The sequence below is a fragment of the Saccopteryx leptura genome, unplaced genomic scaffold (assembly GCF_036850995.1).
Source record: "Saccopteryx leptura isolate mSacLep1 unplaced genomic scaffold, mSacLep1_pri_phased_curated manual_scaffold_72, whole genome shotgun sequence".
Lineage (NCBI taxonomy): Eukaryota > Metazoa > Chordata > Mammalia > Chiroptera > Emballonuridae > Saccopteryx > Saccopteryx leptura.
In genome coordinates, this window is record NW_027095755.1 from 27,046 (window position 1) to 99,134 (window position 72,089).

The window sequence follows — 72,089 nt, forward strand, 5'->3', positions numbered from 1 at the left end:
CCCCAGGGCCTAGTTCTCATTTCCATGAAGAAGTAGGAAATAGACTCCGAGTTTCACGAGACACCTCTTCCAGGTGAGGTGACCCAAGGCACGTCCTTCCCTGTCAGAGCCTCCCCCGTGGGAGGCTCCTCAGCCCGTCCATCACCTCCTCCCTGTGGGGTCCTCACCATGGACGGTGGTCACCAGCCCTGGAGATGCTTCAGAAAGATGTGGGTCCCTGTGACTGTGGAGCTCAGATCAGCAGGGACTGGTCCACCATCTCCCTGTGCAGTTCAGGTCCAGTGTCTCTGACAATGAGCACAAAGGGGAAATACAGGGAAATAGGGAAGGAAACATGTCCCTTCTTCTGGCCTCAGTGTGTGGGTTTCCCTTCTGGGAACAAGCCGGACTCATTCCTGCCCTCAGTGCCCCTTGCTCCTTGGGCAGGGTTCTCTTCCTCATTCTCTGGTCCTGCATGTAAGCTTTAGAAGAATTTTATTTGGGATCAACGTTTAATACAGAAAAAGATAACCATTAGGTAAATATTCATCTGTCATCTACTGCCTGTGTGTCCCGGATAGTAGCATCTTATCTTTTTCTTTGTTTGGATCGTGTTGTCATGAACCTCTCTCTTCATCGTGGTCGCGGTGTCCCCGGTGCCTGGCTCAGGAGAGGGGACCGGTCACAGTTCTGGTTCAGACCATGTGCAGACACAGCAGGATCATGGTGTTGGACTCCACAGTGAAGAGAAACATTTGTTGCATCCACTCTAGAGCCCTTGTCTGCTTCGAATACCCATAAATGCCACTAGACTGTTTCTGAAATATGCAGAAATCACCATTTGAGGGAAAAGAAAAATGAAAGTTCCCCAAAGAGAAAAGAAACCACAATAAAAAAAAAACCCCACAAAAAACAGAGAACAAAGCTGCGTGGCAGCCAGAGCCCGGGTCCATCAAGGGTCCCTATAATATGGGTCCTCAGTTCTTATAAGAAGGGAGGGTCAGGGCTTCAGGCAAAGGCTGGAAGCTGGGGTGCCCCTTACCTTGTGTTTGTGAGTGGGCTGCTCTTGCTCTGCTCACAGACCCATCCCCTTTTTTTTTTTTTTTTAATAATTTTATTTTTTTAATGGGGTGACATCAATAAATCAGGATACATATATTCAAAGATAACAAGTCCAGGTTATCTTGTCGTTCAATTATGTTGCATACCCACCACCCAAAGTCAGATTGTCCTCTGTCACCTTCTATCTTGTTTTCTTTGTGCCCCTCCCCACCCCCTTTCCCTCTCCCATTCCCCCCTCCCCCCCCCCCCCCCCCCGTAACCACCACACTCTTATCAATGTCTCTTAGTTTCACTATTATGTCCCACCTACGTATGGAATAATACAGTTCCTGGGTTTTTCTGATTTACTTATTTCGCTTCGTATCATGTTATCAAGATCCCACCATTTTGCTGTAAATGTTCCGATGTCATCATTTCTTATGGCTGAGTAGTATTCCATAGTGTATATGTGCCACATCTTCTTTATCCAGTCATCTATTGATGGGCTTTTTGGTTGTTTCCATGTCCTGGCCACTGTGAACAATGCTGCAATAAACATGGGGCTGCATGTGTCTTTACGTATCAATGTTTCTGAGTTTTTGGGATATATACCCAGTAGAGGGATTGCTGGGTCATAAGGTAGTTCTATTTGCAGTTTTTTGAGGAACCACCATACTTTCTTCCATAATGGTTGTACTACTTTACATTCCCACCAACAGTGGATGAGGGTTCCTTTTTCTCCACAGCCTCTCCAACATTTGCTATTGCCTGTCTTGCTAATAATAGCTAATCGAACAGGTGTGAGGTGGTATCTCATTGCAGTTTTGATTTGCATTTCTCTAATAGCTAAAGAAGATGAGCATCTTTTCATATATCTGTTGGCCATTTGTATTTCTTCCTGGGAGAAGTGTCTGTTCATAACCTCTTCCCATTTTTTTATTGGATTGTTTGTTTGTTTGTTGTTGAGTTTTATGAGTTCTTTGTATATTTTGGATATTAGGCCCTTATCTGAGCTGTTGTTTGAAAATATCATTTCCCATTTAGTTGGCTTTCTGTTTATTTTGTTATCAGTTTCTCTTGCTGAGCAAAAACTTCTTAGTCTGATGTAGTCCCATTCATTAATTTTTGCCTTCACTTCTCTTGCCTGTGGAGTCAAATTCATAAAATGCTCTTTAAAACCCAGGTCCATGAGTTGAGTACCTATGTCTTCTATGTACTTAATTGTTTCAGGTCTTATGTTTAGATCTTTGATCCATTTTGAGTTAATTTTTGTACAGGGGGAGAGACTGTAGTCCAGTTTCATTCTTTTGCATGTGGCTTTCCAGTTTTCCCAGCACCATTTATTGAAGAGGCTTTCTTTTCTCCATTGTGTGTTGTTGGCCCCTTTATAAAAAATTATTTGACTATATATGTGTGGTTTTATTTCTGGACTTTCTATTCTGTTCCATTGGTCTGAGTGTCTATTTTTCTGCCAATACCATGCTGTTTTGATTGTCGTGGCCCTATAATATAGTTTGAAGTCAGGTATTGTAATGCCCCCAGCTTCATTCTTTTTCTTTAGGAATGCTTTGGCTATTCGGGGTTTTTTATAGTTCCATATAAATCTGATGATTTTTTGCTCTATTTCTTTAAAAAACATCATTGGAAGTTTGATGGGAATTGCATTAAATTTGTATATTGCTTTGGGTAATATAGCCATCTTGATTATATTTATTCTTCCTAGCCAAGAACAAGGTATATTCTTCCATCTCATTATATCTTTTTCGATTTCCCTTAACAATGGTTTATAGTTTTCAATATATAAGTCCTTTACATTCTTTGTTATGTTTATTCCTAAGTATTTTATTTTTTTGTTGCAATCGTGGAGGGGATTATTCTTTTGAGTTCCTTCTCAGTTGTTTCATTGTTGGCATATAGAAAGGCTATTGACTTCTGTATGTTAATTTTGTATCCTGCGACCTTACTGTATTGGCTTATTGTTTCTAATAGTCTTTTTGTGGATTCTTTGGGGTTTTCGATGTATAGGATCATATCATCTGCAAAAAGTGATACCTTTACTTCTTTTTTCCGATATGGATGCCTTTTATTTCTTTGTCTTGTCTGATTGCTCTGGCTAGAACCTCTAGTACCACATTAAATAAGAGTGGAGAGAGTGGACAACCTGTCTTGTTCCTGATTTAAGGGGGAAAGCCTTCAGTTTGGTGCCATTTAATATGATGTTAGCTGATGGTTTATCATATATGGCCTTTATCATTGTGAGATATTTTCCTTCTATACCCATTTTGTTGAGAGTCTTAAACATAAAATTGTGTTGTATTTTATCGAAAGCCTTTTCTGCGTCTATTGATAAGATCATGTGGTTTTTGTTCTTTGTTTTGTTGATATGGTGTATTACGTTAACCGTTTTGCGTATGTTGAACCATCCTTGAGATTCTGGGATGAATCCCACTTGATCATGATGCATTATTTTTTTAATATGTTGTTGTATTCGATTTGCTAGTATTTTGTTTAGTATTTTAGCATCTGTATTCATTAGAGATATTGGTCTGTAGTTTTCTTTTTTTGTGCCATCCTTGCCTGGTTTTGGTATGAGGGTTATGTTGGCCTCATAAAATGTGTTTGGAAGTATTGCTTCTTCTTCAATTTTTTGGAAGACTTTGAGTAGAATAGGAACCAAGTTTTCTTTGAATGTTTGATAAAATTCGCTGGTATAGCCATCAGGGCCTGGACTGTTATTTTTGGGAAGGTTTTTAATGGTTTTTTCTATTTCTTCTCTACTGATAGGTCTGTTTAGGCTTTCTGCTTCTTCTTGACTCAGTCTAGGAAGGTTGTATTGTTCTAGGAATTTATCCATTTCTTCTAGGTTGTTGAATTTAGTGGCATAAAGTTTTTCATAGTATTCTACAATAATTCTTTGTATATCTACGGTGTCCATGGTGATTTCTCCTCTTTCATTTTGGATTTTGTTTATATGAGTTCTTTCTCTTTTTTCCTTGGTAAGTCTTGCCAAGGGTTTGTCAATTTTGTTGATCTTTTCAAAGAACCAGCTCCTTGTTCTATTAATTTTTTTCTATAGTTTTTCTGTTCTCTAATTCATTTATTTCTGCTCTGATTTTTATTATCTCCTTTCTTCGGCTGGTTTTGGGTTGTCTTTGTTCTTCTTTTTCTAGTTCCTTAAGGTGGGAAGTTAACTGGTTCACTTGGGCTCTCTCTTATTTGTTCATATATGCCTGAAGTGATATGAACTTCCCTCTTATCACTGCTTTTGCTGCATTCCATAGATTCTGATATGTCATATTGTCATTTTCATTAGTCTGTATATATCTTTTGATCTCTGCACTTATTTCTTCTTTGACCCATTCATTTTTTAAAAGTATGTTGTTTAGTTTCCACATTTTTGTGGGATTTTTTTCCTCTTTTTTGCAGTTGAATTCTAGTTTCAAGGCTTTATGATCAGAAAATATGCTTGGTACAACTTCGATTTTTTTGAATTTGCTGATGTTGTTTTTGTGGCCCAACATATGGTCAATTCTTGAGAATGATCCATGTACACTGGAGAAAAATGTATACTCAGTCACTTTGGGATGAAATGTCCTGTAGATATCTATCATATCCAGGTGCTCTAGTGTTTTGTTTAAGGCCACTATGTCTTTGTTGATTCTCTGTTTGGATGACCGATCTAGAGCCGTCAGCGGTGTATTGAGGTCTCCAAGTATGATTGTGTTTTTGTCAGTTTTTGTTTTAAGATCAATAAGTAGCTGTCTTATATATTTTGGTGCTCCTTGGTTTGGTGCACATATATTAAGAATTGTTATGTCTTCTTGATTCAGTGTCCCCTTAGCCATTATGAAATGGCCATTTTTGTCTCTGAGTACTTTTCCTGTCTTGTAGTCAGCATTATCCGATATGAGTATTGCTACACCTGCTTTTTTTTGGATGTTATTTGCTTGGAGTATTGTTTTCCAGCCTTTCACTTTGAATTTGTTTTTATCCTTGTTACTTAGATGAGTTTCCTGTAGGCAGCATACAGTTGGATTTTCTTTTTTAATCCATTCTGCTACTCTGTGCCTTTTTATTGGTGAGTTTAATCCGTTTACATTTAGTGTAATTACTGATACTTTTGAGTTCCCTATTGCCATTTTATATCTTGCTTTCTGTTAGTTTTGTGTCTTGTTTGATCCTTCTCTTTCGTTTTCCTATCCTTTGTTTTTATTTGGTTGTATTCCATACATCTTTCCTCTGTTGCTATCTTTTTTATCTCATGTGCTTCTGTGGTGGTTTTTTCAATGATGGTTACCTTTGAGTAATGAAAAGGGTCCCTACCCTGTTCATTGTAGCAAACTATTTTGTGAGTACTTTTGCACTCCATCGTCCTTTGCTACTGTTAATCTCCATCTTCTCCCCCTCTTTCTTTTTGTTGTTGTCACAGTTTAAATTTGGTTTTATTGTGTTCTTCTTGGAGCTTTTACTTGTGGCTCTGTTTTTTTTTGTTCTTTGTATCTGATTGGAGAACCCCCTTTAGTAATTCCTGGAGTGGGGGTTTTCTGATGATAAATTCCCTCATCTTTTCTGTATCTGTGAATGTTTTTATTTCTCCTTCATATTTGAAGGATAGCTTTGATGGGTATAGTATTCGTGGCTGAAAGTTCCTCTCTTTCAGGACTTTAAATATTGGGGTCCACTCTCTTCTAGCTTGTAGAGTTTCTGCTTAGAAATCTGATGATAATCTAATGGGCCTTCCTTTATATGTTGTATTCTTCTTTTCCCTGGCTGCCTTGAGAATTTTTTCTTTGCTGTTGGTTTGTGTCAATTTCATTATGATATGCCTTGGAGTAGGTTTGTTGGGGTTAAGAAAACTCGGAGTTCTGTTTGCTTCTTGAACTTGAGGCTTTAGTTCTTTCCACAGGCTTGGGAAGTTCTCATCTATTATTTGTTTGAGTATGTTCTCCATTCCATTTTCTCTCTCTTCTCCCTCTGATATACCTATTATTCTTATGTTATTCTTTTTGATGGAGTCAGATAATTCTTGTAGGGCTATTTCATTTTTTTTTAATTTTTGAGTCTCTTTCTTCTTCTCTCTGTTGTGCCTCAAGTTGCTTGTCTTCTATTTCACTAATCCTCTCTTCTATCTGACCTGTTCTATTAGCTAAGCTTGTTACTTCGTTTTTCAGCTCATGAATTGAGTTTTTCATCTCTGTTTGATTTGTTTTTATAGTTTCAATTTCCTTGGACATATATTCTTTGTGTTCATTGAGTTGTTTTCTGAGCTCCCTAAATTGACTTTCTGTATTTTCTTGTATATCTCGGAGGATTTTTAGGATTTCTATCTTGAATTCTCTGTCATTTAGCTCCAAGGTTTCCAATATATTAAATTTTTTCTCCATAGATTTTTCCTCATCTAGCTGTGTTACCTCTCTTTCTTTTGTATCCATGATATTCGATTTTCTCTTCCTTAATGGCATCTGAGGGTGGTTATGTTGATAGTATTAATGAGATTTAATAAAGAATAAAAAGTTTAAAAAATAATAAAAAAATAAAACATCGAAAAGAGTTGTTTTTTTAAAAAAAATTAATAATGAAATAAAGAAAAATAAAATAAAATAAAAATTTTTAAAAAAGGAAATTATTCCCCCCCTCCTTTTTTCCTCTCCTCTCCTCTCCCCTCTTTCTTGAGAAAATCTTGTGGTGAACTGTGAATTATAACAAACAATGCCTGTGATGGAGGGCCTGAATTGGGGAAAAGTAATAAAGGGGCAAAAAAAAAAAAAAAAAGAAAAAAGAAAAAAAAAAGAAAAAAAAAGAGCGTATGGACCCACAAAAAGCAAATAAGGAAAAAATTTGGGTCAAGAATAAAATGATGCCTGACCTGTGGTGGCGCAGTGGATAAAAGCGTCGACCTGGAAATGCTGAGGTCGCCGGTTCGAAACCTTGGGCTTGCCTGGTCAAGGCACATATGGGAGTTGATGCTTCCAGCTCCTCCCCCCTTCTCTCTGTCTGTCCTCTCTCTCTCTCTCTCTCTCTCTCTCTCTGTCTTTCCCTCTCCTCTCTAAAATGAATAAATAATAATAATAATAAAAAAAAAAAAAAAGAATAAAATGATTTGCTTTTAGGTGTTGGTTGCAGACCCATCCCCTTTTGTCAGCACTGAGTCACTCCTCCCGTGGGGTGTGGGAAGCAGAGTTATTGCACAAACTCACTGGTTATTTTTAGTGGCATGAGTGCATCCCACATGTGAGCATGAGGCCAGCATTACACGTCCCTGCCTTACACAACCCCAGGCAGACACTAGGTCTGAAAGAGTGGACACCAAGGAGCAGGAGCAACTGCCATCGTTACCTCTCCACCATCAGCCTGACTTCCAGGACAGCGCCAGAAGAAACCTGCAGAAGATCAGGCGTGTGAGGGAAAGAGACTTCCAACAAGAATGTACCGTAGAGTCAACATCATACATGACAAAGTGCTAAGGACAGTTGTCTATGGTAACGGAGACTGTCGAATGCAATGAAATAGAGTCAGTAGGAAAACATAAGAGTGACTTAAGATGAAGCGTGTGTAAATATCTGATAAAAATAAAGGGAATATTGAATTGTTCAGACAAAAGTATGGACTCTATTATAGAAGAGTAGGAAATCTTTGAGATGGTTTGGAAGTTTTAGATATGAACAACACAGTAGGATAAAGATAGTCAAAGAAAGTTTTTCCATCCAGGACAAGACACAGCTGAGGAGACGTTTACGAACTGGAGTACAAAAATGGAGGAAATTTCCAGGTTGTGAGGCTGCGAATTCCAGAAGTGGAAATACAGAATACCTGGGAACTAGAACGAGGAGGACAAATTCATTTCCATCATGAATTAAGAAGTGAGAATGCCATCTAGGATGTTCAAGAGATAAGTTCAAGAGAACGGCTCAAGAGATAAGTAACTGATCACCTAGCAGAGAGAACTGAGTCTTAGAATGTGTGTATTTAAAAAAAGGATTATGCATCTTGATGTTGTAGGTCAAGCAAGAAAATGGGGATGCATTTAAGAATGTGGGAAGAGCTTTTTCAGTGCCATGCTTCTCCCTAGGGGGAGCCAATCGAAAGGGGGAACAGGGGGTGAGTCTCTGGCTTCCCCAGCTGTGTGGGATTTCGCACCACAGGAGAAGCTCTACAGGTGAGGGTCAGAGAAGGGGAGGGAATGATGGAAACGATGTCACTGAGATGCAGCCCAAGGGTGTGACCCACTCATGCAAACTGCCTCCTTTGAAGACAAAGGAGGAGCCCTGAGCTGAGGACTGGGAGTGACCTGTGACTCTGGAAAAGGTGAGGGTATGAATCCACCCCTCGAGCCTCCAGAGAACACAAGCCCTGGAGACACCATCCTGTCAGCCCAGGGGACCCGTGTCAGAAGCCCAGGCTCTAGACCTGTCAGATCGTAAGTGTGGCTCTTGTTGAGCATGACGTTTGTGGGAGTTTCTTACAGGAGCAATGGGAAACGAGAAAAACAGCAAGTTACAAGACAATGTATATACTTTGATGATTTTTTTAAGAAAGGAGATGTTTTTCACATATATTTTTATTGTAAAAACCTGACACTAACGAAACTAGTTACCTCCCATAGGTAGGGGTGTACGGTGAAGGGGACAGAACGAAGTGGTTATCTCTGAACACACCACTCTATGTAATTGTCTCTTCTGAAACCTAAAAGGATTTGACATCTTCAAAACACAATTAAATCATCAAAAATTGGGAAGCACAGCTGACATGAATATAAGCAAATGAAAATAAAAATAAGCTTATGCTCAATGACCACAGCCACACAATAAAACAAAAAAATTTTTTTAGAAAGTAATCTAGCAGTGTGCTGGTGTGCCAGCCCATGCTTGGGACCCCGACCTAATTTAGCTCAGTGCTTGGGAGGAACTGGTGCAAGCCTCAGCAGTCAGGCTCAAATCTAATCTTGCTGGCAGAGGCAGGATGTGTTCCTTGTGTGTCAGCCTTGCAGATATTACAAGAAGGTGGTTTATGATATTAGAACAGTGTGTGCTTTTACAAAGATATTGTACAAAAGTGCTGAAATAACTGTAGCCTTGTAGTTTTTGCCTATAAATACCCCTCTCCCCTCGAGCTCATTGCTTTTCTTTGCTTTCTCAGCGCAGCAGACAGACCACTGGCCTGTGAATAAATCTTTCCAAATTCAATCAGTTTGGGCTCTGGTTGTGTTCAGTGCGGGATGCACCGCATCATTTGGGGGCTCGTCCAGAATGCACCAGACTTTTCTGGTGATCGAAACCTATTTGGGCCTTCGGGTGCTCTGCTCAGGGGGAGATCTCTGAGAGACGTTCCTCAGCCCCAGGCATGAGGCGGCACTCAATTGGACGTTGAGCTACTCAGGATCTTACCGGTAAGCAACTGGGTCCGGACAGGTTGGGGCGACCCCAGGGGGGTCGGCCGCAGGGCTGGACACAGCATAACCTTTGCGACCAGATCCTGGCACCCGACGGTGGCCAGTGATCTCAGGTTTAGTTGGTCAGTCAGGTTTCAGGTTTGGTTTTTGTCTAGTTTGGTTTTTGTCTGGTTGTGCATTCTCTGAAGTGTTTGTCTAGTTGTCTTTCTCAGTCTAGACTTTGTCAAGTCCATCAAAATAGGTCAGTCGGCTTCTTGTGCTAAGTGTATGCCGCTTGAATGTTTTTTCAATAATTTCCAGGACTTCAAGGAACGAGCTGTGGACTACAGAGCAACCGTTAGCTCCGGGAGACTACGCACTCTGTGCGAGTTAGAGTGGCCAGCGCCCTCACCCCCGCCCCGAGAACTGGTCTTCTGAGGGATCTACTAATATCTCTCTTGCTTATCAGGTTCAATCAGTCATCTCAGGCATCCTGGACACCCGGACTGGTCAGCCTCTCCGGGGGGTTGCCTGACCCCACTACATCTCTAGGAAGGGTGCCCCTCCCGAGAAGTTTCAGGGCTACCTTCCTGATACTAAGCACTCCATACAGAACAAAACCCCCATAGCCCTAAGTTCACGTGACCCCAGGTCGTGTTTTCTAAGTACGTATCGTTCCCAGTAAAAGAAACTCAAGAACTTGGAGACAAGGCGGACTCCTGGTCCAGGGCAGGAGGAACACACATAAGCCTGGGTTCCCTTTTGATCTAGAAAGCATGATGGGACACAGGTAACAAGAAAAAATGTCTCAGAAAGGACCGCGGGAAGCTGAGAGTGTTACCGGACGGGGACTAGGCCCGGAGCAGGTCTGTCTCAGGTCAGCAAGTGGCATGTGGTTTCTTGACTTCATGCAGGAAAGATTTCACCAGACGAGTCCAGGTGGTTTTGGGAGGGCGTTTATTCCAGCTGGGGACAGTGCAATGAAGGAAGGGCTTAGGACAGGAGAAGCCACAGGAGAGCCCGGGAAGTGCTGCTTTAGCTCACTGGGAAGTCAGAGAAAAGGGGGCCTTGGAGACAGGTTCAGGGGGTTAGCCTGAGAGGAGCTGCCACCACCACTGCTGCCTGGGTGCAAGTCTCCTGAGGACCCTTAGTGTAGGAGCAAAAAGTATGGACGTGATCTAGACTGAGCCTGATTCTGGGTTCTTTGTCTGGAGGCTTTTCTCATTCTTCAGCAGACGGAGGGGGTGAATCCTAGGTGAGGTCTCAGAGTAAGGGTCTTAACAGAATATTTATTAGCTTTCCAGATGTGTCCTTCAATGCATTCAGTCATCAAAATGTGTGTAAAGAGGTGTCAGGGTTTTTTTCTGGTGAATTACATTTCATTTTTTCAAAAATGTTCTTGAAGAGAAACTGAGACTGAGGCTCATTTGCCTGGAATGGTCTGGAATGTGTGAACTGTTTCCTTCTAAGTGTCCTTGGTTAGGGAGGATAAAACCTTGTGATTCATCCGCTGGCTGTGAATTAAGCAAATTATTTGGCCTTGTTTCGTTATGTGGTCTCAGCCTCCCTTTCCATTTGTCAAGGAATTTCCCAGCTTCGTACTCTTCTGCCTCAAAGGGACCTTCAGTGGCCATGTTTGGGAAGCTGAGCCACACTGTTACAGGGGATGGTCCCTGCTCTGAGTGGGGTGCAGGAACCAAGCAAGCAGCCCCCGTTCTGGAAGAACCCCTTCTTCCCTGAGAGGGACATGGAGTCAGGAACACAGAGGGGTCGAGGGGTCCGCACAGTTTCTGGAGAGGAGACACCTCAGTCACAGCAGAGTGAGCCTCCTCCTCACAGTCACCTGCCTGTGCTAGGGACAGGGGAGGGCCAGGGTCACCTTGCCCAGCCCTCTGCAGGAGAGAGGTGAGTGAGGGCTGCGCCCCGGCCACACAGGGACCCAGCACATGACAGCCCAGGCACAGGGCAGCCAGGGTCCCGGAGTCACGGGTGTCCTCCAGCCCCTGCTACCCGCAGTGTGCTCTGCTGGACCTCAGGCCCTGTGAGTGGGGAGTTTGGATGGAAGGTCGGGGGTGAGGCCAGAGGCTTCTGAGGAAAGCTCTGCCCTGGTTTTCAGAAGCCTGAGGGTGTCCTGAGACCACAGAGTGTCGGACAGCAGGTGCGTGAGATTCCTGCTTCTGCTGTGACCGGTCAGCACCCGGTGGCGGCTCACAGCAACACGGTGTGTGATCTTCCGGCTCTGTAGGTCGCAAGTCGAAAGGGGCCTCACGGGCTGAAATCAAGGTGTCAGCAGGGCTGCGTTCCCTCCGGAGGCTCCGGGGACAATCCGTACCTCATCGTCCCAGCATCCGGAGGCCCCGGTCTATGACACGGGGGTCTGCTCCCTCCTCCATGCCGCAGGAGCCCCGTGTCCACGTGGGCTGCTGTGAGTCAGGCTGGTATGCACACGGGTGTGCAAGCACCGAAGCCATGCTGTCACTTCGCTGCATGCGTGTCCCCGCGGGGCTGCGGGCTGCAGGGCAATTCCGGGGTTACATTTCAGGGAGGGGCACAGGGCGCTTACACGAGTTCCACCCCAGCAGCCATGCGCATGACACCCTCGGCCCCACATCCCCTGACACGTTTCACTTTCCTCTCATCCGCTGTTATTTTTAGTCATAGTCTTCCTAATGATGGGTGTGTGGCTACACTGGTTTTGGTTTGTGTCTCTTTCCCTGACCTTTGATCCAAGCTGGTGGGGACCGGAGGGGACAGAGAAGGAGGCAGTGACCTTTCCAGGCACAGGAGAAGCAGGGGCCTGGGGGCCGGAGCAGGTGCCGCTCCACGGGTGACAGGGGTGGGTGACACCAAGGCTCCTGAGCAGCAGGGTTCTTGGAAAGCAGCAGGAAAGGTGGGGACCCAGGAGGAGAAAGGAGGAGGGAGGAAATCCCATCGCGGGTGTTGGATGGTCAGACTGGGAGGGCAGCCCAGATGCTGAGACCACAGGGAGAGGCGTGAGAATGGAGAAATTGGCCTGAGCTGGGCACCTGCAGCCTCAGAAATGGTTAGAGGGGGAGGAGGGGTTAGGGACAGGCGCGGAGGCGGAGGGGCTGCAGGACCCGGCCTCTGTCTTAGACCCTGAGAGAAGGGAGACCCAGGGCAGGGGCAGGCATGGCCGTGATCTTCGTGAGGGTCAGACCTGGAGCCAAACCCTGGCGACCAGAGACGGACCACCCAGAAGCGGCTAGAGTGTCACTGCTTCGGAGGACAGATTGCAGTCCCTATACAAGCCTTCAGGTGGCGCTCAGTGTGTGTGTGGTGCTGAGTCTCCAGGGCCTCCAGCGTGAGCCTTGGGCCCTGGGGTCTAATCTCTCTAATGGGTATCCTCTTGTCTCCATCCCTGTGGTCCATGCGGGGACCTGCGCTGGCTGTACCCAGCTTCCACCAGAATCGCCACCAGAATCAGCAAGACCGCAGAAGCGAGGCCGATGCGGACACAGTTCACCATTGTGTAATTCCAGGAGGCGGGTGCTGGAAGCAGAGGACAGGGGGTCAGAAAAGGGGAGACAAGACCCCACCCAGACAGGACCTGTGAGGCAGGAGCTCCTTCTCCACTGGGCAGGACCTGTCCCTCCCAGCACTTCCCCTTGGGCACATGCCCAGGTGACTCATCTGTCTGGGGACCCCCTTCTGTGGGTGGGAGGGTGACTTCACGGGGTGGTCTTAGGAGTCAGAAAGGATCAGTAAATGACTCCTGCAGCCTCTGTCCTCTTCTCACGGTGACCTGCCTCCGCAGCCAGTAGAGGCCCTCCCTCCAATGAGAACACCCAGACATCTGTCCCTCAGACACCTCCCCTCACCCACCTCAAGACCCTTGCTTCCACACCCCCAGGACCCACAACCGGTCAACTAGAGGATCCCAGGGCCCAGCACAGTGGCAAAATTCAGTGAGTTGCTTGATAAAACTCACTCAGAGGTCTAGGGCAAGTCCCCCTCCTGGCTCTCAAACGTCCCGGATTCAATTCCTGCTCAGGGCACACAGGAGAAGTGACATCTGCTTCTCAACCCCCCTCTGCTCCTATTCTTCTCCTCCCACAGCCCGTGGCTTGAAGGTTTGAGCATGGGCTTTGACAGGGGTTGCCGAGTGGTCCCAGTCGGGGCACATGCAAGAGTCTGTCTCACTATCTCCCTTCCTCTCATTTAAAAAGAAGTTATGTGATTTAAGTTATATATCTATAATTTAAATTATATAAAAATATGTAATTTAAAAGAACTTATTCTGTAGAAGTTACCTCTATCAATGACACATTTTATTAGGACAAACAGTGCTCATATTTATACTAACATTTGCATATATTAATTTTAGTAATGTATACTAATAATGTACTCTGTCTTCATTTGAAAATGATATTAATGTATATTATTATATTATTATGTCACATGTATTTAATATATAATATAAATATATACACTAACATAATTTAAATTACAAAGCTAAAATATTACATTTACCAGCTGTCCTGGGCTAATTCTGCCTTTTTTTAACCTGTGTCCTTGGGCAAGAAAGTTTAGCTCTGTTTCCACAGATTACAAAAGCTGGTCTCTTAGAGGTAAGAGGAGCACCCTCCTCACGGGCTGATGCAGCATGAAATGCTTTCACAGAGCCTGGCACTCGGTTAGTGAGTCAGGCCAGTGATGTCACAGTCGTGAATATTAGGGATGCTCTGTGAGTGGCAGCCCCCTGCTGTGGTCTTCAGTCTCTGATCCAGCCCAGGACAGAGGGCTGAACCTGGGAGCTCAGTCCTCAGCCCAGAGGTCCCCAAACCTCTCCACACTGAGGTCTCTACTCACCAGCTGAGGAGACAGGCTTTGTGTATGTGATGGGGGTGGACCTGGTGACTCCATGGTCTCCTATGAACAGGGCAGGAGAAGGGTTGATACCCTGTGGGGGTGTCTGGGATATCCAACTCAGCCTGGGCCTTTCTACCTTGAGTGTCCACCCACAGACCACAACTGCCATCAGTCAGCCCCAGATGACATTCCTGAGACACCTGAGAAATGAGATGTGCGGAACACAAGGAGAGCCCCTGCTCCCTTCCTCTGGTGGGGGGTTTTAGCTCCTCTCCTATCCTACTAGCATCACCCCCTTGACCTCACAGAGCAGCAGGGAGCAGGTTTTTAGAGGCCCAAGGAGGACAAGGGGAGGGTCCAAGCATCCCAGATGGACCGTGAGTTCAGGAATCTCAGGGGCTGAACACACACAGGGAAAGGACAGCTTCATCCCCTAACATCTTAAAAGTGCGGTCCAGCCCTGGGCAGGGACTCCAGGACCACATGACTTGGCCAAAAAGGATCAAGCACACACAAAGGACACATTGTCCCACAGAGCCTGGCCCGTGGAAAGGAAAGTTGGTCACCACCATGAGTGAAATGACACATGCCCTATTGAAGGCAGTCTGTCCTCCCCTGGTCTTTGGAAGCTCACTCCCCATCCAGCCCACCAGAGAAATTCTGTACCCACTCTGAGGCTGGGCTAGTATCCATGTCACCCCAGGGTCCAGAAAGGACCAGGACTCCAGGCCCTGAGCCAGGTGTGAAGGTCGAGGATCACCTGTGCAGAGGGCAGGAAGCCACAGGGCTGGGGGTCAGCAGAAGAAGGAGCTAAGGACAAAGACGCAGCTGGGGACAGGGTGCAGGGGCCTGCAGCAAACCTGAGGGCAGAGTGGACACGTCCTCATCTGTCACCTTCAGCTCCAGGGGCTCACTGCGATTGGACCAGGTGTGTGTTCCACGTAAATGATAGAGGCAGCGATAAAGCCCAGCAGTGTCCTCAGTCATGGCAGGGATGTGGAATCTGGCCTCTGTCTTCTGTGACTCAGGTTGAGATATGATGTTGCCTTGACACTTATAATCAGATATATTCTCCATCTTTTCCAGGCGGAATTTGTCAACCCCAGCAGGGCCCCGGCACACGATGGTCACAGGCCGTCCCCGGGGAATCACAGACCTTGGATCAGCCCTGATGGAGGGTGTGGGCTGGACCCCTGGGAGGAAGCAGAGCAGGGTTTCAGGGACCACTGTGAGGACATCACACACATCACAGTCCCCTGGTTTAAGTGCCACGTCACTGTCTTTAGCAACTTACAGAGCTGTGCAGCCATCACCACAACCCAGTCTGAGAACATTCCCACCTCCCTCTCCCACAAAGACCACCCCACACCCACTCCAGGTGCCTGAATTCTCATCACTGCAGAGTGATTTCCCCACTGACACAAGAATGCTCAGTCATGGTCACACTTGGGCTTTTCTCAGGGTGACACGGGAGGTCCCAGGCAGGCTGAGTCCCCAGGCCTGTCTCCCTGCCCATGGCCATGTCTAGGGGACAGAGAGGGCTGGGAGGGAGGCAGAGGATGAGGATGAGCAGGTCATCCGTGGGGACAGGAAGCAGGGCTCTGAGAGGGGGGCAGTGATCTGGGCTGGGTCAGAGGGGTAGTTGGGAAGGGTGTGGGGACTCATGGCAGCTGTAGGCTCCACTGGAAGTCCAGGGGGCTGTGCTGGAGCTCCCACCCAAACCTGCTCAGGGTACTCAGTGGGTGAGGATGCCCAACTCCAGGGAACAGCTTCTGTGGAGCCCTCATGTCTGTTCCCTCTGCATTTTCTACCTTCCTCTCAGCCTAGTTCGATTTCCTTGTCCCTGAGGCTCCTGAACCCCCATGTGTCTCACTAGGCTGGGCAGGGGAAGAGCTCGTTTGTGCCCTGAATCAGGAAGAAGGCGTCCCAGTTACGCTGTCCACGGCAGAGGCTGGCGCTGTTCCAGGGTCACCATTCACGCATTCGGTCACTCATCCACTCACTCTTCATCCGTATCTTAGCTCCTGTCTGTCCGTGTGCAGACACCCTCCCTGTGCCATTGGCTCCACACACACGAGACACTCACACAGGGTCCCCCCTTCCTGGGCTGCAGGTGCAGAGGGAGCACAGGGCTGACGAGGGAACTGTGCAAACCCACAGCCACACGCTGTGACACGCACCCTGCGGTGAGTGGGGTCACAGGACAGATGGAGGCCAAGCTGACCTCGTCTGGGATCAGAGAGGAGAGGCTCTGAGTGGAGACCAGATGGCCAAGTGTGAGTTAGCCAAGCCCAGAGACAGAAGATGGCAGCCCGGGAGGAGGTCGGGGTCGGGATGGGGAATGGTTTGTGTCAGTGATAGAAAGGCCGGGATTCTGACCATGAGAGAGAGAGATGGTGTGAGCGCAGACGGGGGTCCTGACACAGAGAGAGGCGTGAGAATCATTCTGCCTAAAGATAAATATTAGTCTTAAAAATAAAATATATATAAAAACCTAAATAAAAAGGCAGACTCACCGTCTTGCGTGTGGATCATGCAGCCCAGACAGAGCACTGGAAGAGAAGGTCTCATGAGAAAAGCACCCAGCACCCAGAGTCCTCACGGGGCTGCTCTCAGGGGCCCTGATGGCAGCAGTGGGCTCAGCCTCTGAGAATTTCCAAACCACCCTCCTCAGTGTTACCTCTGACACAACCCTTCTTCTTGCTCTGATTGCAAGACAACTCCCTTATCCCTCTTCCAATCAGATGGTCAGGCTGAACCTGTGCCCTTACCAGGTACCTGCTTCTAGGATGGAACTGTCCATGGGCTGACTTGGTTGGGTTGAGCTGAGGTCCCAGGAGAGGTCATGCTACTCACCCAGGGTTGCATAGAAATCCAGACTGGACTCAGGACAGAGCAGGGATCCAGATGTCTCCCCAATCTACCACCCCTCTGTCCCTGGGATGCTGTCCCTCCATTCCAGGACTCACCGAGGCCCAGCAGGGTGGTGGGAAAGGGTGACATGGTCAGTCCCTGCAGCTGGTGGAGGACAGAGCCTGCAGCCTGTGGGCAGGATGTGTTAGTCGGGGGCCCACCGCAGGGTTGCTACATCAATATCTCCGTGAAAAGGGGAAGAACTCTCTAGTCCTTTCCAAGTTTTCTGCTAATGAGACAGGCGAGGACCAAGGCTTCCAAAAATATTTCTCCGCTACATACTCAGATGAGGCTGAACTCCTCTCTGCATGAACCCCTGAGTGTGGACCTCACTTTAATCTACAGGACCAAGCAGGGCGTGTTTTTTTGCAACCAGCTGACGTCAGTGTCATTTCCTACCGCACCAACGAACCCTCTGTTCTTGGGGAAGTGTAAAACCACTTTATGCTGACTGGTCCTAAAATCTCCCTCCAAGTATTCAATGTTATGCTACATGTTAAAATTATCCTGCTCACACGAGTGCTCTTCCCATCTCACTCACAGGGACAGTGGCTAAAGGGAAGGGTAGGGTGACCCAAGAACCAATGTAAAATCCTAAAGGGATTGAACCGGCAGGAGAGAGACCATGGGAGCGGGCTCTGGGGTTGGGGCACATGGGACACCCAGCGGGGTGCTGAGAGAATATAGAGGAAGGTGTCTGTGCACCTCACAGTTACAAGGCAACTAAGTGCAATATAAATACATCACATCAACATGCTGTGCCCTTAAATTCATACCATGTTCTATGTCATTTATAGCTCGGTATTAAAATAAATGAGCTTGGATCGGAATACTTGGGATTTTCCACAAATATCTCAGAGTGGGCACTTGTACCAACCAGTCCTCCTCCCGGGACTGCAGTGAGTAATGACCTCATGGACTAACAGGGGTTCTTGGGCTGGATCCTGGTACCATCTACATGCCACCGTTCTGGGTCTGGCCTCATACACATAGTAGCTGCTCCGACCTCATAGACCCCTGTTCCCGAGCAACCCAGCCTGGCTCAGTGAAATGGGAGTGTCCGCAGGGGGTCCCCAGAACAGAGTCTGGTCCCAGAATGCTCCGGGGTCTCTGCTTCCTGGTGTTTCCAGGAGACTCAAATGCAGAGCCTCTCCCATGTCATCCAAACCAGCCCTCTCCCTTGCACGTGAGTCCTGCTGCTGGGAGAACTGTGATGTTCAGCCCGGAAACCACCTGGGGAGGGGGTGGACTCACCTGCCTGCATCCAGGTCCTCTGGCCATGATGGGACCTGGAAGGGAAATCTCATGATCACTGTTGCCCTTCATCTGACACCAGGCTCCGGGAAGTTTGCGTGGTCTGGGCTGTGAGCCTGGGCAGCCAGGCCTGGACCTCAAGGTGAGTGACACCGCTTCCCACAGGCTCCCACCTGCACCCTGTTACAAGGCAACTAAGTGCAATATAAATACATCACATCAACATGCTGTGCCCTTAAATTCATACCATGTTCTATGTCATTGATAGCTCGGTATTAAAATAAATGAACTTGCATCGGAATACTTGGGATTTTCCACAAATATCCCAGAGTGGGCACTTGTACCAACCAGTCCTCCTCCCGGGACTGCAGTGGGTAATGACCTCATGGACTAACAGGGTCCATGAGGACCATGGACCATGGACCTTCCATGCTGTGGAAGGTCATGTCTTCACGACGAGACTTTTCACCATCGTGATGTCCATATCGGGCTAGCGTCCTGTGAAGGCTGAAGGATGTATGTGCAGAGGGGCAGGGAGCCCCAAGACTGTGGTTCACCAGGAGACCAGGGAGTCTGAGGACAGAGGACACAGCTGGGGACAGGGTGCAGGGACCTGGGGCAAACCTGAGGGCTTAGTGGAGACGTCCACACCTGTCACCTCAGCTCCAGGGGCTCACTGCACTCAGACCAGCGGGACCCTTTGTGACAGCAGCAGCGATAACTCCCGACAGTGACCTCACTCACTGTGGGATGAGGAATCTGGCCTCTGTCCCCTGTGACCCATGTTGAGACATGATTCTCAGATCTCTATAGCAGGTCCTCCATCCTCCTTTACCTGATGGATGACTCTGCCCAAGCTGGGCCTGGTACACGATGGTCACAGGCCGTCCCTGGGGAATCACAGTGCCGGGCTCAGCCTTCATGGACAGATTGGACAAGACCCCTGGAAGGAAGCAGAGAAGAATCTCCAGGTCCACTATGAAGAAATAGCCTTCCCCTCCCTATGACAACAGGAGGACAATAGGGTTGAGACTGCTGTCACCTCTACAACATCTGTACTCTATATCTTCATTTGAATCAGAGCCTTACTTCTTAGCTAGCCTGAGGGCCTCAGAGAACAAAAAACAACACCTGACCCCCCAGGATCAAATCTGAACAGCAGCCCTGTGACCATGTCCGCAACAATGAGATGGAAGGAATCCTGCTGGTGACAGTCCCAGGAAAGCACCATTAAAGGTGGTGATTAGGCCTGGAGGACCCTTACTACATCTGTCTTTCTCTGCCACCAAGCATCCAAACACATGCAGTGGCTGGAGCCCTGGCAGCCTTCTTGCATCAAGAGATGACTTTAGGGCCCTGACCAGTTGGCTCAGAGGTAGAGTGTCAGCCCAGAGTGTGGATGTCCTATGTCCAATTCCCAGTGAGGGTATAAAAGAGAAGCAACCATCTCCTTCTCTACCCCTCCCACCTCCCTTCTCTCTTTATCTTTCTCTTCTCCTCCTACAGCCATGGCTCTCTTGGAGAAAATTGGCTCTGGGCACTGAAAATGGCTCCATGGACTTGCCTCAGGCACTAAAGTAGCTCAGTTGCTGAGCAAAGGAGCAACGCCTCAGATGGGTAGAGCATTGCCCGTTAAAAGTCATGCCGGGTGGTTCTCCCGTTGGGGTGCATGTGGGAGTCTGTCTCTCTGCCTTCCGCTTCTCACATAAGAAAAAGAAAAGAGGTGACTTTGGTGCTCGTGTCCATGAGCTTAAGTAGTGGAACAGAATGAGGGAGATGGCATCCTGTGACAGGCAGAAACAAACTGCTGAGATGCTCTCTGTTATGGGCAGTGATGTTGGGGGATCACATGCAGGGAGGAGAAAGAACGGGGGTCAGACAGCCCTGAAATGAGCACCTGCAGGTATGAGAACAGCACAGACTACGGAGACCCCTCCCATCTGGGAAACAGGAGTTCATTCTGAGATGTGACAAACACATAGGATGTTGCTCAGCTGAGAAGATCAGGGGAGGTTGGGGTGTTGGAGCAGGGAGGTCAGCGTGTGAGATAGTCCTGAGTGCAGGAAGTCTGAGAAACTGAAAGAAACCAATGTGTCAGATGGGGCAGGGCAAGGTGAGGCCAGAGGCAGACACGGCCTGAGGAAATACTTTAACCACTGATCTGATGCAACCTCAATTCAACCAGTTGAGGATTTCAGCTGGGATGTAAAGTCATCAGACTAGTTTTCTTCTATATTCACCTGCAGGAGAGAATGGGGCGGGGCCGGCAGGGAGACTCCGTTGGAGGCCCCAGTACCTGCTGTGGGGCTGAGAGCTGATGGAGCTCAGATTGGGGGACAGCGCCCAGCAGGGACGTGGACACATGCGAGGACAAGTGAGAACATGTGGGATGACATGAACAGGGTTCTGTGATGGAGTGGCATGGGAGTGACTTAAGGAAAATTAAAATGACTTTGTTTTCTGAACCTGAACTGATCACCTTCACCTAGAAAGAAGTAGAGAGAGTGAAGAGGAGTCAGATTAGAGTGCGCGGGAACCGGGGTCCAGTTCTGCGTATACTGGGCCTGAGGAGTCTGGAAATCAGTGCTGACATCCTGTGGTGTTTGCAGCTGTCTGGGGACAGTCAGGAGGGACATTCTATGGTGTATATCAGGGTTTGATTGCTCTCAGAATCCACAGGACTCCTGTCAGAGCTGCCCTTGTGGTGGCAGGGATTAGGAATCATGTAGAAATGACATGTGAATCACCTGGACCAGGCTGAGCCCTGCAAGGGACGCCCCAATGACAAAGCCACCCACCACCCAATTTCCCTAAATGAAGGTCAAGGTCAGTGTGCTGTAGAGAAAACGTTGCCACCATAATCTCCAAACCCCTCACCAACCTGGCTCCCAGAGGGTAGCTTCTTCCTGTATAGTAGCTACCAGACACGCCTTCAGACACCTCCCAACTTGACCTTTGTTGGCCTTTCTGTGTCTGACTTCTCGCTATCTGAAGATCTAGAACAGGTTGGAGGCCCTGGTCCCTCCACTGGAGGTTTAGGACCAGGTGACCCAGAGTGGGCAGGGCCTGCATTACTGACTCTCTCCACAGAGGACATCAGGTCCTGGGCTAGACACAGGACCGAGGAGGAACTGGACCACAACCTCAGTCCCACCCCTTTTGTCCCTGTGCTCTTGTCCCTGTGTTCTAACTCAGCAATGCCCAGCAGTGTGGTGGGATTGGGGACATGGCCGCCCTCTCACCGACTGCTCTGTCCTAGTCCTGTGGGTGGGAGTACAGGGCCCTGCAGGTCAGCAAGTGTCAAGGGGCCACATTATGGGGCTCATTTTTATACTCTCACAGGAAGGGAGGCAGGCAGTTCCCAGGCCCAACTCTAGCTTCTCCTATTTGGGGCCAGAGAGACCTTGATTTCCGGAAGGCATTTCTACTGAGATATTTCATAACCTGTCTGAACTTCTGTTCAAATGAAACCCAGAGTATGAATTCATCAGAGACAGACAGGGATGGATAGATAGATAGATAGATAGATAGATAGATAGATAGATAGATAGATAGATAGACAGATACACCCATAGGTATATACATACATGGATACTCAGATACATAGATATATAAAAAGTTACATAGATTCACAAATTGATAGTTACATAGTTACGGAGATACACAGATGGACATAGGCATAGTTACATAGAAACTTAAATATATAGATATATAAACAGATACTGAGATAGACTAGATAAATACATAGGTAGATACTTACATAGACATCTAGACACACAGATATACAGACTTGAAAAGATAGATAGATACATAGAAACATAGGTAGACATATAGATACCTAGATAGATAACTAGATAGATACTTAGAGACACACATAAATACATAGACAGTATGACAGGGAAACTCATGGTCTTGGCTTCCAGTGCTCACAGGGCGACTCTTACTAAACCACACAATCTTTTTTGCAAATGCTTCAGTTTCTCACATGCAAATAGGAATTTATAAAATTCTCCAAACACTTGTATGTTATTAGCGGGCTGCACAGAGAGGTGAGTGGCCACTGCAAGGACACTCAGCTTGTCCCTTTCATGCTCTCCAGGGCAGGTGACTCCCTGCTCAGGCACGATGCCCTTGTCTCTGGGCCCTTCTGTGTCCTGTGACCCCGGGCTACACTCTGCACACTTCCCTGCCTCCCAAATGGTTTCTATTGTTTCAAAACTGAGAGCCCCTAAGTCTACAGAAGGAAATTCACTAAAGAAACTCTTACATTAAGGAAACGTTAATGGGTGGGGCTTCTTGGGAGGTTGGTCTTTAAAGAATCAGGTGAGTTTAAACTGGAGGCTAAATTTCCATCTGGTTACCAATGAAAACTCCTGGGTCCATTCATGGCCCAGCTCACAGGCACGGTGACTAGGGAAGGTGGCCTCATTTCCTCCGTCTCTCACAGCACTGAGTCACATCTTTATGACGTCACAGGGGAGGGCAGCCCCATGAGGAGGAGACAGAGGAGAATCAGGCCCTCGGACTGAGAGACCTGAGACTTCTCAGGGTCACAACCCCCGGAGTGCCTGCTGAGGCTGCACTCAGCAGAGCTAGGGTCATTGGAAGGGCTCCGGGGCAGCCAGGTGAGGTCTGAGAGAGATGGAGGAGGGGTCTGAAAGGTCTGCAATGCTGGCTCTCACATCCTCCTGGGTCAGATGAAGTTCAGCCTCCCCAAGAGCACAGACCTGAGGCTCTGTCTAGACTTACACTCAACTGAGAGAAGACACACCCAGCGGTCACTGCTATGCAAGGAGAAGAGACCCAGACTCTCAGTGCGCCATCTCTCCGGGCACCAAGGTCCTTGTGCTTTGAGATCCTTGGACTTGACCTCCATGGTCCCAGACCCCCATGTTCCCTAGCCCAGCTGACCAGCGCCTCTAAGAAACAGAAGGTCCAGACTACAGGCCCCGCCATGAGAAAGAACACAGGAAGTGGCCCTGCAGATCCGGGGCGCTGTAACCCCAGGAGACAGGGTGCCCCACGTACTACAGGGCCCCTGGTTTCTGTGGTCAGAGTCACCGTCCACAGAAAGACTTTCTCTTTCTAGGTGAGATCAACTCCCCAAAATTCCCAAGAAAACACACCCTCTGCTGAGACTCACCCCTGGGTAGGGACAAACACTGCAACTGCGAAATGTCCCTGACCTCCAGGTGGTCACACATCTCTATGGGTGAGAACGAGCAGGTTACAAAGCAAACATCTGAGACAGCGCTGTGCTCACAGACGTGCTGCAGACATGAGTCGTGGGATGGACACAGATGGGTGTCAGGAAGACCTCGGTGGGGGTTTAGGAGAAATGCAGCTCACAGGAGGAGGCTCTGAATTATTTCTCATGTTGGGGAGAAAAAAAATGATCCATGTGCTTGAAAAATCTGAGAGAAATAATTGGTGCAGCTTCTCTCCCACCAAATAGTGTCTCCTTAATTCGCTCTGTTGTCTGGTGATAGTCTCGGCTTTGGAGGCGGAGCCCACGTGATGCTCAGCTGCAATCTCCCCTCTGTTCGCGCACCCTCAGACCTGGCGTTGCCCTATGTCCTGCACTCCGAGGGAACAAGACAACAACATAGTGTCTTGTTGAACAAGCCACTTGAGAGCCTCCTGTGATATTTTTTATTCAAACTGGAGGTCTTACTTGAGTTATGCAACTATTAAATAATTTGATTTCAAACTAGCCTGCAACCACTAACTCTCTTACAGGAAGAACTTCATCAACATCCTGACCTGTAAGACAATAAATTGTATTGTTTGAAGCCACTACGTGCCATCTGTTATAGCAGCGACAGGAAGTCAATACTCTCAATTTAGGGGAGGAGTCAGTGCAGGCTTATTGGGAAGAACAGCCCCCAGTCCCAGATTTGAAGGGATTACCCAGGTGAGGGGACAAGGGTCAGATCAAGGACACTGATGGAGAGCTGAATGGGTTCTACTGTGTTTAGAGAATCGACACCACTGTGTGGAGTCCAGTGAGGATGAGCCTGGGGTATAGGGGATGGCCATGTCCTCAGAGTGGGCTCACAGCTGAGGGACCATCCTGTGCAATCACAGCCTCCCCACACATTCGCCTGGTCCACATGTGTGTCTATAAGTGTGTGTGTGCATTTCTGCATCCATGGCCCTGTGCATGCGTGTGCGTGAGTGGTGTGTAAGCCCTGCACCTTCACCCAGCTGAATGTCTCCTTAGAAGTCTCCTCACCCATCCCTGAGAACCACTCAGATCAGAAAACACCAAGGCCATTTTCTGTCTTCCCTCACTAACTTTTAAGCACTGTGGAGGCAGAGACTGGGCATGGTCCTCATGTGCCCCAGATCCTCACCCAGGGTCTCTGAAAACATTTATTGATGCACAAGAAGCAGGAACCAGGAAATAGGGCCACAGCTATCAGCTGCACCAATAGAGTCCAGGTTCAAGGTCAAGAACATGGGATTAGGAAAGCTTTAGATTCAGCTAAGAAGATGGTTCAAACAGTCTCTGGGGAAGTTGGGATTCACAGGACATGTATGGAATCAGCAGGGTGACTGTGCATCTGTAGCTGGTCTCCAGCAACAACTCAGCAAGTGCAGCTGGGTCTCAAGAAACTGCTAGGCAACTGTAGCTGGGTCCCAAGAAACAGCCAAGTGTCTATAGTTGGGTTTTGGAGACAAGTGTTACAGCAGTCTCCAAGGAGCTAGTGGATTGTAGGAGGGGCCACCTATTTAATGACCCTCCTACATGTTGAGTAGGGTCCCCAGACTCCAGCTCTCACTTCCAGGAGAATTGATTAGATGCCTTTCAGGAAAGGGGTGATTCTGTAGGGAAGTCCTCCAAATAGACTGACTTCTGACTTCCTGTGTCTGTAGGTGCCAAGGCCAGGTGGTCCGAAGTCAGTGTCTGGAGAGGGCTGCGTACATGCTGGAATCAGCTGTGAGCTCCGGAGACTGTGGGGACACGGCTCGGGCTGCGCTCAGTGTGAGGGTCCGCTGTCCAGCTGGGCATAGGTCACCTCCTGGGCGTCTCCTGCAGCAGGGCTCTGAGGGAGAGATTCAGGGTAAGTTAGAGTGGTCAGCAGTGAGGGGAGGGTCTGTGGGAAGAAAAGACTGTGGCAGCCAGCTTCCATGTGGTCCCACCTCCCCTGTCTCCATTGTGTAGTCCCTTCTGACATAGAATCAGAGTTGATCTGTGTGACCAGAATATGGAATGTGAGGGCATGTCACATCCATGGAGAGGACACAAAAGACATGTGGCTTCTGCCCTTCCCTCTCTGGGATCCTGCCCTCTGGGGGGGGGCAGATGCCATAGAGAAGCCCACATAAGGAAGAGCTGAGGCCCTTGCATACTGCCCTCTGGGGCGCCATCCTGCAAGGGGGTCTTGCAGCCCCAGCCCAGCCTTCCGATGAATGCAGTCCTGGTCATCATGACGGCAACCTCAGGAGATGCTGTGAGTCACAACTACCAGCTAATCTGCTTCCAAATTCTTGACCCAAGAAACAGATAATTTTGTGAAGCTGTTGAAACTGGAGTACTTTGTTACACAGCAGTAGGTGACTAATACAAGGACTTACTGGGCTGTGCATCTCCTTGTTTTTCTCTGGAAGTTCATCACCTGAAGCTACATTGGTGGAGGGGAGAGAACAGTGGTCAGTTCTTTGGGGTGGACCTTAGAAGGCAAATCTACCTGTTACTCACAGGTTCAGATTATGTCTCACCCTATCTAGAACATCCTATAATGTTGCCAAACATCCCCCACCCCATTGATTCCTGAAGGGTACTGAGTGCCTGTTTCCCCTCTCCCATGCTGTTCCCTCCCCTTATCCCCTCACCAGGTGTGCTCTCTGTGATGTCAACAGCTGGGCTGAGCCTGAGGACAAAGAACAAGTAAGCAAGGGGATGGGGGGACACCTGGAGGCAGAGAACTGGGAGGGGGTCCACAGATCACATGAGGGGGCGGGCTCACCTCTTCTGGGGCCTCTGCTCCTCACCCTTGCTGTGGGGGTCCCTGAAGATAGTCAGGGTGTGAATTAGGATGGAAGCCATTCTCCCAGCACTCAGAATAGCCTTCCCCATCACCCCCAACCTCACCCTGAGACCTACCATGTTTTTTCTGATGCTGACGATGGACTATGAAGTGGACCAGGAGGAGAAGACAAAGGAGGCAGGCCACTGAGATCCCAACGATAATGTAGACGTACACTGTCGGCAGGCCTGGGGAGCAGGGAGCAGGGAACCACAGTATTGGCAGCGTGCATTTATGGAGCACCTACTGCATACTATGCATACTCTGGGTGTTGTCATGTTCACACTGATATGAAAGCTCTCATGTGACTAGTCTTCTGGCAGCACGGGAACCATTATGCCTGTTTCACAACACCAGGGTCCTGAGTGCTGACATCCTCTGCCTACGAGACATTGACTAACCAACACAGAAGCCCACGCTTCTTCCCTTCCCCAAGAGGCATGCCCCAGGTCCAGGCCCAGAGTTGTTCATTATCACCATTGTTATTGCTCTGAGAACGTGTCTGTGTGTTTCCTAGGATGAGAAATCAGGAGGACATTCGTCAAAGGCCAGAGCTGGACAGAGGAGGCTGAGTCTTTAGGTCCCCACACAGGGGTCTCCCTCACCCCGGGGCCCTCACTGGCTCCCCTTGGTGTCGATGGAAGTAACCTACATCTGTCCTGACAAAATGGGTAACGTAACTTTTAATATTGAAGCTAAATAAATTTAAAAGTCAGATCCTCAGCTGCACTGCCCACACTGCCAGGGCTCAACGAGCACGTGGTCAGTGACCTGCGCACCAGGTGGTGCAGACGCACCCGGTTTCCTCCCGGCAGGAGCTCATGCGGGGCAGCGCCCCTTGTGGAGATGGACACCGGGGAACAGGGAGTGCTGGCCTCCTTCTGGGTCCCCACCCAAGCATCCCATCGCTCATTGCTGGTTTCCCACACAGCCCCTGAGGGGATGGAACGGCCCTGCTCGAGGGCGGACACCAAGCCCCCACATCCTCCTGCTGCCAACAGCCCTGCGCTTAGCGGGCGAGGTGATGGAGCCCCAGTCACAGCTTGGTCTTGGCGCATGCGCTGTATGTCCATCATCCCAGTTACCATTTACCTCCTCTACGCATGCGCATTAGTTCCCATTCCACGGGCGGTCAGACTGAGGTCCCGAGGCTTGTCCACATGAGTCTCTGTGTTCCCTCTTCTGTAACAGCGACCACGCCATTCTCAGAGACTGAGTCTTCACCACCCTTAAGAAAGCAGGGATAGAGTGACGTCACGGAAATGGCGCCGTGAGCAGCACGTCCGACAGATCTCCCCAAAATCTCAACAAATTTATCAACTAGAAACAGAAAAATTTATCCTCGGAGCATTCCGGAGTTCCACACAAACTGAAAGTGAAAGGACTGTTATCACTTGAATCTGAGAGACGAGGGTGTGGAGGAAGCTAACTACTGCAGGGACGTTCATTCAAGCCGCGGAGGGAGTGCGCCTGTGGTAAGTCGGCCCACACTCGGGAGCAGCGAGCAGCCGCCGGCGTGCGCCGGGTGCCATGGTCCGGTCGCAGAGTGAGCACCGCGCACTGCGAGTGAGAGTCCCCAGCCACCGGTGCCCGGAGCACCCCATTCGCACACGTGCCCTGGGCGTCCCACGAGCCCAGAGTGCCCCTCTGGCCCGCACACCCAGGGTGCCCCAGCCGCCAGCGGCGGGGCGAGCAGGAGAGGCGCCAGGGCTGTCTTCCTACTTGGGAGATTCTCTGCGTGGGCAGGGCACCTCACCCAGCCATTCAAGCTAACAATCAAGCATTGGGGGAGGGGCGCGGGCAGCCTGAAATACTTTCTGGAGCACAGCTGCGGATCCAATCACTGAAATTAGCTTAACCCACAAAATCTGCGCACCCACGGGGCTCTAATTGATAAGATCTCTCTCAGTTCAGCGATCCAAGACAAGAGGTGTGATATTTTTTAGTGCCTCTCGCTAAAGGGGCGGGGGCAACTTCTGATTGACAGAGCCTCCATATTCAGGAATAAACGCTAACAAGAGGGACTTGGCAGATAATAAGATCTATAATACACTAGTCGCAAGCAGAGACTAGTGCCTCTTCTTCCCAGCCAAAACAGGCTACAAAGTGTGGAAAGCCTGGGTTGAGTGGTCCAACTGAATGCTAGGCGCTGAACAGTCACCTTGACAACAATTGACTCCCAGCCCCGCCTGATTATGCTGGAGGCTCTGACTGCCAGAGCCTTTCCCAAAGCCTTGCACTGAGTGGGGATAGAGTGGGGATTTCCTAGCTCTTTGAGCCTCTTACTCCCCAGGCAGAAGCAGTAGCAGCTTTATAGCTGGATCACCAGGCTGCTAATTCAGGAAGGGGAGACTAGGAGAGAGACTCCAGGAAAGCAAACTCTCTCATTGTTGGACCCTGCAAACGCCAACAAGCCTTGACTACCAGCAAGACTAAAGCCAATTATGTGACATTGCCATAGAATCCCATCATCTGCAAATCCCTACCTAAGTGTGACACAGGGACAGAGCCTGGGGTACAGAGTCACCGACCAGGAAGAGGGAGAGAAAAAAAAAAGGAAGAAGTTAACCTCTCAAAATCAAGAAAAATTCACAGACTTTATAACTTGTTCCACTAATTTTTCATTGTTGTTGTTTGTTTCTTCTATCTTATTGCCTTTATTATTATTATTTCTATTTCCTCCACCTCAGTCCGTTTATTCTCTGCCCATCTTATGCTTCCCTTTTCTTGAACTACACTACCCATGAGTGTTACATTTTATTTCTTTTCTTCATCCTCACTCCCCTTTAAGGTTACACTCCAAAACACTTAACTCTCACTCTCTCCCCTTTTGTTTTTTTTTGTTTTGCTTTATTTTGTTTTTTTCTCTTCCTTTTTTTCTTCCTTCATTTTTCTCTTTTTCTCATTTTTTCCTTTCTGTTCGTTTCTTCTTTTCTCCTTTTATTTTTCCTCCCATTTAATCCTCAATCACGAACAAATTATTTAATTTGGGACTCAAGTTTTTTGGGTTTTTTTTTTTTTCGCTTTTGTTTTTGGGGGTTTTTTTGTTTATTTTTGTGGCATTTTGGGTACTTTTTACGTTGCTTTTTAACTCACTAGCATTCCTCCCAACCCAAGGTCTCCATTGTATTTAATCTTCGCTCCACTTATTACAACAGATTTTTACTTTTTATTTTTATTTTTTTTCTTCTTTATTATTTTTTCCCCTTTTTTCTGGTTCCCTCTTATCCCCCTCATTATATCTCTTAGTCGACCATCACTTACAAGCAAATCATCTTATGCTTGTCTAAGATTTTCTCCTTTTTTTTTGCATTTAGTAGGTCCATACTCCCTTTTTATGCCCCTTGACTCTTCACCCCAAATCAGGCCCTCCGTTATAGGCAGTTTTTGTTCCATTTAGCATAATATAATTCACAGGTCATCACAATATTTCCCTGAGGAGGGGAGTGGAGGGGAAGAAAAAAAGAAAAAAGGGGGAAATAATAAATTATTACTGTTTTTTTTTGTGGGGTGTTTTACCTTTTTTTTTTTTTACTTTTTACTCTTTATTAATTCTAATTAGTGATATCAACAAGACCACCCTCAGATGCCAATAAGAAAGAGGAAATCAAATATTATGGATTCAAAAGATAGAGAGGTAACCCAAATAGATATGGAAAAATCTATGGAGAAAAGATTTAACATATTGGAAGCCTTGGAGCTAAATGACAGAGAATTTAAAATAGAAATCTTAAAAATGCTCAGAGATACACAAGAAAACACAGAAAGGCAATTTAGGGAGATCAGAAAACAACTCAACGAACACAAAGAATATATTACCAAGGAAATTGAAACTATAAAAACAAATCAAACAGAAATGAAAAACTCAATTCACGAGCTGAAAAATGAGGTAACAAGCTTAGCTAACAGAACAGCCCAGATAGAAGAGAGGATTAGTGAAATAGAAGACAAGCAACTTGAGACTCAAAAATAATAAAAAACGAGAAAGCCCTACAGGAATTGTCTGACTCCATCAGAAAGAATAACATAAGAATAATAGGTATATCAGAGGGACAAGAGAAAGAAAATGGAATGGAGAATATACTCAAACAAATAATAGATGAGAACTTCCCAAGCCTGTGGAAAGAACTAAAGCCTCAAATTCAAGAAGCAAACATAACACCAAGTTTTCTTAACCCTAACAAACCCACTCCAAGGCACATCATAATAAAGATGACACAAACCAATGACAAAGAGAAAATTCTCAAGGCAGCCAAGGAAAAGAAGAGTACAACATATAAAGGAAGGCCTATTAGATTATCATCAGATTTCTCAGCAGAAACTCTACAAGCTAGAAGAGAGTGGACCCCAATATTTAAAGCCCTGAAAGAGAGGAACTTTCAGCCAAGAATACTATACCCATCAAAGCTATCCTTCAAGTATGAAGGAGATATAAAAACATTAACAAATACAGAAAAGATGAGAGAATTTATCAGCAGAAAGCCCCCACTCCAGGAAATACTAAAGGGGGTTTTCCAACCAGATTCAAATAACAAAAGAAAACAACACCACAAGTAACAGCTCCACCAAGAACACAATAAAACCAAACTTAAACTGTGACAACAAAAGAAAAAAAAGGGGGGAGAGGATGGAGATTAACAGTACCAAAGGACGATGAAGTGCAGAAATACTCATAAGATAGGGTACTACAATGAATATGGTAGGTACCCTTTTCATTACTTAATGGTAACCACCCTTGAAAAAACCACCACAAAAACACTTGACTTAAAAAAGGTAGCAACAGAGGAAAGAAGAATGGAATACAAACAAACAAAAACAAATGATAGAAAAACAAAAGAGAAGAATCAAACAAGATACAAAACTAACAGAAAGCAATTTATAAAATGGCAATAGGGAACCCACAAGTGTCAATAATTACACTAAATGTAAATGGATTAAACTTACCAATAAAAAGACACAAAGTAGCAGAATGGATTAAAAAAGAAAATCCAACTATATGCTGCCTACAAGAAACACATCTAAGCAACAAGGATAAAAACAAATTCAAAGTGAAAGGCTGGAAAACAATACTCCAAGCAAACAACACCCAAAAAAAAGCAGGTGTAGCAATACTCATATCTAATAATAATGCTGACTACAAGACAGAAAAAGTACTCAGAGACAAAAATGGTCATTTCATAATGATTAAGGGGAAGTTGAATCAAGAAGACATAACAATCCTTAATATATATGCACCAAACCAAGGAGCACCAAAATATATAAGACAGCTACTTATTGACCTTAAAACAAAAACTAACAAAAATACAATCATACTTGGAGACCTCAATACACCGCTGACGGCTCTAGCTCAGTCATCCAAACAGAGAATCAATAAAGATATAGTGGCCTTAAACGAAATACTAGAACACTTAGATATGATACACATTTATAGAACACTTCATCCCAAAGCGACAGAGTATACATTTTTCTCTAGTGTACATGGAACATTCTCAAGAATTGACCATATGTTGGGCCACAAAGACAATATCAGCAAATTTAGAAAAATTGAAATTGTACCAAGCATATTCTCTGATCATAAAGCCTTGAAACTAGAATTCAACTGCAAAAAAGAGGGGGAAAAAACCCACAAAAATGTGGAAACTAAACAACATACTTCTAAAAAATGAATGGGTCAAAGAAGAAATAAGCACAGAGATCAAAAGATATATACAGACAAATGAAAATGAAAATACGACATATCAGAATCTCTGGGATGCAGCAAAAGCAGTAATAAGAGGAAAGTTCATATCACTTCAGGCCTATATGAACAAACAAGAGAGAGCCAAAGTAAACCACTTAACTTCACACTTTAAGGAACTAGAAAAAGAAGAACAAAGACAACCCAAAACCAGCCGAAGAATGGAGATAATAAAAATCGGAGCAGAAATAAATGAAATAGAGAACAGAAAAACTATAGAAAAAATCAATAAAACAAGGAGCTGGTTCTTTGAAAAGATCAACAAAATTGACAAACCCTTGGCAAGACTCACCAAGGAAAAAAGGCACAGGACTCAAATAAATAAAATCCAAAATGAAAGAGGAGAGATCACCACAGACATCATAGATATACAAAGAATTATTGAAGAATACTATGAAAAACTATATGCCACCAAATACAACAATCTAGAAGAAATAGATAAATTCCTAGAACAATACAACCTTCCTAGACTGAGTCATGAAGAAACAGAAAGCCTAAACAGACCAATCAGCAGGGAGGAAATAGAAAAAACTATTAAAAACCTCCCTAAAAATAAAAGTCCAGGCCCAGACGGTTATACTAATGAATTCTATCAAACATTCAAAGAAGACTTGGTTCCTATTCTACTCAAAGTCTTCCAAAAAATTGAAGAAGAAGCAATACTTCCAAACACATTTTATGAGGCCAACATAACCCTCATACCAAAACCTGGCAAGGATGGCACAAAGAAAGAAAACTACAGACCAATATCTCTAATGAATACAGATGCTAAAATTCTAAACAAAATACTGGCAAACCGAATACAACAACATATTAAAAAAATAATACATCATGATCAAGTGGGATTCATCCCAGAATCTCAAGGATGGTTCAACATACGTAAAACGGTTAACGTAATACACCATATCAACAAAACAAAGAACAAAAACCACATGATCTTATCAATAGATGCAGAAAAGGCTTTTGATAAAATACAACACAATTTTATGTTTAAGACTCTCAACAAAATGGGTATAGAAGGAAAATATCTCAACATGATAAAGGCCATATATGATAAACCATCAGCCAACATCATATTAAATGACATAAAACTGAGGACTTTCCACCTTAAATCAGAAACAAGACAGGGTTGTCCACTCTCTCCACTCTTATTTAATGTGGTTCTAGAAGTTCTGGCCAGAGCAATCAGACAAGACAAAGAAATAAAAGGCATCCATATCGGAAAAGAAGAAGTAAAGGTATCACTTTTTGCTGATGATATGATCCTATACATCGAAAACCCGAAGGACTCCACAAAAAGATTATTAGAAACAATAAACCAATACAGTAAGGTCACAGGATACAAAATTAACACACAAAAGTCCACAGCCTTTCTATATGCCAACAATGAAATATTAGAAAACGAACTCAAAAAAATAATCCCCTTCACGATTGCAACAAAAAAAATAAAATACCTAGGAATAAACATAACAAAGAATGTAAAGGACCTATATAACGAAAACTACAAGGCATTATTAAGAGAAATAGAAAAAGATACAATGAGATGGAAAAATATTCCTTGTTCTTGGATAGGAAGAATAAATATAATTAAAATGGCCATATTACCCAAAGCAATATATAAATTTAATGCAATTCCCATCAAAATTCCTATGACATTTTTTAAAGAAATGGAACAAAAAATCATCAGATTTATATGGAACTATAAAAAAACCCAAATAGCCAAAGCAATCCTAAGGAAAAAGAATGAAGCTGGGGGCATTATAATACCTGACTTTAAACTATATTATAGAGCCACGATAATCAAAACAGCATGGTATTGGCAGAAAAATAGACACTCAGACCAATGGAACAGAATAGAAAGCCCAGAAATAAAACCACATATATATGGTCAAATAATCTTTGACAAAGGGGCCAACAACACACAATGGAGAAAAGAAAGCCTCTTCAACAAATGGTGTTGGGAAAACTGGAAAGCCACATGCAAAAGAATGAAACTCGACTACAGCCTGTCCCCGTGTACTAAAATTAATTCAAAATGGATCAAAGACCTAAATATAAGACCTGAAACAATAAAGTACATAGAAGAAGACATAGGTACTAAACTCATGGACCTGGGTTTTAAAGAACATTTTATGAACTTGACTCCAATGGCAAGAGAAGTAAAGGCAAAGATAAATGAATGGGACTACATCAGAATAAAAAGTTTTTGCTCAGCAAGAGAAACTGATATCAAAATAAACAGACAGCCAACTAAATGGGAAATGATATTTTCAAACAACAGCTCAGATAAGGGCCTAATATCCAAAATTTACAAAGAACTCATAAAACTCAACAACAAACAAACAAACAATCCAATAAAAAAATGGGAAGAGGACATGAACAGACACTTCTTCCAGGAAGAAATACAAATGGCCAACTGCATTTGAAATATGAAAAGATGCTCAGCTTCATTAGTTATTAGAGAAATGCAAATCAAAACTACAATGAGATACCACCTCACCCCTGTTAGATTAGCTATTATCAACAAGACAGGTAATAGCAAATGTTGGAGAGGCTGCGGAGAAAAGGGAACTCTCATCCACTGTTGGTGGGACTGTAAAGTAGTACAACCATTATGGAGGAAAGTATGGTGGTTCCTCAAAAAACTGCAAATAGAATTACCTTATGACCCAGCAATCCCTCTACTGGGTATATACCCCAAAACCTCAGAAACATTGATACGTAAAGACACATGTAGCCCCATGTTCATTGCAGCACTTTTCACAGTGGCCAAAACATGGAAACAACCAAAAAGCCCTTCAATAGAAGACTGGATAAAGAAGATGTGGCACATATACACTATGGAATACTACTCAGCCATAAGAAATGATGACATCAGATCATTTACAGCAAAATGGTGGGATCTTGATAACATTATACGGAGTGAAATAAGTAAATCAGAAAAAAAAAAGAACTACATGATTCCATACATTGGTGGAACATAAAAACGAGACTAAGAGACATGGACAAGAGTGTGGTGGTTACCAGGGGTGGGGGGAGGGAGGACATAGGAGGGAGGGAGGGAGAGAGTTAGGGGGAGGGGGAGGGGCACAGAGAACTAGATAGAAGGTGACGGAGGACAATCTGACTATGGGCGAGGGGTATGCAACATAATTTAATGACAAGATAACCTAGACATGTTTTCTTTGAATATATGTACCCTGATTTATTAATGTCATCCCATTAACATTAATAAAAATTTATTAAAAAAAAAAAAAAGAAAGCAGGAAACTTCACCGCCCAGAGCGCCTCCCCTCCACACCTGGTGCTGGTCCACGATCCAGGACCCCACCAGAGTCTCTACACACAGCTGTCTTTGCTCCCCTCTAGGACAGTGGCCACGATTTAAAAGTATATGCATATGAGCCTGACCAGTTGGTGGCTCAGCGGATAGAGTGTGCACCTAGGACGCTGACATTCCAGGTTTGAAATCCTGAGGTTGCCGACTTCAGCCCAACGTCGCTGGCTTGAGCAAGGGGTCACTCGGTCTGCTGTGCTCCCCCCACCCCGCCCCCGTCAAGGCACATATGAGCAATCAATCAATGAACAACTAAGGAGCCGCAACGGATAATTGATGCTTTTCATCTCTCTCCCTTCCTGTCTGTCTGTCTCTCTCTAAAAATAACCAAAAATTATGTGTATGAAATATACATATAATATGTATTATTTAAGTTCATATTTATAATAAATTACCTGATTATAATATAGTAAGTGCTAATACATTTGAATTCATGTTATTTAAGATATATATGTATAATTTAGAATATGTATATAAAATACAAATTTTAAGTAACTTATACTTTATATAAAATTAATGTTTTAAATGTATGCATGTTTTATAATATATGGTGCAACTTTATGTTAAAATTTGTATAGATTAACTTTAGCAATTCATGATATGCCTAACAATATATAATGTCATCTATATTCTTTCATAATGATATAGTAATGTATTTATTATATTAATATTACTTATCTATTTAATATATAATATAAATATATATATACACTAACATAATTTAAATTATAGGCCTAGAACTTTACATTATAAGTTATATATTTATATTTGCAAGTGTAAATATATATGCTTTTGTTGTTGTTCATTCTGATTAATTGTTCCCATTACGTTGAGAGGACAGAGACAATTTCTACCCTTTCCCCGTGCGCATCAAGCCCCCCCCCCCCGGAAGTGGGCGCTGCTGCAGACGAGGCGATGAGAATATCTGCTCTATGGTAGTAAGAGCTTGTCTGCTGTTCCTGTCCCACAGAAACAGATTTAAGCCCGTGCCCTCTATAGTGGCCTCTCTCCTGTGCCCCTCAACAGCGCTGTGTTCAGGACCCTCCCAGAGGGCTCTCTCCTCCTCTAAGGGGCTCAGTCGCTGTTCAGGTATAATCATCACGGGATCCCTTCTCTCCTAGGATCCGAGTTTAATTTTTTTCCTTTTTTTTAATTTTTCTGAAGTTGGAAATGGGAGGCAGACAGACTCCCACATGCGCCCTACCGCGATCAACCGGCATGCCCACCAGGGGGTGATGCTCTACCCATCTGGGGCATCGCTCTGTTGCGACCAGAGCCATTCTAGCACCTGAGGGAGAAGCCATGGAGCCATCCTCAGCACCCAGGCCAACTTTGCTCCAATGGAGCCTCGGCTTCGGAGGGGAAGAGAGAGACAGAGAGGAAGGAGAGGGGAGGGGTGGAGAAGCAGATGGGCGCTTCTCCTGTGTGCCCTGGCGGGGAATCAAACCCGGGACTCCTGCACGCCAGGCCGATGCTCTACCACTGAGCCAACCAAGAAGCTGAGCTATCTGTCTCTCTGTTTCTCTGTCCCTCTAGCATGCAGGGTTGGACCCTGCCCACAAGGGGGCAGTACAGTGTGTTGGAGAAACCCTGAAGTGTGGGTTCTGGCCACATTGGGGAAGTTCTGCCTCTTCATAACCTTATTTATGTCTTTTGGCAAGAAAGTTTAGTTTTGTTTCTGCAAGTTACAAAAAGTAGTGTTCTTAGAGGTGAGAAGAGCACCCCCCTCACAGGCTGATGCTGGCATGAAATGCTTTCATAGAGCCTGGCACTCAGTTAGTGAGTCAGGCCAGTGATGTCACAGTCATGAATATTAGGGATGCTCTGTGAGTGGCAGCCCCCTGCTGTGGTCTTCAGTCTCTGATCCAGCCCAGGACAGAGGGCTGGGTCCTGGATCCTGGTACCCAGCACAGAGGCCCCCAAACATGTCCCACCCCCAGGCTGAGGTCTCTACTCATCAGCTGAGGAGACAGGCTTTGTGTGTGTGACGGGGGAGGACTTGGTGACTCTGGGGGCTCCTGTGAACAGGGCAGGAGAAGGGCTGATGCCCTGTGGTGGCTGCCTGGGGTGGGTCCCACTCAGCCTGGGCTCTCTCCACCCTCAATGTAAACCCACAGGCCACAGCTTACCATCACTCAGTGCCAGACAACATCTTCAGATTCCTGAGAAATGAAGGCTGGACAGGAAACAGGGAGAGCCTCTGCTCTATTCTGCTGTGACAGGTGGTTAGTCCTCTCCCCTCCCACCACCATGCTGCCCTTGACCTCACAGAATCAGAAGAAGCAGCGCCTTAGAGGCCCAGAGAGGACATGGAGAAAGACCCAAGCATCCCCTATGGAGCCTGAGTCCAGTATCTTGGGAGCTAACTGCACAGGGGAAAGACAGCTTCTTCTGCAAACACATCATTCTGCTCTGGTCAGAGATCTAGGGACCATGTGGCTTTCCCAGAAAGGACTGACCACGCATAGAGGACACATTCTCCGGAATATCCCAGAGTCTGGTGCAGTGGGAAAAAAGTTTTTACACCATCATCAGTGAAAGGACACATGTCCCCTTGAACAGGGTCTGTCCCCACCTGAACTCTGGACACCTATTCTCCACCCGGCCCAGCAGGGACAGCTCTGTGCCCACTGTGATGCTGGGACTCAGTGTTCAGGTCAACAGGGTGTCCAGTTGGGACCAGGGCATCAGGGCCCTGAGCTGGGTGTGAAGGTCGAGGATCACCTGTGCAGAGAGGAAGGGGAGACACAGGGCTGGGGGTCAGCAGGATGGCAGGGAGTCTAGGGAAGAGGACACAGCTGGGGACAGGGTGCAGGGACCTGCAGCAAACCTGAGTGTGGAGTGAAGACGTCCTCACCTGTCACCTCAGCTCCTGGGGCTCACTGCACGGAGACCAGGTTTTGTTCTACATAAATGATAGAGGCAGTGATAATGTCTGGTAGTGTCCTCACTTACTGTGGGGATGTGGAATCTGGCCTCTGTCCTCTATGAACCATGTTGAGATCTGATATTCTTATCTGTATAAGTACATGTTCCTTCTTTAAAAACAGGCCTTTTATCCTTGTTCTCCAGATGGAACACATCAACCCCAGCGGGGCCCCAGCACACGATGCTCACAGGCCGACCCTGGGGAATCACAGACCCTGGCTCGGCCCTGATTGGGGATGCAGGCAGGACCCCTGGAAGGAAGCAGAGCAGAGTCTTAGGGTCCATTGTGAGGACATCGCCACAGCTCACAGTCCCCTGGCTTAAGTGTGCACGTCACTGTTTTTAGCAACTTACAGAGCTGTGCAGCCATCACCACAACCCAGTCTGAGAACATTTCCACCACCTTCTCCCACAAAGACCACCCCATGCCCACTCCAGGTGCCTGAATTCTCGTCACTGCAGAGGGATTTCCCCGATGACACAAGGACCCCGAGTCTTGGTCACATCTTGGGCTTTTCTCAGGGTGACAAGGGAGGTTTCAGGCAGGCTGAGTCCCTGGGCAAGTCTCCCTACCCACGGCCATGTCTAGGGGACAGAGAGGGCTGGGAGGGAGGCAGAGGATGAGGATGAGCAGGTCATCTGTTGGGACAGGAAGCAGGGCTCTGAGAGGGAGGCAGTGATCTGGGCCGGGTCAGAGGGGCAGCTAGGGAGGGTGTGGGGACTCAAGGGGGCTGCAGGCTCTGCTGGAAGTCGAGTGGGGCTGAGCTGGAGCTCCAGCCCAGCCTTGCTCTCGGGATCCAGTGGGTGAGGAGCCCCGACTCCAGGACACAGCATCTGTAGAGCCCTCATGTCTGGTCCCTCTGTATTTTCTACCTTCCCCTCACCCGTTTCCTTGTCCCTGAGGCTCCTGAGACCCCATGTGTCTCACTAGGCTGGGCGGGGAAGAGCTGGTTTGTGCCTGAACCAGGAGGAAGGTGACCCGGTTACACTGTCCCTGACAGAGGCTGGAGCTGGCCCAGGGTCACCACCATTCGGTCACTCATCCACTCACTCTTCATCCGTATCTTAGCTCCTGTCTGTTCGTGTGCAGACACCCTCCCTGTACCATTGGCTCCACACACACGAGACACTCACACAGGGTCCCCCCTTCCTGGGCTGCAGGTGCAGAGGGAGCACAGGGCTGACGAGGGAACTGTGCAAACCCACAGCCACACGCTGTGACACACACCCTGGGGTCAGTGGGATTACAGGACAGACGGAGGCCGAGGTGACCTCGTCTGGGATCAGAGGGGAGAGGCTCTGAGCTGAGACCAGATGGCCAAGTGTAAGTTAGGCAAGCCCAGTGACAGGAGACATCAACCCGAGCAGAGGTCGGGGTCGAGGGGAAAATAGTTTGTGTCAGTGATAGAAGGCCAGGATTCTGACAATGAGTGAGACAGACGGTGTGAGCACAGACAGGTCATGACACAGAAAGGTGTAAGACTCTTTCTGGCTAGAGATTAATGTGACACAATGCTAAGGAAAATAAATATTTGCTCTGAAAATAAAACTTAAAAGAAAACCTAAATTAAAAAAAAAAGTAGACTCGAGTCCTGGCCATTTTGCTCAGAGGTAGAGAGTTGGCCCAGCATGTGGAATTTCCAGGTTCAATACCTGATCAGGGGAAATGGGAAAAGAGACCAACTGCTTCTCTACTACTCCCATTTCTCTCTTTCCCTTCCCCAGCCATTGCTCGAATGGTTCGAGCAAGTTGATCCCAAGTGCTGAGGATGGCTCCATGGCCTGGCTTCAGGTGCTAATAATAGCCTGGTTGCCAAGCAATAGAGCAGCAACCTCCAATGGACAGAGCATCACCTGGCAAGGGGCTTGCTGGGTGGATCCCAGTTTAGTCACATTCAGGAGTCTGTCTCTGCATCACCTTCTCTCATTTAATAATAATAAAGAAGAAATAGAAGGAATAAAGTTAAACTCACACTCATGCCTGTGGATCATGTGGCCTAGACAGAGCACTGGAAGAGAAATTCTTGTGAGAAAATGCCTAATCCCAGTGTCCTCACGGGGTTACTCTCAGGGGCCCTGATGGCAGCAGCAGGCTCAGCCTCAGAGAATTTCCAAACCACCCTCCTCAGTGTTACCTCTGACACAACCCTTCTTCTTGCTATGATTGCCAGACAAATCTCCCACGCTCCCTTGCAATCAGGTGCTCAGGCTGAACCTGTCCCCTTACCAGGTACCTGCACCCAGGACTGAACCTTCCATGGGCAGACATAGATCTGGGCCAGAGCTGAAGGAACAGACTCCCAGGAGAGACCATGTTACTTATCCGGGTACCACAGTCACTCAGGCTGGAGTAAGGACAGAGCGGGGACCCAGACGCCTCCCCAATCTACCACTGAGTCTGACCCTGGGATGCTGTCCCTCCATTCCATGACTCACCAGGGCCCAGCAGGATGGAGGAAAAGGGGACATGGTCAGTCGCTGCAGCCTGCACCATCCTGGAGCTGGTGGGGTAAGGAGCCGGCAGCCTGCGGGCAGGATGTGTAAGCTGGGGGCCTGCCTCGTGGTTGCTAAATCAGTGTCCTCATGCAATCGTGAAGAGCTCTCTAGTCCTTCCCATGTTTCCTGCTAATGAGACAGGGGAGGGGCTCGGCCTCCAAAAATATTACCCCCCCTACCGCACCAAGCTCAGAGGATGCTGAACTCCTCTCTGCATGAACTGCCTGAGTGTGCATCTCACTTTAATCTGCAGGACAAGGCAGAGCGTGGATGTGTGCAACCAACTGAGGTGGACAACAAAATGACGTGGTGTGCAACCACGTCATTTCAACCTCCACAAACAAACCGTCTGTTTTTGGGCAAGGTGCAAAACCGCTTTACGCTGACCGGTCCTCGTATTTAAACTGGGGATTCTAACATCTCCCTCCAAGTATTCAATGTCATGCTCTACATGAAATTCCCAGCAAGGTACCGAGTTCATTGGTGATCTCCTCACATGAGTGCTCTTCCCATGGTACTCACAGGGGCAGTGGCCAAAGGAGAGGGTAGGGTGACCCATCAGCTAACGTTAAATCCTAAAGGGATTGAACAGGCAGGAGTGAGGCCATGGGAGCTGGCTCTGGGGTTGGGGCAATGTTGGGCACCCACGGGGTGCTGGCGGAAAAGGCAGAGCCAGGGGTGGGGAAGGTGCTTGTGCACCTCAGTGCAGCAAATGCAATTATATGGCATTTGTAATGCCACAAATCAACACATCGTACACCTTAAACTCATGCAATGTTCTATGTGAATTATAGTTCAGTATTAAAAAAGATGATTTGGGGCCCTGGATGGTTGGCTCAGCAGTAGAACAACAGCCTGATGTGTGGAAGTCCTGGGTTTGATTCCAAGCCAGGGCACACAGGAGGATTGCCCATCTGCTTCTCCACCACTCACCCTCTTCTTTGTCTCTCTCACTCTCTTCCCCTCCTGCAGCCAAGGCTCCATTGGAGCAAAGTTGGTCTGGGCGCTGAGGATGACTTTATGGCCTCCACCTCAGGCACTAGAATGGTTCCGGTTCCAAAGGAGCAGCACCCCAGATGGGCAGAACATTATCCCATGGTGGGCATGCCGGGTAGATCCCGGTCAGGTGCATGCAGGAGTCTGTCCCTCTGCCTCCCTGCTTCTAACTTTAAAAATAAATAAATAAATAAATAAATAAATAAATAAACAAACAAACAAAATAAGATGAGTGTGTATCAGAATACTTGGAATATCCCACAAATACCCCAGAACAGGCACTTGTGCTGACCAGTCCTCCTCCCACGACTGTGGTGCATAAATGACCCCCATGGACAGATCAGGGTTCTCAGGCTGGATCCTGGTCCCATCTGCATGTCACAGCCCTGGATCTGGCCTCATACACAGAGTAGCTGTTCAGATCTCAAAGACCCTTGTTCCTCAGCGACCCAGCCTGGTTCAGTCAAATGGGAGTGTCCACAGTGGGTCCGGAGGACAGAGTCTGATCCCAGAATGCCCTGGGTGGGGTCTCTGCTTCCTGGTATTTTCAGGAGACTCAAATGCAGAGCCCCTACCACATCATCCAACTTAGGCCACTCCTTGCCCTTGAGTCCTCCTACTGGAAGAACCATGGTGTCCAGCCCGGAAACCACAGAGGGGTGGAATCGTGTAGAAATGACCCACTGTCCTACATGTGGGTCACTTAGCTCAGGCTGAGCCTGCAAGGGGAGCCCCAGTGAGAAAGCCACCCACCATCCAATTTCCCTAAACGGGGGTCAAGGTCACTGTGCTGTAAGAAAAACTTTGCCACCATAATCTCCAAACCACCTTCACCAACATAGCTCCCAGTGGGTGGCCTCCTTCCCCTGCAGTGGGCTCCACACAGGTCCCCAGGCCCCTCCCACCCAGACATCCCCTTGTCCTTTCTGTGTCTGACGTGTCCTCTTCCCACGGTCTACAACAGGATGGAGGCCCTGAACACTTCACTGTAGGCTTAGGCCCGGGTCACCCAGCGTGGACTGGGCCTGCATGGCTGACGATCCCCCAGGGCCCAGCAGGTCCTGTTCTAGAGGCTGCATGGAAGAAGGACAAGGACCACAGCCAGAGTCCCACAACGCTGTCCCTGCGCCCCTGCCCCTGTGTTCTAACTCATCGAGGCCCAAGAGGGTGGTGGGATTGGAGGCCATGGCCAGCTGCTCACTGTCTGTCCTGTCCTTCTGAGTGTGAGAGGACAGCGCCCTGCAGGTCAGGAAGTGTGCAGGAACCACGTCAGGGGGTTCATGTCCACAGCCTCACAGGAAGTGAGCTGGCTTGCTCACAGACCCAACTCTAGCTCTCCTGTTCGGGTCCAAAGATGCCTTGGTTTCTGGAAGGCATTTCTACTAAGATATTTCATAACCCATCTGAACTTATGTCCAGATGAAACCGCCAGTGTATTAATTCATCAGATACACAGAGATAGATATATACATAGATAGAAAGAGAGATGATAAGTAGATAGAATATTATAAATAGATAATTACATAGATTATAATTACCGTGAGATAGTTACACAGATACTTAGACACATATATACATAGGTAGACACACACATCAATATGTAGATACTTACATAGATATCTAGACAGATAGATGCATAGACTTGAACAGATACTTATAGAGATACGTAGATACACAGACACCTACATAGACAGTGTGACAGGGAAACTTATTGGCTTGTCATCTGATCCTCACAGCCTCACTGTTACCAAACCACACATTGCCTTATGCAAACGTTTCAGTTTCTCCCATGCAAAAGGGAATTTAAAAAATTCTCCAAACACTTGTATGTTATTAGTGGGGCTGCACAGAGAGGTGAGTGGCCCACTGCAAGGACACTCAGCTTGTCCCTCTCATGCTCTCCAGGGCAGGTGACTCCCTGCTCAGGCATGATGCCCTGGTCTCTGGGCCCCTCTGTGTCCTGTGACCCCGGGCTGCACTCTTCACACTTCAGCTGCCTCCCAGCTGGTTTCTATTGTTTCAAAACTGAAAGCCCCTAAGTCTACAGAAGGAAATTCACTAAAAAAACTCTTACATTAAGGAAACATTAGTGGGTGGGGCTTCTTGGGAGGTTGGTCTCCAAAAATCAAAGGTGTCCAGGTTGGTGGCTGAATTTCCATCTGAACACTGACAGGTGTCCCCGGGTGTATTTAAGGCACAGAGCACAGAACCTGAGGCTAGGGAAGGTGGCCTCATCGCCTCCGTCCCTCAGAGCACTGAGTCACATCTTTATGACGTCACAGACTAGGGCAACCCCATGAGGAGGAGACAGAAGAGAATCAGGCCCTGGACTGAGAGACCTGAGACTTCTCAGGGTCACAGCCCTCCCCCCCAGAGGCCGCAGTACCAGGCAGGCCCCCCACAGAACTGTGTCATCGTGAAGGACCTTCCTCAGGGTCCCGGAGCAGCCAGGTGAAGTCTATAGAGATGGAGGTGGGGTAAGCAGTGCCCGCTGTCATGTCTTCCTGGACCTGCTGGGCTCAGCCTCTCCTGACCTAGAGCAAAACCCAGGGGACCTCCAGCCCAGTGGTCACTGCTGTGCAAGGAGAAGAGACCCAGACTCTCAGCGTGCCATCCCTCTGGGCACCAAGGCATTTGTCCTTTGAGACCCTTGGACTTGACCCCCATCTTCCCAGACCCCCATGTTCCCCAGCCCAGCTGACCAGCGCCTCTAAGAAACAGAAGGTCCAGACTACAGGCCCCGCCCTGGAAAAGAACACAGGAAGTGGCCCTGTGGATCCGGGGCACTGTGACCCTAGGAGACAGGGTCCCCCACGTGCTGCAGGGAACCTGGGGTCTGTGGTCAGAGTCACCGTCCACAGAAAGCCTTTCTTTTTCTAGGTGAGATCAACTCCCCAAAATTCCCAAGGAAACACACCCTCTGCTGAGACTTACCCCTGTGCGGGGACAAACACGGCTACTGCAAAGTGTAACTGACCACCCGTGGTCACCCGTGTTTATAGAGACTCGCCTCCAGTGGGAGAGTGGGTGAGAGGAGCAGGACAACGCGACACAGACAAAGCCACCACCCAAGGGAGGCTCTGCTCACAGATGCTTGGCAGATGGGCCTGGTGCTGGTGTGCGCGCAGGGCGATCTTCAATGGGGTTTAGGAAAACACAGCTCACAGGAGGCTCAGTCTAAATTATTTCTCACGTTGGGAAGGAGCCCACGTGATGCTCAGCTTTGTTCTCCCCTTGGTCCTTGAACCCTCAGATCTGGTGTCGCCCTATTTCCTGTGCTCAGAGGGACCGGACACCAACATAGCACCCTGACAGCCACCTGAGAACATCGTGTGAAAGTTATTATTCAACCTGGAGGTCTTTTCTGAGTTACGCAACTATTAAATAATTTCATTTCAAAGAAGCCAGCGACCACTAACTCTTCATCCGGAGACTAGGGAAGGTGGCCTCATCGCCTATGATAAGAAATTCTGTAGAAAAGTGCTTGGGTCCCTCCTTCACTCCATGAGAGCAAACCGCACATTCCTCAGAAATGCTGACTCTATAGTATTCTATATCGCTGTCTGGTCTCTTGTAAAGTTCAGACAAGTCGTCCACTTTGATCATTTTATGCTGCTTTGTTTTGTCAAAGCGTTTTCAAAAGCCCTACGTGGTATATATTTGCCAGTCCCTGGGAAATTAAAACCTGGGTTGGTTAGATACTACCGCATATAAGTGAGTGACCATCATCATAAGTAGGTATTATGTGCGTGCGTGTGTGTGTGTGTGTGTGTGTGTGTGTAGCAGATCACGATGCAACTCTGTGCAGCAGGAGAAATGAAAGATCTTTATTTTGTTCATCACTGATGTGATCTTCCTTATGGGATGTCCCCACTTAACAGCTCCTCTCTATCTGTCTGTCTGTCTGTCTCTCTCTCTCTCTCAGCCTTTCCCAATCACTGTAAACATTCCTTTAGCTTTAACTCCATTTTCAGAGATTTGTTTCCATACTCCTCCCCAGGATGGTGTTTCGGGTGGAGGGAGCAGGTGGCCATAGTGACTATTGGGGGGAAGGTGGCTCTGTGGCCTCCTATGGCCCCTAGGTCTGAGCTGACTGGATCTATGGGTTTTCTTCACCAGGTTGCTGGAGGCCCCATTGACATCTGTGCCCATGGTCATGAGGCCCATTCTGTCACTGCTCCCTCAGGACATAGAGTCCCTTCTGTTGAGATGTCTGGTGTTGGGAACAGAAAAATAAACAGGGTATTTTGTGGTCTAGATATCTAGGGGACAGAGGTTTTGGGCCCAACCACAACCTTACCTCCCTGATTGAGTTGCAGGAAGCTGTGATTGATTCTCACTCATCCTGCCCATATTCCCTGGAAGGGCTGGAAGCTAGTTTCTTATTGGTGTAAAGTTAGATTTGACTAGTATGGTGGGGGTTGTCTTTGAGTTGCCATGGAAACTTAATTGAATTGCTAATTTCCCATGTTTAGCCAGGAATAATGACTGCTGTCTTTCTGAAGGAGCCATGTTGCTGCTCAGGAACAGTAGTGACTATTGGCAAGCCATGGTGTCCTCCCGAACCCATCCAGTATGTATATATCTTTAAGTCTGTGTTATCTTTAATTCAATTTCATACCTTTTCCCACTTGGGACTCCTGAAATAGACTCGTCGCAGCTGGTTCACGACAGTCTGGAAGACATCTTTGCCCCGGGTGTTCAATGGACATGTCTGAGCATCCACTCCTGCCCCATCTGGTCCCAGTGAGATCTCTCCTCACACCACATGGGTCTCCTTAGTCTTCCTTGGTGTTCAGCCACTGGACATACCTCAGAAAAATGTGGGGGTCCTCGTGCAAGGTAGAACACGCCCCTTATGGTCCTGGCCAATGTCTCAGTGGATAGAGTGTCGGCCAAGTGTATGTACGTCCTGAGTTTGATTTCCAGTCAGGGCACACAAGAGAAGCAACAATCTGCTTCTCTTTCGCTCCCTCTCCCCTTTCTCTCTCTCTTCCTTTCTGGCATCAAGCAGTTTGGTTGAGCATCAGCCCAGGTGCTGAGGATAGCTTGGCTGATTTGAGCATTGGCCCCGTAAGGGTGCTGCTGGGTGGATTCCGGTCAGGTGCATGCAGGAGTCTGTCTCACTATCTCCCCTCCTTTCACTTAAAAAGGAAAAACACCCCTCTCTTCACCTGGCCGCTCTGAGCCACCAAGAGTGTTAAATGGGGATCATCGTCCAGGTGGAACCTTGGAGCCGCAAAGCAGGAGAGATGTTTTTCTAGGCAGGAATGTCCCTGAAGCCGATGGCCCTGTCCTGGCCAGGGCACCTGGTAGGCTGGCAGGTCAGAAATTCAAGAAGAAAAGACTAGTCCTGATGTCTGTTCTTCTGCCATCCCCCCTCGTCTTCCTCCTTTTCCTACCAATGACTCCTGAGATGGGAAATGTATTTGTTTTATTTTTAATTTCTCCCAAACCATGCCTCTTCCCACTAGAGTTTCACTGACTGGACTCACAGGAGCAGATGACGACGTGGTTAGACTCCTGTGCTCAGGGGTTGGAGGCAGAGTATTCAGAAATCTTCTGTCTACGAATGTAGTCTCTGTACCCTTGCCTCTGTCAAGGGTCCCTGAGCCCACTGTCCACTTCAGGTCCGAGTCAGACAAGCCAGAGTTTTTTTTAAAAATGCACCCATTCAATTTTGATATTACTTACATGAAAACCGACAGGGCTCCGAGGCACCTGGAGAGCTGGCCAACACGATTTCTGGGCATCTCTGGGTGGGAGGGGATGCTGAAGGAAACAAGCTTTCATTCAGAGACAGAGCAACAGGCCCTCCCCAATGAGGGTGGCCCACCTAACTTCCCGTGGACCCACAGAACAGAAGGGGAAAGAAGAATTCATTCTCCCTGATGTGCAAGTCCATCTCTCCTGCCCTCCAACGTCGGAGCTCCTGGCTCTCCCACCTGCAGACTCCATGATTCACACCCTCTGCTTCCGGTTCCCAGGCCTTTGGACTTGGACTGAGTCAGACCCCGGCTCTCCTGGGTCTCCAGTGTGCAGACCGCAGACTGCAGACCGCGGGACTTCCGCCTTCCACAACCCGTGAGCCTGTTCCTGTGCTAAATCTCCCCTTGTATATCTCCACGGCACCTGTATATCAGAACCTGTTGGATCTGGTCACCTGCAGAACCAAGACTAACACACTAATAGGTGAAAATAACAAGGAGATCGAGGGAGAAGGAAGAAGGAGAGAGAGAGATTCAGTACAGGATGTCACCCCAAGGAAACGAAGATGAAAACTATGGCATTAGGCACAGCTCTCTGGAGGACACTAACCGTGAATAGAAACAGAAAATTACATATCAGTACAACTTACACGTGAGTAGGAAGGCTGGGAAGCCACCCTCTGTGCTCCGGGACAGAAACCTCTCGACTGGGGAGATGTATAGCTTGTCCTGAGGCCAGAATGATGACTCAGCTGCCCACGCAAGTCTACACCTCCTGCCACCTAGAGCTATGCGGCCTCAGGCAAGGTAATGAATATTTCACTCCCTCGTTGTTCCAAGAAAGATGGAGAAAAGAATGCACTGTGGAGGGTTTGAAGAGGATTCAATGTGCTAATGTTTGCTGGAACTAAAGTAGAACTGCGCTATTATGAGATTTGGTTAAACTTTAAAATATATCTTTTTAATATAGAATAACATTTTTAATACCAGGCCCTGTTACAGCAATGCAAGCTTCCCTCATTTTTTTTTTGTTTTTTTTTTGTTTGTTTGTTTGTTTTTTGTTTTTGTTTTTTTTTTAAATGAATTTTTATTAATGGTAATGGGATGACATTAATAAATCAGGGTACATATATTCAAAGAAAACATGTCTAGGTTATTTTGTCATTAGATTATGTTGCATACCCCTCGCCCAAAGTCAGATTGTCCTTCGCCATCCTCTATCTAGTTCTCTGTGCCCCTCCCCCTCCCCCTAACTCTCCCCCTGTCCTCCCTCCCCCCACCCCTGGTAACCACCACACTCTTGTCCATGTCTCTTAGTCTCATTTTTATGTTCCACCAATGTATGGAATCATGTAGTTCTTGTTTTTTTCTGATTTACTTATTTCACTCCTTATAATGTTATCAAGATCCCACCATTTTGCTGTAAATGATCTGATGTCATCGTTTCTTATGGCTGAGTAGTATTCCATAGTGTATATGTGCCACATCTTCTTTATCCAGTCTTCTATTGAAGGGCTTTTTGGTTGTTTCCATGTCTTGGCCACTGTGAACAGTGCTGCAATGAACATGGGGCTACATGTGTCTTCACGTATCAATGTTTCTGAGGTTTTGGGGTATATACCCAGTAGAGGGATTGCTGGGTCATAAGGTAGTTCTATTTGCAGTATTTTGAGGAACCACCATACTTTCCTCCATAATGGTTGTACTACTTTACAGTCCCACCAACAGTGAATGAGGGTTCCTTTTTCTCCACAGCCTCTCCAACATTTGTTATTACCCGTCTTGTTGATAATAGCTAATCTAACAGGGGTGAGGTGGTATCTCATTGTAGTTTTGATTTGCATTTCCCTAATAACTAATGAAGCTGAGCATCTTTTCATATATCTGTTGGCCATTTGTATCTCTTCCTGGGAGAAGTGTCTATTCATGTCCTCTTCCCATTTTTTTATTGGATTGTTTGTTTGTTTGTTGTTGAGTTTTATGAGTTCTTTGTAAATTTTGGATATTAGGCCCTTATCTGAGCTGTTGTTTGAAAATATCATTTCCCATTTAGTTGGCTGTCTGTTTATTTTGATATCAGTTTCTCTTGCTGAGCAAAAACTTTTTATTCTGATGTAGTCCCATTCATTTATCTTTGCCTTCACTTCTCTTGCCATTGGAGTCAAGTTCATAAAATGTTCTTTAAAACCCAGGTCCATGAGTTTAGTACCTATGTCTTCTTCTATGTACTTTATAGTTTCAGGTCTTATATTTAGGTCTTTGATCCATTTTGAATTAATTTTAGTACACGAGGACAGGCTGTAGTCGAGTTTCATTCTTTTGCATGTGGCTTTCCAGTTTTCCCAACACCATTTGTTGAAGAGGCTTTCTTTTCTCCATTGTGTGTTGTTGGCCCCTTTATCAAAGATTATTTGACCATATATATGTGGTTTTATTTCTGGGCTTTCTATTCTGTTCCATTGGTCTGAGTGTCTATTTTTCTGCCAATACCATGCTGTTTTGATTATCGTGGCCCTATAATATAGTTTAAAGTCAGGTATTGTAATGCCCCCAGCTTCATTCTTTTTCCTTAGGATTGTTTTGGCTATTCGGGGTTTTTTATAGTTCCATATAAATCTGATGATTTTTTGTTCCATTTCTTTAAAAAATCTCATAGGGATTTTGATGGGAATTGCATTAAATTTGTATATTGCTTTGGGTAATATGGCCATTTTGATTATATTTATTCTTCCTATCCAAGAACAAGGAATATTTTTCCATCTCATTGTATCTTTTTCGATTTCCCTTAACAATGCTTTGTAATTTTCATTATATAGGTCCTTTACATTCTTTGTTATGTTTATTCCTAGGTATTTTATTTTTTTTGTTGCAATCGTGAAGGGGATTATTTTTTTGAGTTCGTTTTCTAATATTTCATTGTTGGCATAGAGAAAGGCTATGGACTTCTGTATGTTAATTTTGTATCCTGCGACCTTACTGTATTGGTTTATTGTTTCTAATAATCTTTTTGTGGAGTCCTTCAGGTTTTCGATGTATAGGATCATATCATCAGCAAAAAGTGATACCTTTACTTCTTCTTTTCCGATATGGATGCCTTTTATTTCTTTGTCTTGTCTGATTGCTCTGGCCAGAACTTCTAGCACCACGTTAAATAAGAGTGGAGAGAGTGGACAACCCTGTCTTGTTCCTGATTTAAGATAGAAAGTCCTCAGTTTTATGCCGTTTAAAATGATGTTGGCTGATGGTTTATCATATATGGCCTTTATCATGTTGAGATATTTTCCTTCTACACCCATTTTGTTGAGAGTCTTAAACATAAAATTGTGTTGTATTTTATCAAAAGCCTTTTCTGCATCTATTGATAAGATCATGTGGTTTTTGTTCTTTGTTTTGTTGATATGGTGTATTACGTTAACCGTTTTGCATATGTTGAACCATCCTTGAGATTCTGGGATGAATCCCACTTGATCATGATGTATTATTTTTTTAATATGTTGCTGTATTCGGTTTGCCAGTATTTTGTTTAGAATTTTAGCATCTGTATTCATTAGAGATATTGGTCTGTAGTTTTCTTTCTTCGTGCCATCCTTGCCAGGTTTTGGTATGAGGGTTATGTTGGCCTCATAAAATGTGTTTGGAAGTATTGCTTCTTCTTCAATTTTTTGGAAGACTTTGAGTAGAATAGGAACCAAGTCTTCTTTGAATGTTTGATAGAATTCACTAGTATAACCGTCTGGGCCTGGACTTTTATTTTGGGGGAGGTTTTTAATAGTTTTTTCTATTTCCTCCCTGCTGATTGGTCTGTTTAAGCTTTCTGCTTCTTCATGACTCAGTTTAGGAAGGTTGTATTGTTCTAGGAATTTATCCATTTCTTCTAGATTGTTGTATTTGGTGGCATATAATTTTTCATAGTATTCTACAATAATTCTTTGTATATCTATGATGTCTGTGGTGATCTCTCCTCTTTCATTTTGGATTTTATTTATTTGAGTCCTGTGCCTTTTTTCCTTGGTGAGTCTTGCCAAGGGTTTGTCAATTTTGTTGATCTTTTCAAAGAACCAGGTCCTTGTTTTATTGATTTTTTCTATAGTTTTTCTGTTCTCTATTTCATTTATTTCTGCTCTGATTTTTATTATCTCCTTTCTTCGGCTGGTTTTGGGTTGTCTTTGTTCTTCTTTTTCTAGTTCCTTAAGGTGTGAAGTTAAGTGGTTTACTTCGGCTCTCTCTTGTTTGTTCATATAGGCCTGAAGTGATATGAACTTTCCTCTTATTACTGCTTTTGCTGCATCCCAGAGATTCTGATATGTCGTATTTTCATTTTCATTTGTCTGTATATATCTTTTGATCTCTGCGCTTATTTCTTCTTTGACCCATTCATTTTTTAGAAGTATGTTGTTTAGTTTCCACATTTTTGTGGGTTTTTCCTCCTCTTTTTTGCAGTTGAATTCTAGTTTCAAGGCTTTATGATCAGAAAATATGCTTGGTACAATTTCAATTTTTCTAAATTTGCTGATATTGTCTTTGTGGCCCAACATATGGTCAATTCTTGAGAATGTTCCATGTACACTAGAGAAAAATGTATACTCTATCGCTTTGGGATGAAGTGTCCTGAAGATGTCTATCATATCCAGGTGTTCTAGTATTTCGTTTAAGGCTACTATCTCTTTATTGATTCTCTGTTTGGATGACCGATCTAGAGCCGTCAGCGGAGTATTGAGGTCTCCAAGTATGATTGTATTTTTGTTAGTTTTTGTTTTAAGGTCAATAAATAGCTGTCTTATATATTTTGGTGCTCCTTGGTTTGGTGCATATATATTAAGGATTGTTATGTCTTCTTGATTCAGTGTCCCCTTAATCATTATGAAAGGACCATTTTTGTCTCTGAGTACTTTTTCTGTCTTGTAGTCAGCATTATCAGATATGAGTATTGCTACACCTACTTTTTTTTGGGTGTTGTTTGCTTGGAGTATTGTTTTCCAGCCTTTCACTTTGAATTTGTTTTTATCCTTGTTGCTTAGATGTGTTTCTTGTAGGCAGCATATAGTTGGATTTTCTTTTTTAATCCATTCTGCTACTCTGTGTCTTTTTATTGGTAAGTTTAATCCATTTACATTTAGTGTAATTATTGACACTTGTGGGTTCCCTACTGCCATTTTATAAATTGCTTTCTGTTAGTTTTGTATCTAGTTTGATTCTTCTCTTTTGTTTTTCTATCATTTGTTTTTGTTTGTTTGTGTTCCATACTTCTTTCCTCTGTTGCTACCTTTTTTAAGTCAAGTGTTTTTGTGGTGGTTTTTTCTAGGGTGGTTACCATTAAGTAATGAAAAGGGTACCTACCATATTCATTGTAGTACCCTATCTTATAAGTGTTTCTGCACTTCATCGTCCTTTGCTACTGTTAATCTCCATCCTCTCCCCCCTTTTTTTCCTTTGTTGTCACAGTTTAAGTTTGGTTTTATTGTGTTCTTGGTGGAGCTGTTACTTGTGGTGTTGTTTTCTTTTGTTCTTTGAATCTGGTTGGAAAACCCCCTTTAGTATTTCCTGGAGTGGGGGCTTTCTGTTGATAAATTCTCTCATCTTCTGAATTTGTGAATGTTTTTATATCTCCTTCATACTTGAAGGATAGCTTTGATGGATATAGTATTCTTGGCTGAAAGTTCCTCTCTTTCAGGGCTTTAAATATTGGGGTCCACTCTCTTCTAGCTTGTAGAGTTTCTGCTGAGAAATCTGATGATAATCTAATAGGCCTTCCTTTATATGTTGTACTCTTCTTTTCCCTGGCTGCCTTGAGAATTTTTTCTTTGTCATTGGTTTGTGTCATCTTTATTATGATGTGCCTTGGAGTGGGTTTGTTGGGGTTAAGAAAACTCGGTGTTCTGTTTGCTTCTTGAATTTGAGGCTTTACTTCTTTCCACAGGCTTGGGAAGTTCTCGTCTATTATTTGTTTGAGTATATTCTCCATTCCATTTTCTTTCTCTTCTCCCTCTGATATACCTATTATTCTTATGTTATTCTTTCTGATGGAGTCAGACAATTCCTGTAGGGCTTTCTCGTTTTTTATTATTTTTGAGTCTCTTTCTTCTTCTCTCTGTTGTGCCTCAAGTTGTTTGTCTTCTATTTCACTAATCCTATCTTCAATCTGGGCTGTTCTGCTAGCTAAGCTTGTTACCTCGATTTTCAGCTCATGAATTGAGTTTTTCATTTCTGTTTGATTTGTTTTTATAGTTTCAATTTCCTTGGTAATATATTCTTTGTGTTCATTGAGTTGTTTTCTGATCTCCCTATATTGCCTTTCTGTGTTTTCTTGTATATCTCTGAGTATTTTTAAGATTTCTATTTTAAATTCTCTGTCATTTAGCTCCAAGACTTCCAATATGTTAAGTCTTTTCTCCATAGATCTTTCCACATCTATTTGTGTTACCTCTCTTTCTTTTGTATCCATAATATTCGATTTCCTCTTTCTTATTGGCATCTGAGGGTGGTCTTGTTGATAGCACTAATTAGAATTAATAAAGAGTAAAAAGTAAAAAAAAAAAAAAGGTAAAACACCCCACAAAGAAAAACAGTAATAATTTATTATTTCCCCCTTTTTTTCTTTCTTCTCTTTCCCTCCTCTCCCCTCCTCAGGGAAATATCATGCCTATAATGGAGGGCCTGATTTGGGGTGAAGAGTTCAAGGGGCAAAAAAAGGAGAGTAGGGACCTACTAAATGCAAAAAAAAAAAAAAAGGAAGAAAATCTTAGACAAGCATAAGATGATTTGCTTGTGAGTGATGGTCAACTAAGAGATATAATGAGAGGGATAAGAGGGAACCAGAAAAAAGGACAAAAAAAGGAATAATAAAGAAGAAAAAAATAAAAATGATAAGTAAAAATCTGTTGTATTAAGTGGAGCAAAGACTAAATACAATGGAGACCTTGGGTTGGGAGGACCCAAAATGCCACAAAAATAAACAAACAAGAAAAAAACAAAAACAAAAGCGAAAAAGAAAAATAAAGCCAAAAAAAGCCTTGAGTCCCAAATTAACTAATTTGTTCGTGATTGAGGATTAAATGGGATGAAAGTAAAACGAGAAAAGAAAAAACGAATAGAAAGGAAAAAATAAGAAAAAGAGAAAAACGAAGGAAGAAATAAAAAAGGAAGAGAAAAAAAACAAGATAAAGCAAAACAAAATAAAACAAAAGAGGAGAGAGTGAGAGTTAAGTGTTTTGGAGTATAACCTTAAAGGAGGGTGAGGATGAAGAAGAGAAATAAAATGTAACACTTATGGGTAGTGTAGTTCAAGAAAAGGGAAGCATAAGATGGGCAGAGAATAGAAGGACCGAGGTGGAGGAAATAAAGGTAATAAGATAGAAGAAACAAACAACAACAACAACAAAAAATTAGTGGAACAAGTTGTAAAGTCTGTGGATTTTTCTTGATTTTGAGATGTTAACTTCTTCCTTTTTCTTTTCTCTCCCTCTTCCTGGTCGGTGACTCTACCCCAGGCTCTGCCCCTGTGTCACACTTAGATAGGGATTTGCAGTTGATGGGATTCTATGGCAATGTCATATAATTGGCTTTAGTCTTGCTGGTAGTCAAGGCTTGTTGGCGTTTGCAGGGTCCAACGATGAGAGAGTTTGCTTTCCTGGATTCTCTCTCCTAGTCCCCCCTTCCTGAATTAGCAGCCTGGTGATCCAGCTATAAGGCTGCAACTGCTTCTGCCTGGGGAGTAAGAGGCTCAAAGAGCTGGGAAATCCCCACTCTATCCCCACTCAGTGCAAGGCTTTGGGAAAGGCTCTGGTAGTCAGGGCCTCCAGTGTAATCAGGCGGGGGTGGGAGTTAATTGTTGTCAAGGTGACTGTTCAGCGCCTAGCATTCAGTTGGACCTCTCAACCCAGGCTTTCCACACTTTGTACCCTGTTTCGGCTGGGAAGAAGAGGCACTAGTCTCTGCTTGCGACTAGTGTAGTATAGATCTTATTATCTGCCAAGTCCTTCTTGTTAGCGTTTATCCCTGAATATGGAGGCTTTATCAATCAGAAGTTGCCCCTGCCCCTTTAGCAAGAGGCACTAAAAAATATCACGCCTCTTGTCTTGGATCGCTGAACTGAGAGAGATCTTATCAATTAGAACCGAGGGTGCGCAGATTTCACGGGTTAAGCTAATTTCAGTGATTGGGTCGCAGCTGTGCTCCCGAAGGTATTTCAGGCTGCCTGCACGCGCCCCTCCCCCAACGCTTGATTGTTAGCTTGAATGGCTGGGTGAGGTGCCCCGCCCACGGAGAGAATCTCCCAAGTAGGGAAGACCGCCCTGGGGCCTCTCCCGCTCCCCCCGCTGCTGGCGGCTGGGGCGCACCAGGTGCAGGATGATGGGGCACCCTGGGTGTGCGGGCCAGCAGGGCGCTCTGGGCGCGTGGAATGCCCAGGGTACACGCGCGAATGGGGTGCTCCGGGCACCGGTGGCTGGTGACTCTCACTCGCAGTGCGCGGGCCGCTGCGAACATTAGCGGTGCTCGCTCTGCAACCGGACCGGGCGCGCGCCTGCGGCTGCTGCTCGCAGCTGCTGCTCGCGGCTCCGGAGTGTGGGCTGACTCACCACAGGCGCACTTCCTCGCGGCTTGAATGAACGTCCCTGCGGTAGCTTCCTCCACACCCTCGTCTCTCAGATTCAAATGATAACAGTCCTTTCGCTTTCAGTTTGTGTGGAACTCCGGAATGCTCCGAGGATAAATTTTCCTGTTTCTAGTTGATAAATTTGTTGTGATTTTGGGGAGATCTGTCGGACGCGCTGCTCACGGCGCCATTTCCGTGACGTCACTACTGAGTTTCTCTCATTTTTATTAAAAAAAACAAAAAACAAAAGAAAACAAAACAAACCAACATAAAAGGTTGTAAAATACATCAAAAAGAGACGCCGGCGCCCCCTTGCGGTTCTCAGGGTAACGTCGCGTTTTAACGCGATGAGCGACTGGTCTGACCCCACAAGCAGCCAGAGAAAGAAACAGGTCCCATCATCTGGGAGCTCAGACTCACAGAGCTGCTGGCTAGGGTCCCGCTCCAGGCACGTGGTAATGAGGGTCCTAAATGTTTCTTTGTGGAGACAGCTCTTTGGGCAGCATCCTTTACAAGCCCTGCTAAGTAACTGATTTTGCAGTTGGGAGTAGGACATACCATAATCTGTTTGAACAGATGAACAGACATTCAGAAATAACATGGGGACACGGGAAGGAGAGGATGGATGTGTTCATATGACAGATTGATGAGCCCCGACCCCACATGGTCAGCGCACCAGGGGAGGGGGAGGGGTGAGGGTGCCTCCCCCCTGTGGAGTCCCAGAGCACTGGGGGACTTGACACCTTGGGGGGGGGCAGAAGAAAACTTTCTGCCTTCTGCACACCACAAGGGGGGGCTCTTGCGTAACAGGCACCAAGGCGGCCACACCCCCTCGCGTCACACCCCTTTCTGAATAAAGGCCGACTCGTGGCCAGAATATGTGTGATCAAGGGAGTGGAATTATTAGAGCCAACAAACGCCAAAGTGTAAGGCACTCACCTTGGAGAAACGGTAATGTCCCACTCAAGTAAACAGGTGAGAGTTACTCCACCTCAGCAGCAGGGATAATCTAAAACCCTGTGGTTAGTAAGACATTTGAGGGGTAGTAGGGCCGACAGATCATGGATGGTGGCCATTGAAGACACTCTGTCACTCACAGTGCCCAGGAGAGGGGGTGCACAGGGAAAAGCTTCCATGGCTACAGTCCTGATGTTTTCCCTGAATGTGAACCACACTTACACCCTGGACTCTCCAAGCAGACAGTCCCCAGTACTGCCCACATGTTCTTCCAGAACCTCCTGGTGTCATCAGAGTCATTTTCAAGGTTCTACCTCAGTGAATAACGGGTTTGTCATCTCTTGTGTTTTCATCCTGGCTGCACCGTGGGGTCTTCTCTGATGCTAAGCTTGAAACAGCAGCACCCCAAGGACCACAAGGACCAAGCCAGCCACACACATCCGGATGACATTCTCCAATGTGAGTCTCAGGTGCCTGAGGCTGGAGATTGTGGAGAATGAGGTCACAGAGAACAAGGTAATATTAAATCACCACAGGGTCACTGGATGTCTACACAAGTCCTGACTCCCAGACGCCCTGGAACACAAGCCTGTCCTTAAGTGTCTGGGGGGCAGTAGATCCTCTGAGAGACTCAGAGCTTCCCTGGGGTGGGCTGTGCTCCCATTGAGGAAAGAGGTTCCAATGATTCATCAGCTGTGGAGATGGGGGTCTGTGGATGCGGGCTGGGGACCCAGAGGGTCTTGGGAAGGAAGACAGGAGGCGATGAGAGTCTGGGGCTGACCACAGCTGCTCATTCAGACTCCCCCTGCATTGGCAGTGTGTCCCCATCAGACCCTCCCACTGTCCACCTGGTGCCTTCTGGACCCAGGCTGGAGGAAGGGTGGACAGGGATAGGAGAGTCTCTGAGGGACAGGTGTCTTCTGTGTGATAATCCCTGAAACCTCACCCCTCTTTTAGCCCATCATTCTTCTGGGGACGGAACCCTGAGCTGACAGAATGATAGTGTCAGGGGCCCCTCACCTGGCTTCAGGAGCTCCAAGGCTCGCTGTGACAGCAGGTAGGGGTCATGTTGTCTGAGCTGTAGCACCTGTAGGTCCCCCCGTGGTCTGGGGTCGCAGGACTCATGGAGAACTCTGCTTGGTACTGCTGAGCTCGGAGCTCTGATGTAAGACACAGGGGAAGGTCAGCTGACCTCCCCTTGGACAGAAAGAAAGTTTCCCTCTGGACTGTTGACTGACACAGCAGAGTCACATTCTTTCCTGAGGCCACAGTAGTTCCTGGTTTCAACAAGAGAGAAGGATGACCAGCAATCCCCCCTAGAGGGAGACAGGAAATGTGGGTGAGGGCTGCCCGTTACCTTGCTCTGACCTGAGAGTCAGAAGACCTCTCTCTGAGGACCCTTCTTTCAGTCTGTTTCTGTTTCTCTGAGTCTCCCCTCGCCTCCCATCCCCTGTCTCTCTGTCCCCCTCCCTGGGACTCTGTGTGTTCACTCTGCCCATCACCACCTGAGATGCCCCAGCAGGGCCTGTGCAGAGTCTGGGTCCTTGACTGAATCCATGGGCCCCTCACCTGCCACCAGGATGTCCACGGGGTCACTGGGGCCAAACACTTGGAGGAGAGGTTGCGTCCACTATAGCATCTATACCGGCCCCCGTGGACACTTTTCACAACATCAAAGGAGAAGTTGGCCTGAGAGAGCCCAGCCTGGGACCCAAAGTCAATCTTTGGGGACAGGGAAACTCACTCTTTTTTGATGAGAACAAATCTGTCATAGCTGACATTGACTGACACTGGAAGGTCAGGCTCTTTCCATAGACCATGATGCGGCCCTGCTGGGTCAGGAGGGAGGGCTTCTGAGACACACCTGGGGAGACCAGACGTGAGTTACAGGGGCTGCTCCTCCCATACAATGTCTTCTCCTGTCCTGGCCCAGGTCTCACTGTCTCTCTCTGTGTCTCTGACCCAGGATCCCCTGAAATCCCCTTGCTGACCCTCTCACATGGGGCTTCCCTCCCAGCAAAGATGCCCGTAATGGGTCTGGTGCCTCAATCCATGGATGGGATAATAATGGGACTTATTCACCTGTCACCATCAGATCCAGGGGGTCACTGGGCCGTGACCACCCAGTGGGGCTGAGGTAGATACAGTGATATCTCCCTGAAAAATACTCTGTCATCTGTGTGATGGAGAACTTGGCCTTGTTCTCAGACTTTAGTGTCTTCTGTGGCTTCAGAGGTTCTGTGTTTCCCTCTTTATACAGATGTTACTCCTGGGCCTGCAGGGTCCCCTGACACCATATGGTTACGTACTTCTTCAGGGGGATGACAGAGCCTGGCTCAGCCCAGATGTGGGGTTTGAAGAGGGTCCCTGGAAGAAATCAGAGACTGGGTCCCAAGACATTCCCCACCCCTGTCCTCAGCTCTCAGCTTCGAACACCACAGTTGTCTCCCATCTGTCAGCCCAGAATTGATGTTCTCCATCCCCAACTTCCCAGGGGAGGCCCCTTATCCCCCATGAGGAATGACACCTGGGGCGACCTGGAGACAGACTCACCCACCTGCATTCTGGCCCTTGGGATCATGCTCAGCCCTGGAAGAGAGTCTCTATGAGAGATTTGCCCTTAAAACCTGAGCAGATCCCCCCACCACCATCAAGAGTTTCCTTAGTCCAGGTGTCCTGAGAGACCAGGGCCTGGCTGTGGGGCAGGGTCCCTCCCAGACCAGGGCTTCCACTCCCCCTCCTCAATCTCACCCAACAGAGCAGGGCCATGCAGGTGGGGGTCACAGTGTTTCTTCTGTTCGGTCCTGGCTGTACAGATGGAGGGAGCTCAGTGCTCTCAGGATAGAAACATAGGAGTGGCCACTCAGGGGCTGTTCTTCCCTGTCAAATCGGCAGCCCCTCAGAAAGGGGAACGTTCCCTCTCAGGAGCCTGGCTCTCATTTCCATGATGTAGCAGGAAATAGACCCTAAGCCTCCTGAGATGTCCCTTCAAGGTGAGGTGACTCAGAGCACATCCTTCCCTGTCAGAGCCTCCTCCATGGTGTCACCTTCATCTTCAGCCTGTCTATCAGCTCCTCCCTGTGTGGTCCTCACCATGGACGGTGGTCACCAGTTCTGGAGATGCTCCAGGAAGAGGTGGATCCCTGTGACTGCAGAGCTCAGATCAGCAGGGACAGGTCCACCGTCTCCCTGTGCAGTTCAGGTCAGTGTCACTGTGACAATAAGCACAAAGGAGAAATAGAGAGAAATAAAGGAAGGAATTGTGTGCCTTCAGCGCCAAAGTGTGGCTTTCTATCACAGTCTCCAGGTGAACTTCTCTTTCTTACGACAACATTCACCTGCCTTCCTGGGAACAAGTGTGTGTCAATCCTGCTCATCAGTGCCCTCAGTCCCGTGACCCTGTCTTCAGATTCAGTGGACAACTAGTGAGTTGTTGCTCTGATTTGTGGAACCACACTGATTCTTGAAACATTCCTTCATTGTCCACTGCTTTTGTGACATTGAGCTGTGATGTACGATCTCTGAGTCCCATGTTCTCCCTCCACAGCACATGGTGAAGATCTGCAGTCCTCAGAGTGTTTGTCAGGTCGGTGCCACCAATACATGGAGGGGCTTGACCAGGTCGTGGTGCAGTGGATAGAGCATTGGACTGGGATGCAGAGGACCCAGGTTTGAGACCCCTAAGTCACCAGCTTGAGCGCGGGCTCATCTGGTTTGAGCAAAAGCTCACCAGCTTGAGCCCAAGGTCGCTGGCTCGAGCAAGGGGGCACTCGGTCTGCTGAAGGTCCGTGGTCAAGGTACATATGAGAAAGCAATCAATGAACAATTAAGGTGTCGCAATGCACAATGAAAAACTAATGATTGATGCTTCTCATCTCTCTATTCCTGTCTGTCTGTCCCTATCTATCCCTCTCTCTGACTCTTTCTCTGTCTCTGGGGGGGGGGGAAGGACATGGAGGGGAGGGATCAATCTCTGTTTAATTCCAGATCTGATTGGGACGTGTGAGGTGAGACATGAGCGATGTTGTTTTAACTCTACAAAAAGTTGGACTATTGCTATACCCACTCAAGAACCCACATTTGCCCCTGATGCTGAGAAATGTTGTGAATAATATTTCTTAAATGTGTAGCCATATGCAATGCACCAAGCAGAATGTTTCCAAATGTAGAGGGGACCAGAACAGATAAAAGAGACCAAAGCTGAGTGGCTGCTGGTGCCTGGGGCATGCAGGCAGTGCTCAGTGGGGAGGTTACCCACTTCTGTGAGGACAGGAGAGGGGCCTCAGACTCTCACAGGCAGGGAGGTAGAAATCGGAAACAGGGCTGTTCCCGCCAAATGTTTAGAGTGAGCACTGGGATATATATCCATGCCCTTTGACTTAGCCCGTGGTCAACACTGAGCGAGTGTGGATGCGTTCGCATGTGTAAAAAAAAATAGGTTGTTACCCAGGTATTTTTAAGGAGAAAAAGGAGGGGGTGATGAACAAAAATAGAGCAAAGGAATCAAAAAGTGGAGTCTGAGGGTGGGGGTGGGAGGGTCAACGCAACCCAGCTCAGAGCGTTCCGATGACAGGTTGTGGGCACATATGTTCTGGAGCTGATATCTCTGCATGTCAGAGTCTGTTACTTCCCTTGGTTGTTGCAATAATGGCAGCTATTAAGTAACTTAGAAGAAGTGTCCACAGATTCACGCAGTCAGGTTGTCTTTTTGAAAACCTGTCCTGAGTGATAGTTGGGATTGTAAACCTCGGTGTGGTGTGAGTGAGGAGAAGTGGTTATTCTTCCAGCTTGGCTGTTCACCCCTGATGAGCATCAGAGAGAACAGAAATGGGCATTTTAACTGCAATGAGAGCTTGGCCAGAGGAAAAAGTACAGAATTGATCATATGCTTTGACTTCTTACACAATATATAACTGTGATTACTAAACCAGTAATACTCAATCATGGTTATAAGAGCAACAAACTGAATTTAACATTTTTCAGGAATCCTTTTATAAGCTTACTTTGTAAGTATATTCTCATGTAGCTCTATTTTATGGCTAGTCAAACTAATATCAGCAAAGCAGTAGTATAGCATGTCTACTCCTGGTTAGAATTCTACATGTATGTGAGGTTATGTGGTAGTTGTCTTTCTCTGACTGGCCTGTTTCACTTAGTATCATAATTGATCATGAATGAGACAAAGCTGTCTGCTCTTATCACTCTTATTCAACATAATACTGGAAGTCCTACCACAGCCAACAGGGAAGAAGAAAAAATAAAAGTCATCCAAATTGTAATAATAGAAGAAAAATGGTAATTATTCACAGATGACATGATATTGTACATAAAAAACCCTAAAAACTCCATGAAAAAACAACTAAACTGATCAATGAATTTAGTAAAGTAGCAAGATACAAAATTAATGTTCAGAAATCAGTGGTGTGGCCAAGACATGGAAACAACCAAAGTGTCCCTCAGTACAGGATTGGATAAAGAGGTGTGGTAATTATGTACAATGGAATACTATTCAGCCATAAGAAATGATGAGATATTGCCATTCGCAACATGGATGGACCTTGAGAACATTATACTGAGTAAAATAAGTAAAACAGAAAAATCTAAGAACTGTATGATGTCACAAATACATGGGATATGAAACTGAAACTCATTTACATTAATAAAAGTGAAAAGTGTTTACCAAGGAGTGGGGGCCATGGGGGAGGGGGAGGGGAAAAGGTGTAAAGAAGGAAAAATATATGGTGATAGAAAATGAGTTGACTTTGGGTGATGCATATACAACAAAACCAACAGTTCAGTTGTTATAACAATGTTTACCTGAAACCTATGCACTCTAACTGATCAATGTCACCCTGTTAAATTTAGTTTTCTAAATAAAATTTAAAAATACATCAGTGGCTTGTTTATACATCAATAATGAACTATCAGAAAGAGAAATTAAGAAGAAATCCCATTTACTACTGGAGCAAGAAAATAAAATAAAATAAGGTACTTAGGAATAATTTTAACCAAGGAGGTAAACCATCTGTACTTTGAAAATTAAAGGGATACTGAAGAAAGAAATAGAGGAAGACACAAACAACTGGAAACATATATCATTTTCACGGATGAAAAAAATTAACATCATTAAAATTTCCATAATATGGAAAGCAATGTATCTTATTAAATATCAATGTCATATCTCACAGATCTAGAACAAATACTCCAAAAACTTACATGGAACCCAAAAAAGACTCCATATAGCCTCAGCAAACTTGAGAAAGAGGAACATGCTGTGGTTGGGTAGTTCAGCTGGCCAGAGTGTTGTCTGACATGCTGAGGCTGCAGGTTTGATCCCTGGCCAGGAAACATGCAGAATCAACCAATGGCCTGGATAAGTAAAGCAATGGATGGATGTTCCTCTCTCTCTCTCTCAAAATTAATAAATTTTAGAAAATGGAAGCATTACACTACCCAATATCTAACTACACTACAAGATTATTGGAATCAAAAATCAAAATAGTAGACTAAAAAGATGTCAGCGGAGTAGGCAGATGCACAGATGCCCAGCTCTCACCACCAAACTGGAATACAAATCAATTTAGGAAAAATCAGCATGAATAACCAACTCTGAACTACAAGAACTGTTCTCAAAAACCAAGGAGCAGAGAAGAAGACACAACAAACCTGGTAGAGAGCGCCTGAATCTCAACTGCTTACAGGAACTGGGGGGGGGGGTGAGGCTGAGAGCCCAGAGGGGATCTCACACAAGGGAAAAGAGCAGAAACTACTGCTCACAGCCACTTGCCTGGTGACCAGAGAGAAAGGTGTGTTGAAAAGACGAGCTTATCTCCCAAGTGGAAAGGAAAGAGAGAGGGACAGACTGTGAGGGGCTAAGGAATGAAGGAGATGACCTAAAAAAGCTGACTAATCCATACTGGAGGCAGCCATAGCTGGGGGAGGGACTGAACCTTCCACAAAACAGAGCTGAATTGCTTCCAGATCAGAGATCTCCGGACATCTATCCAGCTCCAATCAGCGCACAAGACACAGCTGAAAACAAGAAGTGGGGAGGAGGGGCAGTAACTCAGGTCTCCATGGAGATCTGAGATACACCTCCCCCTACTGAAGCTGAGAAAACACCCTGCCCCCAGTGAGATTAGCTGGCTAAAGAGGCCTTCAGAGTCTCAGGTTACACCCATCGCATTCCTGGATACAGTTTCAAGGAAGCCCCCTGCTGAGATCAGTAAAAAGACTATCACCTGTTAAGAAAACAAACAAATCAAGACTTCAAAGCTGCCCAAATCCAAAAGTGGATTACAGATAACAGCTGATACCAACCCAAGAAGACCTAGAAATAACACAACTGAAAACTGGAGGCAGACAACACCAAGCCTAGACTCAACCAACTCTACAAATAAAAAACTCAAAAACAGACAATGAGAAGACAAAGAAGTGCAATCCAAATGAAACCACAAGAGACACCTTCGAGAGATGATCTGAGTGATATGGAAATAATCAAACTTCCAGATGCGGAGTTCAAAATAATGATTGTAAGGATGCTTAGGGATCTTAGAACAACAATGGATGGTCATTATGAACACCTAAATAAAGAAATAGCAAGTATAAAAAAGAATCAGTCGGAGATGACAAATACAATATCAAAAATAAAGACCACAATGGAAGGAATTAAAAACAGGATAGATAGAGCTGAGGATTGAATCAGCGAGTTGGAGGACAACTGGAATGAAGGCATGAAAGCAGAGAAGAAAAGAGACTCAAAAAATCAGAGGAAACCCTTAGAGAGCTCTGTGACAACATGAAGAGAAATAACATCCGCATCATAGGGGTTCCTGAAGACAAAGAAAAAGAACAAGGGATAGAGACTTTGTTCAATCATATCATAGCTGAAAACTTCCCTAAATTAATGCAAGAGAAACTCTCACAAGTCCAGGAAGCACAGAGGACTCCATCAAAGAGAAACCCAAAGAAACCTACACCAAGACACATCATAATTAAAATACCAAAGCTAAGCGATAAAGAGAAAATATTAAAAGCTGCAAGAGAAACAAAGTTATCACCTACAAAGGAGCCCCCATAAGGATGACATCTGACTTCTCAACAGAAACACTTGAGGCCAGAAGGGAATGGCAAGAAATATTCAAAGTAATGCAGAACAAGAACCTACAACCAAGACTACTTTATCCAGCAAGGCTATCATTTAAAATCGAAGGAGAAATAAAAAGCTTCCCAGACAAAAAATAACTCAAGGAATTCATTACAACCAAACCAATGCTGCAGGAAATGTTAAGAAGCCTGTTGTAAACAGATCAAAGTGGGAAAAGAATATAGCAAAAAAGTAATACACCTTTAAAGAATAAAATGGTAATAAACAACTACATATCAATAATAATGTTAAACATAAATGGATTAAATGATCCAATTAAAAGACATAAGGTAGCTGTGTGGATAAGAAAACAGGACCCATACATATGCTGTCTACAAGAGACACACCTTAGAACAAAAGATACACATAGATTGAAGGTAAAAGGATGGAAAAAAGATTTCATGCAAATGAAAATTAAAAAAAAATCTGGGGTAGCAATACTTATATCAGACAAATTGGACTTTAAAACAAAGGATATAGTAAGAGATAAAGAAGGCTACTACATAATGATAAAGGGAGTAATCCAACAGGAAGATATAGCTATTATAAATATCTATGCACCTAATATAGGAGCACCCAAATATATAAAGCAGACTTTGATGGATTTAAGGGGCGAGATCAACAGTAATACTATAATAGTAGGGGATTTCAATACCCCACTAACATCACTAAATAGATCCTCAAGAAAGAAAATTAACAAAGAAACGGCAGACATATTGGAAACACTAGATCAACTCGATTTAATAGATATCTTCAGAACCTTTCACCCTAAAGCAGAAGAATATACATTCTTTTCTAGTGCTCATGGTACATTCTCTAGGATAGAACACATGTTAGGGCACAAAAGTGCTCTCAAAAAATATAAGAAGACTGAAATCATATCAAGCACTTTCTCCGATCACAATGGCATGAAACTAGAAATGAACCACAACAGAAAAGCTCAAAAATTCTCAAACACATGGAAACTAAATAGCAGGTTGTTAAATAATGAATGGATTAAGAATGAGATCAAAGAAGAAATAAAATAATTCCTAGAAATGAATGACAATGAGCATACAACAACTCAGCAACTCAAAATTTGTGGGACACAGCAAAAGCAGTACTGAGAGGGAAGTTCATGGCACTACATGCACACTTTCAGAAGCTAGAAAAAGCTCAAATAAACAACTTAACCCTGCATCTAAAAGAATTAGAAAAAGAACAGCAAGTAAAGCCCAAATGTAGTAGAAGGAAGGAAATAATAAAGGTCAGAGCAGAAATAAATGACATAGAGGCTAAAGAAACAATACAGGCCCTGGCCGGTTGGCTCAGTGGTAGAGCGTCGGCCTGGCGTGTAGAAGTTCCGGGTTTGATTCCCAGCTAGGGCACACAGGAGAAGTGCCCATCTGCTTCTCCACCCCTCCCCCTCTCCTTCCTCTCTGTGTTTCTCTTCCACTCCCGCAGCCAAGGCTCCATTGGAGCAAAGATGGCCCGAGCACTGGGGATGGCTCCTTGGCCTCTGCCACAGGTGCTGGAGTGGCTCTGGTCGCAACAGAGCGAGGCCTGGAGGGGCAGATAATCGCCTTCTGGTGAGCAGAGCTTCGTCCCTGGTGGGCGTGCTGGGTGGATCCCAGTCGGGCGCATGCGGGAGTCTGTCTGACTGTCTCTCCCTGTTTCCAGCTTCAGAAAAATACAAAAAAAAAAAAAAGAAACAATACAAACGATCAATGAAACTAGGAGCTGGTTCTTTGAAAAGGTAAACAAGATCAATGAACCCTTAACTAGACTCACCAAGAAAAAGAGAGAGAGGACTCAAATAAATAAAATTAGAAATGAGAGTGGAGAAATAACAACTGACACTACAGAAATACAAAATATTGTAAGAAAATACTATGAAGAACTATATGCCAAAAAACTAGACAACCTAAATGAAATGGACAAATTCCTTGAAACATAAAATCTTCGAAAAATCAATCTGGAAGAATCAGAAAACCTAAAAAGACCGATTACAACAAATGAGATCGAAACAGTTATCAAAAAACTCCCAACAAAGAAAAGTCCGGGGCCCGATGGCTTCACAATGGAATTCTACCAAATATTCAAAGAAGAACTAACTCCTATCCTTCTCAAACTATTTCAAAAAATTCAAGAAGAAGGAAGACTTCCAAGCTCCTTTTATGAGGCGAGCATAATTCTGATTCCAAAACCAGGTAAAGACAACACAAAGAAAAAAATTATAGACCAATATCTATGATGAATATAGATGCTCAAATCCTCAACAAAATATTAGCAAACCGGATCCAACAATATATGGAAAAATCATACACCATGATCAAGTGGGATTTATTCTGGGGAGGCAAGGATGGTACAATATTCGTAAATCAATCAATGTGATTCATCACATAAACAAAAAGAAGGAGAAAAACCATATGATAATTTCAATAGATTCAGAAAAAGCATTTGATAAAATCCAGCACCCATTCATGATTAAAACTCTCAGCAAAGTGGGAATACAGGGAACATACCTCAACATGATAAAAGCCATCTATGAGAAACCCACAGCCAACATCATACTCAATGGGCAAAAATTAAAAACAATACCCATAAGATCAGGAACAAGGCAGGGATGCCCCCTTTCACCACTCTTATTTAACATGGTCCTGGAAGTCCTAGCCACAGCAATCAGACAAGAAGAAGAAATAAAAGGCATTCAAGTTGGAAAAGAAGAAGTAAAACTCTCATTATTTGCAGATGATATGATATTGTATATAGAAAACCCTAAAGTCTCAGTCAAAAAGCTACTGGACCTGATAAATGAATTCAGCAAAGTGACAGGATATAAAATCAATACCCAGAAATCAGAGGCATTTTTATACACCAACAATGAACAGTCAGAAAGAGAAATTAAGGAAACAATCCCCTTCACAATTACAACCAAAAAAATAAAGTACCTAGGAGTAAACTTAACCAAGGAGACTAAAGACTTGTACTCGGAAAATTACAAAGCATTGATAAAAAAAAATCAAGGAAGATACAAACAAGTGGAAGCATATACCATGCTCATGATTAGGAAGAATAAACATCATTAAAATGTCTATTTTACCCAAAGCAATCTATAAATTCAATGCAATACCAATTATAAAATACCAATGACATACTTCAAAGATATAGACCACATATTCCAAAAATTTATATGGAACCAAAAGAGAACACGAATAGCCTCAGCAATCTTAAAAAAGAAGAATAAAGAGGGAGGTATCACACTTCCTGATATCAAGTTATACTACAAGGCCATTGTACTCAAAACAGCCTGGTACTGGCATAAGAACAGGCATATAGATCAATGGAACAGAACAGAGAACCCAGAAATAAACCCACAGTTCTATGGACAACTGATATTTGACAAAGGAGGTAAGGAAATACAATGGAGTAAAGACAGCCTCTTTAACAAATGGTGTCGGGAAAATTGGACAGCTACCTGCAAAAAAATGAAACTAGATAACCAGCTTACACCACTCACAAAAATAAACTCAAAATGGATAAAAGACTTAAATGTAGGCCATGAAACCATAAGCATCTTAGAAGAAAACATAGGCAGTAAGCTCTCCGACATCTCTTGGAGCAATATATTTGCTGATTTATTTCCACAGGGAAGTGAAATAAAAGACAGGATAAACAAATGGGACTATATCAAACTAAAAAGCTTTTGCACAGCTAAAGACAAGAACAGAATAAAAAGACAAACTACACAATGGGAGAACATATTTGACAATACATCTGATAAGGGGTTAATAATCAAAATTTATAAAGAACCTGTAAATACACCAGGAAGACAAAAAATCCAATCTAAAAATGGGCAAAAGAGATGAATAGACACTTCTCCAAAGAGGACATACAGATGGCCAGTAGGCATATGAAAAAATGCTCAACATCACTAATCATTAGAGAAATGCAAATTAAAACCACAATGAGATATCACCTCACACCAGCCAGAATGGCGCTCATCAACAAAACAACACAGAATAAGTGCTGACGAGGATGTGGAGAAAAGGGAACCCTCCTGCACTGCTGGTGGGAATGCAGACTGGTGCAGCCTCTGTGGAAAACAGTATGGAGATTCCTCAAAAAACTGAAAATCGAACTGCCTTTTGACCCAGCTATCCCACTTTTAGGAATATACCCCAAAAACACCATAGAACGGCTCCAAAAGGAGAAATGCACCCCCATGTTTGTGCCAGCATTGTTCAAAATAGCAAAGATCTGGAAACAGCCCAAGTGTCCATCAGAGGACAAGTGTATTAAAAAGCTTTGGTACATATTGATATATACTATGGAATACTACTCAGCCATAAGAAATGATGACATTGGATCATTTACAATAACATGGATGGACCTTGATAACATTATACGGAGTGAAATAAGTAAATCAGAAAAAAACTAAGAACTATATGAATCCATACATAGAAGGGACATAAAAATGAGACTCAGAGACATGAACAAGAATGTGATGGCAACAGGGGTGGGGGGTGGGGGGAGGGGGGATGGGCGAAGAAGGAGGGAGGGGTTGGGGAGGGGAGGAGCACAAGAAAATCAGATAGAAGGTGACAGAAGACAATTTAACTTTGGGGGAGGGGTATACAGCACAATCAAATGTCAAAATAATTTAGAGATGTTTTCTTTCAACATATGTACCCTGATTTTTCAATGTCACTGCATTAAATTTAATTTTAAAAAATTTAAAAAAATCAAAATAGCCTGGTACTGGCATAAGAACAGGCAGACCGAACAATGGGTTCTTTTGAAATCAGATGAGATTGGGTGCATTCAGAGTGGTATAGCTGTAGATGATACAGATTAATGGGGCAGAATAGAGAACCCAGAAATAAACCAATGCCTTTATGGTCAATTAATATTTAACAAAAAAGGCAAGAATATACAATGGAGTAAAGACAGTCTCTTCAATAGATGGTGTTAAAAAAATTGGTCAAGTACATGTTTAAAAAAATGAAATTAGACTACCAACATATGTGGCATACAAGAGTAAACTCAATGGACAAAAGACTTCAATGTAAGTTGTGAAATCATAGAAATCCTTGAAGAAAACTTTGGAAGTAAAATCGCAGGCATATCTTATAGCAAATATGTTTGCCAATATATCTCCTTGGGCAAAGGAGTCGAAGGGATAAAAGTAAACAAATTGGACTACATCTTATGCTCCTTTTGTTTTCCATATAAATTTATACATAGCTCTTTGATATTTAAAGCATAATCTTGTGATGCTTCATCTTAAATTTTTGAAAATGCTCCGGAGAAGTTGCTTACTCTAGAAACTAGGATTTGAGAGGCTCACTTTGTTTTTTGTCATGGAAAATGCAGAACTTGGGACAGTCATATTTCACAGGTTCATCCACCCAGATATTCTATTTTACTGAGAAGTTTTATGTCCTTCTTAACAGGACACTGATTGTGAAACAGGAGTAGTAAACATTTTTAAGGTACAAATAATCTTCTTGATGTGTTTGAGAGAATTCAACAAGCACTGGCCTCAGCCACTCCTGCATGCTTTTCTGTGAGTAAAATAATGAGTGAGAGGGGGCAATTTCAACTCCTGGTCAAGGTGAATCTATAGTCCTTTTATCTTCAGCTCAGTTACTACTTTACTTCCAAGGGTCTCTGTCCTTGGACCTCAACTGAACTCTAAGTTCCTGTTATTTCTTTTGAAATAAGCTCTAGTGATAAACATGGGGGTGCACGTGTCTTTATGTACCAATAGTTTCAAGTTTTGGGTAGATACTCAGTAGAGGAATTACTGGGTTATATGGTAGTTGTATTCTTAATTTTTTGAGACACCACTATATTTTCTTCCATAATGGTTGTTCTAATTTGCATTCCCACCAGCAGTGAATGAGGCTTCCTCTTTTGCCACAGCATCTCCACAATTGTTATTACCTTTCTTATTAATAATAGCCAATCACAGAGGTGTAAGGTGGCATCCTATTGTAGTTTTGATTGGCATTTTTTGAATAGTGAAGATGAGCATCCTTTCATATATCTGTTGAACATTTGTATATCCTCTTGGGAAAAAGGTCTATTCTGTCCCAGTCAAGTTAAGTTAATTTTGTTAATAAAATTGAAAAATTAAAAAAAAAGATGCTTTAGCTAGTCCTGTAAAATGGGTTCTTGGTGCTCAACACATAAAGGAGTATAAAATACCTACAAGTGCTTAAAATGCAGTTGCAGTGCATTTGAGTTATTAAAGAAAATATGTACCTATGAAATATACTACACAAAGCATGCAAACCTTATATTCATTTTTCTATTTCCCCTTTATATCAAAAACAAGGACTCTGGATACAAAATATATCTGGTTGTGGAATTGTCCATAACCCAGTGCTGAATTTGCTCTCACCCTCTCAGGATTCACATACAAAATGAAAGGTAGTTAAGGGAAATGGTGATGGTCCATGGTCTTAAGGCAAAACTTCTAGATACACCTGCATGTTTCTGGTCAAGGGAAACTGGAGAGCTGCTACAATTTGCGGGTTTCATGGTAAGAATTTTGAATTTACTTTGCAGTATTAGGTTGGTGTTGTTTATCCATCAGAAAATGTGGTAAAGTCCCAAAACGGTTTTTATCACAGAGCTCTCCATGATTTATTTTTCAAATGCTAAAGAAGCTCAGGAGACAGACCCACAGGGTCTGGTGGCAGTGTCCCCACACCACAGTTGTGTCAGTCGCAAGGTTCCTGTCATATAGGAAAAGGATCAGCTTCTTCTCATCCTAAAAATAGTGT

The 72,089-nt window shown here is 45.2% G+C and overlaps 1 protein-coding gene and 2 pseudogenes across 1 annotated transcript; all 3 read right to left on the bottom strand.

Moving 5' to 3' along the window:
* LOC136387093 (leukocyte immunoglobulin-like receptor subfamily A member 6) overlaps positions 1 to 279 on the bottom strand; it is a 25,508-nt pseudogene extending 25,229 nt beyond the window's left edge.
* An 11,442-nt stretch (positions 280 to 11,721) lies between these two features.
* On the bottom strand, positions 11,722 to 17,221 carry LOC136387091 (leukocyte-associated immunoglobulin-like receptor 2). Its single transcript, XM_066358165.1, has 4 exons — positions 17,188 to 17,221; positions 16,735 to 16,770; positions 15,079 to 15,411; positions 11,722 to 11,900 (listed from the first exon to the last, which is right to left on the bottom strand). The coding sequence occupies exons 1-4, from the start codon at positions 17,219 to 17,221 to the stop codon at positions 11,722 to 11,724; spliced, it is 582 nt and encodes a 193-aa protein (XP_066214262.1).
* A 7,526-nt stretch (positions 17,222 to 24,747) lies between these two features.
* On the bottom strand, positions 24,748 to 59,733 carry LOC136387092 (leukocyte-associated immunoglobulin-like receptor 1; annotated as a pseudogene).
* Between the last annotated feature and the right edge of the window lie 12,356 nt (positions 59,734 to 72,089).

Excerpts from the sequence above, each read along its gene's own strand:
- LOC136387091 (XM_066358165.1), bottom strand. The coding sequence starts at position 17,221 with ATGTCACCCTTTCCCACCACCCTGCTGGGCCTCG. Across the intron at positions 16,771-17,187 it reads CACCACCCTGCTGGGCCTCG|TGCTCTGTCTGGGCTGCATG; the intron begins GTGAGTCCTGGA and ends CTTCTCTTCCAG. Across the intron at positions 11,901-15,078 it reads CGTGTCCACTCTGCCCTCAG|CCCGCAGCCCCGCGGGGACA; the intron begins GTTTGCTGCAGG and ends ATTGCCCTGCAG.